Below are 72089 nucleotides of genomic sequence, written 5' to 3' on the forward strand. Positions count from 1 at the left end.
TTAATAGATACAGTGAACTTGATCTACCACTAAGTTTTATTTGAGTGTTTGGTAAGCACTGATTATGTTAGATGTGTTTTTGGACCACTGCTAACCCTTGCTTTTGTAATTAACCATCATATTTAGTCATTGTTCACTTGTATTAAAAAGGTTGTGATTATTAATAACAGAATAAATAAGAGATTGGTTTAACAGGGAGTTTTTCACATGGCGTATATACTTTATTTATTTATTTACGGACAACCCATTTTGACAAAATATAGTAAAAAGTTACAAAGGCTAATATAGATAAGCTGCAACACAATACAGTAATATTAACAGAGTAGTATGATAATAGATACAAAACAACCTGACTAAGATAAATTAATACATGTACTTGTAAGAGATCGCCGATATTAAATATAAATAAATATACTAATGGTTCAATAAGTATATCAACAAGCATATCTAACTGAACAGTAAACTGTGATCGATCATAACCAGCCAGCATAACAGATATGAAAAACATGGCGAGAAAATATTTAAATGAAATCAAGTTGCGTAGAAAATACATGGTTACAACACAGTAAAGCTTTAATTCTGTCACAAGTTGCAAAGAAGTTTCAATACAAATTCAGCAAATATTCAATCGGATAATATTCATTTGTGCCAACCTGCTTAACTGAAACCTTATTTTAAGGGTTGTTTGGATTAGAATGTCATCAACTATCGGTATCGGTGCAAATATCCCCTGGTTTATGAAGGGTTATACTTTGCCTCTAAATAGGAGGTCATCTGGAACCATAATATAAACAGTCATATGTTTCATAGCAATATTGGACGATATGTGACGAACATTAAAAGAAACCATGAGCCGTATGAATAAAAACTGAACTGCTTTTGCTCTCTTGTTTTTGATTAAATGCTAAATTTATGATGAATATGAAAAGAGAAAACGCTTACACTCGAGTTCACTTTCATATGGTTATCTAGTAGTACTTGGAGTACGTACTCATAAAAGTGCATTCTGCTAAATAGTAGAGCAACTTTTACACTACTACTTTTTTTTATTTTTTTTTTGTGTTTTGTTTTTATGACATGGCACGAAAACGAACAGTATTACAGATCAGGAATTTGCACAAGCTAGATTAACCGCACATGCAAAGGACTGCAAATCTCCTTATTGTTCGCATATATAAAAAAAAGATCGTTCATAAAAGAACACTTAAAATTTGAAATAGATCTATAAATATTTTGTTTACTTTTCCCCTCCTAACTGTAAAAATAAACCTTAAATACAAATTTACTTACAACTCACAACATAAGTTATTGGCCTTGTGTACACAATAACTACATACCGTAACCTTAAAACCACTAATATTCTAAAATCAGCTGATGTCAATAAATTGAGAGACATGCTCGCCTTAATTAAGTAAAAGGTTGAGGTATGAGACAATCATGGTTATTCATATTGAAGAGTATTTTGTCATGCCACAACCTGTTCTGGTTAATGTGCTGTTACTGTATGCTCGTTCTTATGAGCGTGTGCTCACTTTTTTTTATCCATACGGCTACATATCTGCATTTTATCCTAACTCACTGTTTTAGGATACAATATACTTGGCCCCCATTAGAAAATAATATAATTACTAATTATAATTGGCTGAGCGTTAGCGAAACCTATCACTCGTGGGGCTAGAAAAATTTAATTTATGTCTGCCTGTCTGTCAGTACGATATTTAAAAAACGAATTGATCTATAAACTTACAATTTTACATGAAACTTCATTTATATATTACCAACACTGAGTTCGATGATGGTTTATTTCATACCATGGGATTTGGCTGAACGTAGCTACTATTTGTATACTGCTCTTACGGGTAGTCATGATGACAATGAGACAACACAGAATAGACAAATTTATAAACAAGCTGAGTACAATAATATGTGATTTTAACTTGTGAAATACTATTATATATAGATTATTCATACAGTATGAAAAACTAATAACGTGAAGGATTTGAGTGTAGATCTACATGGACAGTTGAAGATAAAAGTCAATGTGAAAAGATAATGACAATATGTGATAATAGTGCTCTCTTGTGACTTAGTACTCTTTAAAGTAAATTTCATGATTTAAACACTGATATTAAATTTAAATCAATTAACAAACATGTGAATGTAGCCTACGGGCATGTGACAAGATATATGGATAAAAATCATAGAGTATAAATGTGATAAGGATTATCTGCTATCTGTATTTCTACACTGACAAGAATAGGTTTATTATAGTATATTCTAACAATAGAACGTGGCTGAGCCAAATTCCATGTCAATCGCAGAAGTAGGTTGAGACAATATTTTTGTCTGGTAGAAAGTGACAACATTCTTTTCTATATGATGTCTGTCTATCTGATTGCAGGACGTCTAGACAATGAAATGAGTTGTAAGCTTGAAATGTTACGCGATACGGTTCGACATTGTATAAATTAAGGATATACTGTAATATATGTTGTGACATGCAGAAAACCATTACTTTGGTGTCAATATCTAACCACAAATAGAAATATTTTGTTTTTACGAGGCACTAATATGTACGGTATCAATTCAAATGCTGCAAGCTGGAGTGGTCTTGCTAGTGGCTGAACCTGAAGCTTGATTAAATTCAATCAAGTTATTTATATTTTGATTTGAACTGAAAGAGAACACACAATAAAATACACGTACGGTTGTAGTACTCAAATCATAGTCGCTATAATTTTTACGATATGGTAATTCAACTACAAAATTGGTATTTGTGAAAGAATAGTTTTGCATGTTTCTAATAATGGTGTTTACGATATGGTTGCTATATTTAAGTATAAAATAATTAAAATTAACTTAAATTTGCCACTCAAATTACTGTTTCAGCCATAAACAGAAAAATCAAAAGTGATATTTTTGCTTTGGCATTGGACATTGGAGCGTACTCTTTGTGGTTCTGAAATCGATGACACGCCATTTTGACAGTCTGAAACCGGAGCGGCGCGGCGTCTGGTTCCATTTTGAAAAAAGATAGGTTAGGTTTGGAGTATTTTTGAAACAAGTTTTACTAACATAATATTTTCTATTTAACTTATAAACAATTTAAGTCAAATTAGAATAAGTCACCTGAATGACACAGTGAACTCTCCAAGACGCTTTACATTATGTATTACTTGTGTGGATCAAATATGTATTGAGTAAGTTTTTTATGTTACAACTGTAGACATATAACCAATATCGGCCATTTCCAAAATATTCATAACATTATTGTTATGAGATTAATTCAGTTTCCCGATGATACAATTTAATTACATTGTTTTACTAATACGGTATTACTAACTAAAAAACTCACAAAAGTTGCATTCTATCACCAGGTATTTGTGAGCTGTTGCACAACAACCATGATTTTATTTACATCTAAAGGGCAGTAGACAGTTTGGAAAATATTTATTTTACATATGTTCCCTTAAACCACTGTTATTTTACTATAGTAGTCTAGCCTAGTATATTTTAATTCCTAGAGCAATATTTTAATGCTTATATCTAGGCTATATCATTATATGGTTTATACACAAATAATAACCAACCTATTTTAAGTTTATGTTCTATCCCAAATAAGTACATTGAACTAAAGAACCCTCAAACATTCTACCACAAAACAGAAACGAAATCTAACATTTATACCTACTGTTAACCCATTAATATAAATAGGGTAATTCTGAGCAATTACTTGGTCAATCCCAAACTTTTTCATATTTTACTACGGTCATAAGGATGTTCTCAGAAAGCAAGAAACATACAATTCAAGGCCCGCAAGGCCGTCCTACAGGTTGCAGGGCGATAAGAAGGTTCAAAGTCCACGCGATAACAGTGGCTTGCGGGAGACGTGCGGAAGGCCAGTTGTGACAGTACCGTTATGGCTAGTGGTTCCTCCGATAATCTTTTTTATGTGACGGGCGTGAGACCACGTTTCTTAGTTTCACGGTTCAAGTGAAGATCAGGAAAAGTTAAAACGTTTTTTGTACGAACACAGTGTTTTGCAATGCACCAAAGTTTGCCCTCTAGAATTTGATATTTTACTGATAGGTACTATCTCGAGGGATGTTTTTCTTTTGTTGACATCAGCACAGGGGAGCACCGAACCCGAAGCCCGCGCTAATGGCTGGAGGCTCTCGTCTCAACTCGATAACAACTAATTAATTTGTAGCTCGAAATTTAAGAAAAACATTGTTCATTTGGATCAAAATTCTGCTCATTTCAGTATTATTTTTCATTTACGTTAACTTCCCGGGGCCTAAATGATGTTTTTTTAATTTCACATACATCTCTAGATTATCGTAGTAAAATATGAAAAAGTTTGGGGTTGACCAAGTAATTGCTCAGAATTACCATAAATAGGATAAAGTTAACACTTACTGTAACCAATGATAATTGTGAACTTATTCTGTTGCTATTGTCCTCATGAACAATACAATATAAGGTTTCAAGGGGTGCCAATCACAAATAACGAAGTTGTAGAACATCAATAGTTTAATTAAAAGGCGTCACGTGGTATTGTTATGATCGTACGTAAACTTCATATTGGTTGCTGCTGATGTTAACCATTATGCCATTTTTGGATACGTGAAATAACAATAATGCTGAAATCAGAGGAATTTGACCCCTGTATAAGCAATGAAGCGAGAGGGATATAGATCTTCTTTAACATTTAAAGTTAATCCTCTTCTCAAGTTGAATGTTAGACTTGGTTTTTCATCACAACTTACTCTCCTTGCTTCTATAATTCCAAAACAGTCAAGGGGTCTGTTGTTGTGAAAACTTGTAGTACCTGGAAGGGTATATAGATCTTTAAAGCGTTTTTCAAGCTTGCAACGAGTCTGATCTACTGATTCTTTTGAGATGAAGTGGAAATTGATTTTGGCAATGTTGGATTGACAAAATTGAAAAAAGGTATTTGCAGTCAGTATTTAATTGTCAAGAGCCCTTTGATGACTTGCTTTTCGCGCCAACCGCTTAACAGTTCCTCCAATACCGTTGCATTCTGTTTTGCCATGGCTTGTAGCGAAGTAAGACCATTGACCTTTAATTTTGAAGTCTTTTTCATGAAGTGTAAGGTTCATGAAGTTGTATTTGTTCTTGTACTGCCCTGCATAACCATCACTGTAAAAATGAACGTCTGTGATTTTAGGAAAATTGTCCTTGGCAAATTCTATTAGGGTTTCTTAAATTTTATAAATCATACAAACATCTTGATTCAAGTCATTGGAAATGGTATAATGGGATGAGACTTTTTCCTGGTCAGTACACAAATTGATGATTGCTGGATGAACAGTACACCAGTGGTAACCCTGGACCTCACACTCCAGGAAGGGTTATTGTTTGGTGTCATTCTTTTTTTGTTGGTTCAACTTACATACTACATTTAATAAAAACTTCTAGGTGAACATATTTACATTTATATTGCAAAATGTAGAATTGCTTCTTATTAAATATTATATATTGTGTTTTTCTGATTAAAATTTAAAAAAAATATGATCAATTATTACACAATTGTTTCTTATTAAAAAACCTATACTTCCGAAATAAATATTGAAATTTAGTAATAGCTAACCTTTCTTTTAAAAGCTATAGTTATTCATTGGAATTGAGAGAACCTCACATCACTTGTAACAAATATATTGAAACTTACAATGCACTTATTTCGGAACAAAATATACAGAATAAGTATTTTACTAAATTAAAGCCTATACCATGTAGATAATTTAGGAACTTTTTCAAGTTCCTTAGTACTCAAGGTACCGACCTTGAAAATTTCATAAAGATTGAGTGTCAAATGATGAAATGAGAAATTATTTTCTTTTTTAATTAATGTTTTGTTTGGAGCTATCCAGAGTGTGGGAATTAAAAACTTTAAAGTGCCATCACTGGGAAACTAAGTGAGATAAAAATTCCAAATTTGGTAGTTTTACTTATCTTTACATATGGTCTGGTTGAACTAACATGGAATGACCCTAAAAGTTCATATTTGCCCGATACAAATGCCTTCAACTGAAGGTGCTGTCTGCACTGAGGGCAACATATTTGAAAAACATCCCTCAAGTTGGTACTTATCACTAAAAATTCAAATTTTAAATGGTTTGATGCCTTTGGCCACTACTACTTTGTTACAACTTGAAAAAAGAAAAAAAAAAAAAAACAACAAGGGCCTATTGTAAGTTTGCCTAACTATAGTTTCCTACTATCTTCCAAGAAAAATAGTTTCACCTTTAATGTTTTAAAATTCGTTATTTGTCATTTTCATATCCTTAAACCTTATATTGTTTTGTTCAATAGGACAGTAGCAATAGGTTAATAAGGTGAATCTTATATCTGGTATGAATAGAAATAAATTTCAAATAAATACTTACAAATTGATTGAACCAAATTTTCAACAAACAAATAAATAGTGTAAAATACAAACATAAGTTTAATAAATAATCAACACTAACGTAACTATTGCTTAGTTTGTTTGTACTATCTACTAACATACTATATGGTAGCTTTCAAACTCATAAAAATAGCTTTTTCTCGATTTAAAAACAACACAATTACACAAAGAACTCGTATTCTTACTCTGAAAAAACACGATGACCAATTAAAAAGGGACAAATTAATTTCCTAATATTTTAACTGCTCACATAATTCATGTAAATTACTTTCAAAACAAATTTATGGTATTATCATGTTCACAACAACAGCTAATTTCCTGACTTTTTTATATTCCACCGAATATTTTCATAATAATAGCAAAAAACCATAATTTTTTTGTACGTTAAACTTTTAAGTATAAAACGAAATAAGTATGTAGCCTTCACAATTTTGCACAAAAACTGCTTACGTGGTGGTAGTTGTGAAAGATCGCGTCTACCCGATGGTGTACACATTGTTGTGCGTGAACGTGTTTAAGCCATGCGAATAATGGACGCCCTTGTAATCTAAGAGGCATTAAAGGCTACGACACGGTACGCTGTTCTAATCACTGAATACTCAGATAACACTGAAAATCATTGAAAACAAGAAGCACATTACACAGACATAATCTAACCACAAGTTGACATTTAGAGAGAGAGAGAATCTTTATTTACAAAATCCTTAAGATTTGAAATGGCGTCAATATAACAAAACTTACAAACATTTGAAGATTAATAGTCATTCAGATTAAAGCTTCTCCAATTCAGAAATTCAGCAACCGTATAGAATGGCCGCGCAGATAACCAAGTTTTCAGACAAGCCTTCAATTTGACCAGATCCAGCACCTTCTTGAGCTCCTCGGGCAGCGTATTAAAGAACTTTGCTCCAAGGTATGACGGCTTTCTCTCGAAGAGCTTTGTACGATGGTAAGGGAGATTGTAATCATGAGCAAATCTTGTGTTGCGGCCATGTATATTAGCATTTTTAGGCAGTCCCCCTTTCACTGACAGAAGAATAACTTCATATACAAATAAAGACACCGCGGTCAAAATGTTCTTCTCCAGAAAAACTCTCCTACAGCTTTCTCTCGCTTCCAGCCCTGCCATGAGTCTCAGAGCCCTTTTCTGGAGAATCATCACTCTTTCGAGATTGTTTATTGAAGAGCCACCCCACAACACAATTCCATATCTCATACTGCTCTCAAACAGCGCATGGTAAGCAACCATCACAGCCTCCGGTGTACCTATTGCAGTAGTCCTCCTGATTGCAAAAATGGCACTATTAAGCCGGTGACATAGAGAATCTACATGTTCTCGCCAGGTAAGACCATCATCAATTACTAAACCAAGATGTAAGGTTGAATTATGTGTTTGAAGATTAGGTAATCCACCTATATCATCCTTATGACATCCAAACATAAGCTGCTTAGTTTTTTCTTCGTTGAAGACAAGGTCATTATTGTGGCAATATTCGAGAGCACTATTCAGTGCTATAAAAGAATCAACTTCCAGTTTCTCCAGACATCTACAAGCAGAAACTACGACTGTGTCGTCAGCGTACATGAATGAGCTTCCGTAAGGACTGATGTAGGAAGAAAGATCATTTGTGAAAAGGATGAAAATAACAGGGCCAAGCACTGAGCCTTGGGGAACACCTCTTGATACAGAACGTTGGCTGGATCTTATGAAAGTCATTTCACTTTTGGCCACATGCTGTACTTCAACGACTTGATACCTGTCCTTCAGATAAATGGAGAACCACTGCAAAGCTGCTTCCTTTTTTCCCAATGTCGAGAGCTTCAATAGGATGAGATCGTGGTCCAAGCAATCAAATGCTTTACATAGATCCAGAAAGAAACCAGTTACGTTGCTTCCATTTTCGATCTTGTCCGTCAGATGTTCTACCAAGCTCACCAAAGCTGTAATAGTAAACTTCCCCCGAACGAATCTGTGCTGACTCTCATTGAGGAGTCTGTTTTCCTCAAGGTGGTGAAGTAACCGCACAAGGACTGCCTTCTCAAGCAACTTTGAAAAAGCAGGGAGCAAAGAGATTGGCCTATAGTTACGCATGTCATCTTTTTTTCCATGCTTGTGAAGCGGTATTACCTTTGAAACTTTCATTTTCTGAGGAAAAATCCCTTGTCGCAGTGAAAGGTTGAAGATGTGCAGTAGGGGTTTCCTGAGTTCCTCAGAACAGAATTTCACAATCTTTGTAGATATCTCGTCCAGACCCGATGAAGTCTTTATTTTCAGTGATCCAATGATATTCTTCAATTCATGGTCTGTCACTGACGATAATTCTTTGAGCTCAGGGAGATTCACTTGCTCGTTTATCTTTTTAGGTAGAGAAGACCTCGGTGGATTAAGCTTCAGGGTTTCATCAGCAATAGTTGTGAAGTACTCATTAAAATGATCAGCTACTTTCATTGGGTCTTCTACTTTTTCTCCGTCCACTGATAGGGTTAAGCACAACGCATTACTTCCCTTCTTCGTTTTACGTTCGCTGTTTATGACGTCCCAAACGGCTTTACTTTTATTATCTGAAGATAATATATGTTCGGAACTATGATCATGTCGAAGGTCTCTCAGTTTCAGATCATATAACTTCTTGAAGTTATTTGCCGACTGCTTGTCTCTCACATCATTCGTCAATAGGTAGAGATTGTTAGCCCGCAAGTATTCCTCCTTCAGCTTTCTGGCCTCTGAGTCATAGATGATCTTTTTTGATTTCATATGTCTTCTCGTCTTCTTCCTTGGACAGGTTCAATCAAGTACCAGACTGACAGAGTATGTAAATAGGTTGTAGGCCTCCCCAACATCGTCAATACTCAATACGTCATGCCAGGATAAATCAGACAACAGTTGTTTCAATTGGAGGAGATTATTGGCGTTTAAGTGTCGCCTGGTTGAACAAATCGAGTTAGTGCAGGACACTGGCAGTGTCAATCTGCAGAACTGTGCAGTGTGATCAGAGATCCCAGTGTTGATGATCTGGACGTCCGTTTCGTCAGAGCGGAGGTTTGTGCAGACTGCATCAATTGAAGTCGCAGTTATTCTTCTCGTTGGAGATGAAGAGCTGGTGGGCTGATTTCTTACGGTGACAGCTATTCTAGTCGCGGGTAGATGTACTCTCTTGATGTCAAATGAAGTAAGTAGCTCATCGAACATAATCTTGTTTGTTGATGGTTCTAAATCGTTGATGTTAATATCCCCCATTAAAACAACAGATGCACCACCTGCAGTAACTGAGCCAAGAGTCTTCTCAATTACAGAAAGTGCCTGCTTGGTAGCACCCACACAATTCGAAGGTGGACGGTAAACTCCAACTAAGTTCAAATTTCTTTTGTTACTTAAACTTATTCTGACTGCAGCTATCTCACAGATAAGGGGAATGCTGGTATTCTCTATTTCCAAGTTAACAGTTTCGTTTTGTAGACTGTCAGTTTTGTAGATTGTCAGTTTTGTAGATTGCTACTCCACCCTTGATGTTGCATTCTCTTCCATAAGCAGCCATTAGACTGTAATTAACGAGCCTTGTATTTTTTATTTCTTCTGGTGATTGTCCGTGCTCTGTTATTACAATAAAATCTGGATTGATGGATTGCAGAGTATGGTTGAATCTTTCAATCTTATTCTTGATTCGATCTATGTTTTGATGAAGCACTGTTATAATTCTCGTTTTCCCCGTGACCGGTTTACGAATATTCTTCGGTGTTGGGGTTTCCGTTTGTGCTTTTTCATTTGATTGAATCCTAAAAAATTATGAATTTTTGGAACATTCAGGATTTCTGGAGGTGAGGTGGATAAATGTTGTGATTCGAGGTCGAATTTAGCCAAGTTTTCATCACCAGAGCCGTTATTTAAGCTTGTAAGGGAGGCCCTCTCGAGTCCGTCATTCGCTCTATTAAAAGAAGTCTGTGGGTCTTCACGGTTGATATAGAACTCTAAGTGGTTGTTGAAGAATTCCTCAATAGTTTCTTCAGGTTTGCTTAGAAAGGCACCAAATGGAGACCCTCCATCTCGTCGACGAGCAGAAATGGAGGTAATATCAGCTGTCAAGGGATAAGATTCTGAGATTTCCGTCTGTGTGCAGGGATCCATAATCTGAGATGAAATGTTAGTGTCCGATAAATTGTCTGGCTTCATATTTTCTTGAGGTATACTAATTCTGGAATAAACCATATCTTCCAGGATTGTTAATCTATTTTTTAAAGAAGTAATTTCATCTGGGGTGGCCAAAATTGTATTTATTTGGGAGGTTTCTTCAGATGGTGAGTCTATATAACATGTATGGGTATCGTCCTCATATTATGCGTAATTTTGTTTGTTCTTGAATGAGGAGATTTCCTTTTTCAAAGCCTGAATTTTTTGCTCAGACACGTTTATCAAACTCATTTGTTCTTGATCATGGGCTTCAAAAGAATTCTGTAATTTCTGTCTTAATGACATTTCTCTCTCTATTTGTTTTCCAGATTCATTCAATTTGGAAAGAAGTTCTTCTTGTTTTTCTGTCAAACTATTTATTGTAATTAAAAGATTTTCTATTTCCGCTTCTTTACTGAGTATTTGAAAGCCGAAATTTGCTATTTCTCTTTTTAAGTCGTCATTCTGGCTCAGAAGCTTCGTCCCAATTTCTGCTGAAATTTGTAAAAGGTCATCCTCGGCCATACTGTTAGCGTCATTATGTGATAAAACTGACATTCCTAGTTCCTCAAGAGTCTTATTTAAGTCAATTTTGTTCAGAGACACTTCATTTTCATCACCAAGTATACAAATGTTCTCCTTTTTATTGAAAAATGTGTCATTTTGTGTCGATAAACCTTTCATTCTTGATCTTGATCTCGTTTCCATATTGTTGTGTTTGATATAGTACTACGTAATTCCCTGATACTACTGGCTGTGGATGCCGGGAATTTTGTGTAGAAAGGTTAGCTCTCTGCGTGCGTCGGCTGGTTAGTGTTGTTGTTAGTAGTTGTATTGAAATTTTAAATTAGTAAGATGACGTTTGGTAGAACAGAGTTTTGATTGGTAAGCATAAATTATGCTAATTAATCAGTCATTAAACATGAGGGCTAGGTTCTTTTGGTTTAAATTAATTTCACGAGTGCGTTTATGGAAAAACACTTGCTTATAGAATACTGTCGAACTTATAGTGTATACTGAGTCCAGTTTTAGACTAGGCCTAATGATGTAATGTCATGAAAACGCACTTTCACAAAGCAGGTTAGTCACGCATAACTGTTCATAACGCCATTTTCTAGAGTTCTGTTGTAAAATAAATATATAGACTTATCCTGAATAAAATTTTCATAAATAAATAATATAAAATTTTAACAATATAACAAATAGATAAAATATGAATAGTAAAACAATGGGGTTAAAATTTTATAAATTAAAATGAAGAAATCGAGCATTTCAATTTAAATTTACATTTTAATTATTACAAAACAAAGTTATTTGTGATTTGCATCCCCTAAACCATATATATTTTTGTTCAGGACAAAGAATATGTTAATTACGTTGACATTATTTTGATTGGCTACTTTGTCCGTTGAGCACACTTATACCTATCCAATTTTTATAGTAAAATACTTGTTATTTCCATAGCAATTGCACTCACTGCACAAAAGTTAATAACACATTTAAATTTGATAAATAGTTCAGTTGACATTTGGAAGCATTAACCCATTTCAAATCACCCAGTCAGTGTTGCTTAACATTTTTATTTTCCTGATTCTTTTATCATGAATTCTCTACGTGTAGACATACACAAAACTCAAATTGAAAAAATTACAAGCCATATTTTTAATTGGTAACCATATTTAAATGGTGATTTGACAAATTTAATAAAAAACCCCAGTTTGTGGAATATTTAATTGTGAAGTGATTTTTAAAGATATCTGAATAATTCTTTAGTGCTTTCACCATGAAATGATCTTCTAAAAGATATTATTTTAATTTTCCTAACATACAAGGAATTCAATTAAACTCTTTCCATAAAAACCTGGAAAATATTTATCAATCGTTATTTTTTAAGACCCCATTTTTATTAAGGCAGAGATTCAGTATTTTATTGCTGTGTTGAGTACTCATTATACTACCAGCAGCATAAGTTTTTGTTTGGAGAATGAACTTCTTTTTTTCTATGGCTTTACAAAAATGGTCATGAGCACATTAATGCTAATTTTCATATGTCAATATCTAAAAAGGGATTGGATGAAAACAAGTGAAAATTTTATAAAATGTTCTTTATGCTTATAAGAATATCCCCTGAAAAAATTATGACCAAGATTCTACTGTTTTAAATTATAGAGCTGTCTATTTCAATTAAAAAACTACATTTTAAATACATTTATGTAATGCTAAATTAGTAACTATAGGCTTAAAATGATCTTAAGGGGAGATAGGCAGTTTTTCGATCAAAAAATAGATTTAAAAAAAAAAATTTTATTCGATTGTCTATTTAATTCTGTTTAAGAAAATATATACTTTTATATGGTTTTCATTTGATATAGTTCAGGGAAAATAAAATACATAGGTGTGTCACCCTTTGGTGTAGCGTCTAGTGTCAAGTTCTGCGCGCTGGTTTCAACTACAGTACTTTATATAGTAATTTAAAGCCATATACTAATGTTGTCTTTTAGTTTTGTTTGTTGGTCACACTGTCTATTAGTTCAATTCTGTTTTCTGTAATATTTGTCAGTAACTTTTTTCGTGACAGCTGATGTTGACAAATGACAGTTTGTGATTGTTAGGCTACATATTGTTCAGTGGTGTGTTTACAAACAAGTGACAAACTAAGTTGTTTAGAACTAAGTTTTTACAGCATAATTCTATTATTATAAGTGATTTACCTTGATATACTATATATCATGCCTAGGATAAAAAAATTTAACTGTAAGAGGTACCAGGGTAATCAGTTTACAAAACCTAGCCTAGGCCAGACTCCAGAAACTCAGCCTAAGGTAACTTCCTCTAGTTCTAGAAAATTGTCTGGCTCAAAACTACCCAAGGATTATGAGTATGAAGATGATGACATAAATGTAATCATTAACCTTCAACTGTTATCTCAGGCTATACACAGTTTTACTAAGTGTATTAGTTGTAGTGCATCAAACTGTCTTAGCGTTCAGATTGATTCTGGTTACACTAATGGCATAGCAGCTAAATTAGTGTTGGACTGTAATATTTGTAAGTTTAGTAGTGCATTCATGAATACAAAGACAATCCACAATAAGCATGAACTAAATATTAGGTATGCTTATGCCCTAAGATCAATCGGCAAAGGGCTTGAGGCTGGTAAAATGTTTTCTGCGGTCATGAATCTAGCTCTGCCAAACTCCAGGATGCAGGCACTATAAAAGACCATATTGCCTAGGGTTACAGAAGTATGTGATACTTCTCTCAGAAATGCTGCTACAGAGGCTGTAGAAGAGAATAATGGAAGTTCTGACATAGCTGCGGCTTTTGATGGCACTTAGCAAAAGCGCGGCTACAAATCCTTGAATGGAATTATTACGGTTACGTCGTTTGATACCGGTAAGGTATTAGACTTTGAATGTATGTCTAAATTTTGTATAAACTGTGCCAGAGATTTATACAAAAATGATGAAGAAGAGCTGGAAGAGCACAAGAAAGTTAGCAAGGCAAATTACTCCGGGTCGAGTGGAGGCATGGAGGTGGTCGGGGCCAACATCGTTTGCAGTCGGTCAGAAGAGAAGCTTCGAGTGCGGTATACTAAATATTTAGGGGATGGAGACTCTAAAGGCTTTCAGTTTGTTTTAGAAGCTAAGCCTTATGGGGAAGATGTGGATATTGTCAAACTGGAGTGTGTAGGCCATATCCAAAAGCGCCTTGGCACAAGTCTTCGAAAGTTAAAGTCTACAATGAAAGGAAAACAACTCAGTGATGGCAAAGTTTTGGGCGGCAAGGGTAGGCTAATCGATTTTGAAATCGACAACTTGCAAACCTTCTATGGGCTGGCAATCCGAAGAAATACAACTGATGTTCAAAAAATGCAAGACGCAGTGTGGGCAACCTTCTACCATAGGCTATCTACTGACACGAACCCACAACATGACCGTTGTCCTTCCGATGAAGACACTTGGTGTAAGTTTCAAAAAGCCAAGTTCACTAACACCCCATTTACTCATAAACACTCCTTGCTTGAAGCTGTAATGTTTCTTATAAAACCAATTTATGAAGATCTGTCAAAACCTGAACTCCTCAAGTGCTGCCTACATGGAAAGACACAAAACCCCAACGAAAGTGTGAACAGCTGCATATGGAAAAGATTGCCAAAGACTGAATTTGTCAGCCTACCAACCCTCCAACTAGGTGCAACAGATGCAGTGCTGTGCTACAATGAAGGTTCAGTGGCAAAAGTGAATGTGCTTCAAAGACTAGGAATGAAACCGGGTCGTTAAACTGTCACAGGTCTTCAAACGATTGATCGGTGCAGAATTCTTAAAGCCGACATGGAGACAAGGGACCAGAATAAAAAGACAAGAATCAAAAGAAGGCTACGGAGGAAGGATAAGGAGGAGCAAGAAGATGGGGAAAAGGACTATTCTGCTGGTGCCTTTTAGAAATGTGAGCAATAAAACCATACTTTTATCTTTAAATGCGATTTTCCGAAACCTTGTTTTTTATACTTAGGTACACTTTTCTCAAGAACCATAGTAAATAGAAGCCTGAAATTGTTTATGCATATCAACTAATACATTATTTCTATGGTATACCTAATTGTTTGCTTGTATCTAAGCAAATTATTTACAAGAAAAATTTTAACTAAAAATTTATTATTTTTTTTAAGTTGAAAATATTAATTACTGGAAAAAAAAACATTTTTATGAGTAAAACCTATTATAAATAGGTATAAGATACTACATATACCTCACTTATACCAGTGCTAAAGTTTCAGGTTTGTAGGATTAGTGGTTAAGGAGATAAGTGTACCTAACTATGTGTATGTTTCCCCATTTAAATACCATGGGGGCGAGACTGCCTATCTCCCCAACTGACTCTTAAAGTTATATGAGCTTAAATCTTAAAATTAATAATACACTTTTAATTACTTCTTCCTTTTAATAAGAATGGACAGTAATAATAGTGGTGCAGGTAAAATTCTTGAAGTTAACTTACCCGTATGTTTCATTTACTAAACTGGCGTGTGTAGTATACTAATGTTTTTCTGTATATTTTTATGTTAAACTTTACTGTAAATAATTGGCAGCTGTAATTTTGATGAAGGAGTTGAACAAAAATGGCATTCCATTGAACAGTTTATCATTTATGTTGGGTGTTCTTCCAGACACTGTTGTGAGTTCCAATGGAATCAGTTTACATACTATTTTCTTTGAGGGTAGTGTATATATATATATATATATATATATATATATATATATATATTTATGTTTGATTTCAATGATGTTGTTCTGACAGAATTTAAATATGTTTTCTGAAGTTAGGATTTGATCTGCTTAAGGTCTTTGGAGGGATGCTCGTGTTACTTTTTGCTTTGTTGTTCTGCTAATCCCATCTCAAGAATTCTTCCCATGTGGTGTGGCAAAGAAATTCCACTAGGCTTGCACACCATAATTGTTTATGTGTTGTCAAACATAAGGAATTTTTTCTTATTTTTGCATTGCTGGCTTGCGCCATCATTGAAGTACACAACCATTTCAATATTTGGTATGATAATTTTTATAATTTCCCTTATGAGGTTCTGTTGAAATGGGTACACAATTGTTTTATTATGATCTAGGTGGTCACTAATAACACAAATAGATATGCAACACATTTTTCCTTTTCTTTGTAGTATATTAAAGATGGATGCAGAGTTGCTTGTGTATTAGTCCAATAGAAAATTTTTATATTATCATGCACTGTGAACGTGAAGTTTTCTACAAAATCACAGAAAGTTTTCTTTAGTTTCTTTGAAATGTTGAGCTTGAGCTTTTGATATAAAGTGATGGAATTTTAAAAGCATAAGCTTATCAATAAGAGAATGCAGAAACTCCTCACTGGGCATTACTCACAGTTGAAACATATTCCTTTTTACCAGGGCAAAAGTGACTATTTTCGTCATCTTGAAACAAATCTTTAGTTAATAATAATTAGCTTCACTTATTTTGTTACCCTCTCTTTTTGAAAGGTGTGGTAAGATACCTTGATACTTTACTAACTACTTAGTTAACTTTACCATGTATTCAGATGCACCAAAGTCCTCAACTACTTTTTCTTTGAACATAATCTTGGCAATAGACAAATTATCTTAACTTTATCATCTTTACTAGGCACTATGAATTTTTTTGTTAGTTTAGTAATGAGTATGTTGAACTAATTGAAGTATACGTAACATTTAAATTCTAAGTTACTAGGTTGTTGTATAAAAATTCTTCCAATTTCCCCTTGACTGCTCTCATAATTTTATCAGTTTTTCTTTCCTAAGCTGACAGTCACAGTCGTTCTATGTTAATTTACAGTGTTAATCTGTGTTAATAAACAGCAAGCTTTGTTATTTTACTTAAAAGGGACAATTCTAAAGTTTCTAATGGATTCTCTCTTCTACTAATTCAAAAGAGTCAAGAAGAAATGTCATTCTCAACATTATTTATCTCATCTTCAAGCAGTTTTTCTACAAATATTTTTGATGCACAAGTTGGACATAGAGCCTGTCTAGGAATTTGTTTTATGTCCACATTTCTACTCCTGAAGAGGTGTTCAATTAGTATTTTATGTAAACCATTTTTAATTGAGCTTTTATGGCGACCAAATAGGTCACCAAATTATTTCCAAAAATAAAGTTGTACTTGTCTAAAATGTATATCTGTGGTAATGGAAAATATTAATACTTGTATTTGTTAATTCTGAATTTTAGAAAAATTTTTCTTCAGTAGGCAAGTCACATACCCAAAATCTAATCTTCAGGCACTTATTTTTTCAGCCACAAAACAACTCATACTGAATACTTAAGCATTCAGTTATTCTTGACAACTAATGAAGGTAAATTTAATCAACTTAGCCTCATCCATACCAAAGCAATAATGATTGAAGGGAGGGTATTGTTCATGTCACCACTTGCAGAGCCATGTAGGTGCAGGAAAGAGTAAGCTGTACAAGCAGTTACAGATGGAAGAGTTCAATTTTTAACTTGTAGAACTCTTATTAATTTGTAACATGAAAACTGATGTGTATAAATTCTAATAGCGGATGCAGTAGATAGAGGTGACCTAGCTAAAAGATTTTTATGGACCTCAGCAAGACTTTTGATAGCGTAGCCTTATTAATTCATTAACAAAATTAGGTATAAAGTGAGTTTCTTTACAATGTTTTACTTCGTACTTGAATAGGAAACATTATATAAAATTGTCATATGTGAATAAAATGAATAAATTAACCAGTGCAAAATCTCAAATAGAAACCATTTTGAATGGAGTTCTCCAATAGTTTATTTTGGGACCAGTTTTGTTTTTGTGTTGTATTAAAGGATTGCCAACAATTATCATGGGTATAAAGTAAAATGTGTTTATAAGCAGATGATTCTAATCTTATTATATTAAGTAAATCACCTTATCAAACCTGAAATACTCTGTGAAAAAGCTATACAAACTGAACAGGCCCCCCCTACTACAGGTTACCCTAAACAGGACATTTTACCAATACCATCTCCTTATGTTACTATAGTTGGTGACAGCCATGGCAGGTATCTAGCCAGGAAAATTCATGATAAACTCGAGAAAACCTCCAAGGTAAATGAGTTGGTATCACCTGGAGCTAAATTCATGGATATTATTGACCAAACAAGAAATATAACTTTTGCACCAGAAGAATTTTTAGTTATCATGGGAGGTGCAAATGATGTTTACAATGGAAGCACTCGAACCATTTACACTAATTTAAAATCTGTCTTACTGTCTTATAGGAATTGTAGAGTTATATTGTGTGGCATACCCTTTAAACAAGATCTACCCCTATTCCATAGAATAAATGAGGAAATTATGAATTTAAATCTACATTACTATGAGCAAACCAGAATAATGAAGAATGTTTCTTTTGTGGACATGACAGCTTTATCTGAAAAATGTTTTAATCGAGATGGCATCCACTTAAACTTCTTAGGAAAGCAATTGATAGTTAACAGGATATGCAAGGAAATAAATGCCTATGACATTCCGAAACAAACTGGTTTCAAAAATAATTGTGACTATTCGTTACAGAATAAAGTGTGCACTGTGGAACCCACCAATGATTGTGAAATCTCAAAAGAGAAAAAACCTTTTCAAATAATTGTTGCAAATATGAAAGATATTATCGTCAAGCATCAAGAGAATGCATCTGTGGCTTTTGCTCATTCAATTTCAGCAGACTTCGATCACGATCGCCACATGACAGCAGGAGTTGCCGTGATATTTAAGCAGCAATGTGGAAAGCCTTCTGATTTAAACTGTGTCAGTTCACATCTTGCGTACCAGAATCACAGACATGGTGCAGGAATTTACAGCCTCATTACTAAACCCAAGTACTACAACAAGCCAAAGAAAACTGATTATGATTTGGCCTTTCATCAATTGGCTATGGATTTTGAGAGGAGGGGATTCAAGCACCTGATTTGTTCTCCAATAGGTGCTGTTCGATATGAGATCACTATTGAACACTTGATTTCCAATCTCTCAAAATTTCAATTGGCTACTGGAGCTACAGTAACCATAGTTTCTTATGATCAAAAATCTCAGAGAAAACTCAGGAGAGGACTGTCACATGATGAATTTCTCGAGCGGATTCAGGGTTCCATGGATTGTCTTCGTGGTACTCGATCACAGCCCTCAACCGAAACTGCGAGTAATGAACTGGAAATAAGCTCCCAAGTTCCACTTTCCCCAGTATGGAGAGGTTGGTCGACTCCGCAGCCGCAGGCCTACAAGAGCGAACTGGTTTTCTCCTCACATACTCCAACCCAAGAAATAACTTCACTTCCAGCAACAACTGAAGCAAGTGTCTGTTAGAGTAGTGAAAGTGAAATGGGCGATTTTGTGATAAGTGAAGGGAGTGTGAGGGAGAGTGGGAAGGTGTCTCCTGAATTTCAAAGTTCTTTTCCTAAGTCCATCTGTAACAACTGTTCATATGTCTCCACAAACAACACTAGCACAACCAACATACTCCACACCAACACTATATACGCCACACCAACAGCACAAAATGACTCCCTTTTTTTAGCAAGCCTAAATCAGTTTCCACCATTAAAGTAGATATTTCAAATAGATCAAAACATACTGTAAATAGTTCCTCCACAATATATAAAAAAAATTTGGATTCAAGAAATGTAAATCTTACAATAAAAATTCTACATCAAAATATCCAACACTTTTTATTGCGGAAATTATCTTTGGAAATAGTTCTTGAAGAGTTGAAACCAGACCTAATAGTGTTGAGTGAACATAAACTAAAAATTGATGAGATAAAATTTGCTAAAGTTAATAACTATTCTGTTATAACCAACTATTGTCGCCAAACATGTGGTGGTGGAGGAGTTATGATTTTGGGCAGCAACTCTTACCAAGTTAAGAGAGTTGTAATTCCTAGAATTAATAACTTATGTATAGATAAAGAGTTTGAATGCTGTATTGTTTCCTGCCGAGCTTTTGATTTTTCTTTTGTATTAGTGGGGTTTTATAGAACTCCAGGTTTAATTTATGATGGCCTCTTTGGATAAACTTAATATTGTTTTAACTATTTTAACTGAAACTTATGAGCATGTAATTTTAGCTGGGGATATAAACATAAATGTATTGCATTGTTCTAAAAGTCATGATAGATTAAGTAATATTTTAAGGCAACATAACATGCAGTACTTGGTGAATTTTCCGACTAGAGTTACCCTGGATTGTGAAAGTGCAATTGATAATATTATAACAAATTTACCGAAAAAGTCACTTATGGTTGAAGGTGTTATTACAGAGCTCTCTGATCATGATGCCCAACTTTTGAAAATTAATGTATGTAGTAATAAAAAGACATCTTTTAAGACCTTAACACAGTTTTGTAGAAAATATACAAGAGAAAACATGAGATCTTTAAAAATATGTTGAGCAATGAAACTTGGTTGGAAGTCTACAATGCAACAGTAGGAGACACTAAATACAATGTTTTTCATAAAATTTTGATGTACTATTTTGATGTTATTTTTCCTCTGGTCAAGTCTACAGTAAATTTTAATAAAGACAAATGGATCAATTATGATTTGGAAAAAGAAAAAGCGGAAATTATGTTTAAGTCAAACTACAAGATTAACCAAAGATAGAACACTAAATAAGCTATTAAAACAGTTGAAAAAAAATTACAGCAAAAAATTAAACTCTTCAAAAAAGGAATATATTGAAAATAAAATTAGAAATTCTGAAAACGTATGTAAATCTACTTGGAAAATAATTAATAATGAAACAACAAATTATCACAATGTTAATAAACATATTAAATTGATTTATGAAAACCATGAATATTCTGAACCAGAGGAAGTCTGTGAAATTTTTAACAATCATTTTATTGACATTGTAGATAATGAAATATTACCAAACTTGTCATCACACATCACTGTTAACACTGGTACCTTTAAAACTTCTAATGCTAAAAAGTTCCACACCCAACCAGTAAGTGAGGAAGAATTAAATCAGATTATAATGTCATTTCCTAACAAATATTCAGCAGGCCACGATGAAATTCCAATGCCAATTGTCAAGCAAGCTAAAATGTACCTGATCAAGCCCCTGACTCATGTTATAAATTCCTCTTTTGTGTCTGGAATCTTTCCTGAAAAACTGAAAATCTCTAAAATTATAACCGTTTTCAAAAAAGGAAGTGAAACTGACCCTAATAATTATCGACCTTTGTCCATTTTGTCTACTTTTTCAAAAATTTTTGAACGTGTAATGTATTTACGACTAGTTGATTTTCTTGAAACCAATAATATATTTGACAAAGAACAGCATGGCTTCAGAGCTGGTAAGTCTGTCATAACTGCTGGGACGGATTTTATTGAAACCATAGTGGACAATATTGATAAGGGGAATTATGTGGTTGGCATTTTTATGGATCTTACCAAGGCCTTTGATAGTGTATCACATGAAATATTAATAGAAATTTAAAAAATATTGGTATTAAAGATGTTACATTAAACTGGTTTGTTTCTTATATTTCAAATAGACCACAGTATGTTGACTTGCAGTTTGTAACCAAATTAAATCAAATCACTCATGCAAAATCTTCTTTAAAAATATCAAGGCATGGAGTGCCAGAGGGTTCCATTCTGGGGCCAATTCTTTTCTTACTTTATATGTTGGGTTTGCCAAATGTTCTGACAAAAGATCAGAGCAAGCTGTGTCTATATGCAGATGACTCTAATTTAATAGTTGCTGGTAAAAGTTTGAATGAAATAGAAATTGCAGGTAAAACGGAACTCATGTGTATTAATAATTATTTTTGCAGTAAAAATTTATTACTAAACTTTAATAAAACTAATATGATCTCTTTCTGCACAAAACAAAATAGAAAAAAAACTTATGCCAAACATAACAATAGACAATATACAAATTTCTCAATTAACTAACACTAAATTTTTAGGATTACTTCTAGACGAGAACTTAACTTGGAACGAACATATTTTGGCTTTGCAAAAAAAGATTTCTTCCGGATTGTTTGCTCTTAAAACCATGTCAAAATATTGCTCAACTGAAATTTTGAAAACCATTTATTATGCCCACATACATTCTCATATAAACTTTGGTGTTGTGTTGTACAGGGCCACTAGTAATTCAAATCTGTTAAGCATTCTTCAACTTTAAAAAAAAGCAATTAGGATAATCATGAACTTAAAGGATGGGGAATCTGTGAAAGAGTATTTTTCAAAATTAGGAATTTTAACTATTTACGGAATGTATATACTGGAAACTGTTATGATGGTTAGATCAAATTTTGACAAATTACCCTGATTGGGGTCAAATCACAACTACTTTACTAGAAATAGAAATTAATTGGCAGTACATAAACATGCATTGGAATTTCATTATAAAAAACCTAGCTCGGCAGGTATTAAATTTATAAACCAAGTCCCTAGGAATTTATTTAACATAGAAAATGATTTTTATTGTTTAAAAAACATTTTAAAAGATTTTTGACGGATAAGGCTTTGTATTCATTTGGAGAATATATGGACACATAGGATATAATAAAATAAAAAATGTAAGATGATTCCATTCCTTATTTGTATAAATTCAAATGTAATTGTACAAATAATATGAATAAAGTTAATTTGAATTTGAATTTGAATTTGAATCATTAAATTAAATAGAAAGAATTCCAAGCAAAAGTTACAATAGATTAAAAACTACTTCAGCAATAATAACCAATGAACAAACACTCCAATAATTGAGACTTTTTTTATTGTGAGGCCTTTTGTGTTCAATGAACACATCATCAGACCCACATAAAAGTAAAGTAATAATACAAACAATTTAGACTTCAATAAAACTCATTACTAAACTAAAAGAAAAATTCATATTGTCTAGTAAAGATGATAAAGTAAAGATAATTTGTCTATTGCCATTATTATTATTAAAAATACAAAAGATAAAATTTTAAAGGCCAGCAAGTATGTCTACTGTATATGTAAAGATTAATATTTAATTAGATTAAAGGCATTAATGGTGAATTTTGGATAGGTTCAGGCCCATTATTTACTAAATAATTTTGGTTCTTCTATATAAAAATAGTTTTGTAAGCATCGAGGAATTTTTTGTTTTTGATTTCTTTTAATAATTTTACTTTACAAAAGCAGTGTCCAGTATGAAGTGCATGTTTTGCCATGGCCGATTTTTCCCCTTATTGATACTTCAGACATGCTTTATGTTCCTTGACTCTCTTTTTTATCTTCCTTTTTGTTTGGCCAATGTATTTTAAATTACAGTTGTCACAATTAATTTGATACATTTCAGACTTTTTATCATCATCTATTTTATTCTTTGGATTTCCTAATATATATTTTAGTTTAATTTTGGAATTTGAGGATACATTAATACTGGCATATGTTTTAAAACTTTTAGTAATTTCTGTAGTTAAATTGTTGTAAGAAACAGATATCCATTTTTCAGGTTCTTTGTGTTTAGTCTGATAAAGAGTTGTTCTAGAATTTCTTTCAATAATTTTCTTGATCTTTTTTATCATGCTGTCAAAGATTTTAATTTATTCCATACTCAACAAAACAAATATAAACCAAAACCATCCATTGAAATTGAATGTAGGTTATATAAATACAAGTAGATCAGACAACATTTTTAGGTTTGATGTTAGATAAAAGTGTGACATGGGACACTCATATTCTGACTCTTAAAAATATGTCCTCTAGATTGTATGCACTATAATGTATCTCTAAATATTATACTATAGACACACTAAAAATGGTATACTTTTCTTATATTCACTCCCACATTTTATCTAATACCAGCAGAGGTGGAATGACTGTGTCAATAACATTAAAATTTCAAATTTAAAACTCACAAAACTATCAAATTATTAACAGAAATCGGAAAAAAAATACTCTCTTATTGCAGAAGAGAGCTATTTGAATTATTTCAGATGTAAAACCACAAGACAGTGTAAGAAATGTACTTTCTAGTTTAAGTATTTTGACAATTTATGGCATGTACATTATGGAAACTGTTTTAGTAATAAGGAAAGCTAATGATAGACTACCAAAACTTGGCTCCTATCATCAATACTTAACAAGAAATTGGAACAAAGTTGGCAGCTCTAAATATCAATTTACGATTTCTAAAAAAACACCTCTGGTTCCAGGTTTTATAACAAATTGCCAAAACTTATCTTAGGTATAAATAATGAGTTAATTTTTAAGAAAATTGAAACGATACCTTATTGAAAAGGTTTTGTCTCCTTTTGATGATCTTTTATAAAATTGTATAGGATAGTTAAGTCATTGTTAAAGTTTATTCTAAATAATTTAAACAAAAAATGTGATGATGCCATTAAATGTTTGTATGTTTATTTATGTGAAAATTGTGAATAAAGTATGGCTTGATTTGATTTGACATTTGAAAAAGGGTTTTAAGTTAGAAACATACTGGTATAATAAACATATTGTTTTAATAAATGGAAAATTTAACTCATGTATTGTATTTAAATATTTACTAAGCTAATCATTTTAAAACTTTAAATAATAATTGATAGATTTAAGCATCATTTAACTTTTTTAGTTAAGAAAATGTTAAGGCTATAGTTACTAATTCAGCATTTGCACGAGTGCATTAAAGAGGTAGCTTTTTTTTGAAATTCATAGCTCTATAACTAAAAACGTATTTGAGTCATGGGATATTCTTATTACAGTAGGGTTCTAGAAACTCGGCACTCGATAACCCAGCAGTCCGATAACTCGGCCACACTCTGGCAGGGGGAAAAAATCCCTAGCGCTGACTCGTGCAACTTCCTTTTTCTGGCTCTCCTACTCCACCACGTGTCTGGCACTGGTGGCTCAGTCATTTTTAGCCTGCAGCCAGCCAGTAGATTTGTTAGTCGTGTTGTGTAACTCAATGAGAGTGATTTCATGTATTGTTCAGAGCTGTTTCTAAGTTTTTGCGTTCTGGACAGTAGTCTGCGATGGCATCCTCCATTAAAAGAAAACAAATGAACTTGTCTATGGAGAAAAAGTAACAGGCATTAAAGAGACTGGATAACGGGGAAAGTGTCAGTGCAGTGGCTAAGGACTTTGGAGTCTACATGATTGGAGAACTGGAAGAAGAAGTGGATAAAGTCTAGCATCTTAGTATTTATGGAGAAAATCTATCTAAACTGAGACATACTTTCTTTCCATAAAAACTAAGCTGCCAGACTTTATAGTGTTTCTTCCAGCAATCAAGCCTGCCAGTGTTTGCTACAAATTTAGGATCGTTATCTTTTTTAAATTTTTCATTACAAGGCCTTTTATATTGCAAGATTAGCGCACTAATTGTCGTGCCCTTCTCTCTTGTTTGGAAAAACCAAACACATAAAGTGATTCATTTACCTCATTAAAGTCATTTTCCTTCATACTTTTCCCTTCTTTCAATGTTTCTGTACATGTTCTGATAACACTCCACGACTCGATTTCCGTCCACTTCTTCCAGTTTTCTTTAAACTGAGACATACTTTCTTTTTCTATAAAGAAAACTTTCAGCAATTAATCACAGTTGAAGGTTTGACTGGACAGCAATTGTAAAAATGTGATGAATCAGGGTTAAAGTATAAACTGTTACCAGCGGAAAGTTTTGCTTGCAAGGAAGAACAGTCACCCCCAGGTTTTAAAAGGAGCAAGGAGAGGGTAAAAATCTTTGTATGCAGTAATGCAACAGGTGATCACAAATTAAAACTTGGTCTCATAGGGAAATTGTAGAAACCACATGTGTTTAGGAACATTGAAATGGATAAACTTTCAGTTTGGTACCAAAACCAGTCAAATGCCTGATTGTGCTGTGCAATTAAAAAAAATGTTTGCATAAAGTATTTGTTCCATCGGTTGTGCAGTTTCTAAAAATCTGCCAAGGAAGGCTATTCTGATTTTGCACAATTCATCTCCAATAGTAATGTATCAAGCATATTTCATAGCAATCAAGCAATATATTTACCTCCAAATGTTACAGTGTTATGCCAGCCAATAGACCAAGGACCAAGGAGTTTTAGTTAATCTCGAGAAGATATAGGTGCAAGTTGTTATCCTCCCTTATTTCTGCAAACAATGATAGTCAAGGTGCTATCCAGATTTTAAGAAACTTTTTTTTACTCTCATTTAACCCTCAGCGTCAGCTATGCTGGCTTCGAAGTGCACTGGTTTTTATTATTATTACATTTTTGGACCTCCTGGGATTAGAACCCGTGATCTCTCGGTTAGAGAGCTGAGACTATAACCACTAGTCTACGGAGAACTTAAAGAAACAACCTGTTGGATGGGTGGTGGATACCTGGAATGAGTTTGAGTTATTAACACTATTTTGTTCTGGGTGAAAACTCATTGAGCACAAGGAAATGAGTTCATTGAAACATGATGATGGAGAAAATGTAAACTTAGTCAACATTCTGAATAGAGTTCCTGGATGTTCAGAAGATTATTTGAGAAAAAACCTACCTACGCTGGGAAGAAACTCTTTAATGCTCTGCCAGAAGAAATCAAGGATAATCAAGATAATCTCAAGAAAACGAAGACAGTAATGAAGAACTGGCTACTGCAGAGAACCATCTATACAATACAGGAATTCTACTCTTGGAGGCAACTCAATCAAGACCACTAATACTTTTTATGACTTAACTAATATTGACACTACTTGTAATATTAAAGATTATCAATAAAGAATCTCTGATTTCTGATGTATACACACATAATAAAAAAGCAGGGAATTCTAGTGGAAGAAGAAGTCTTAACACCTATGTTTAAGGGTAATTTAAAAAGTTTTTCATTACTTTGTCTTGTTTTTCATAATTTTATCCACAATGTTTTGTTGTTGGAGAAGTCAGTAATTCTGAGATATCACTGTATAAACTTTAATTTGATTTAAGCTTATCCTTTCAAATATTATATATGCCAAATCAATACAAGTGTTGTGCATCTAACTTTGTTATATTTCCTTACCTTTTTGTATTAAAGAATTATATATATATATATATTGACACTACCTTTTTGTATTAAAGAATTATATATATATATATATATATATATATATATATATATATATAATTTATGTGTTTATCTTGTTAACTAGTTTTCGAATGCTTTTCATTATTATACCCCTTTTATGTTATTGTTAATTCTTGATATTATTTTTATTTTACTTCATACTTACATTGACTTTGTTAATTGCATTATTGTAAATGCTTAACAACAATAACATTTCTTGAATCTTACATGTACCTCTGTGTAGTTGCACATTGGCACTGAAAGAGTCATTTAGTTTGAATTATCAGTTTGTCAAATCAATACAAGTTTTCTGCATCTAACTTTGTTATATTTCCTTACCTTTTTGTATTAAAGAATTATATATATAATTCTTTAATACAAAAAGGTAGTGTCAATATATATATATAATTCTTTAATACAAAAAGGTAAGGAAATATAACAAAGTTAGATGCAGATAACTTGTATTGATTTGACAAACTGATAATTCAAACTAAATGACTCTTTCAGTGCCAATGTGCAACTACACAGAGGTACATCTAAGATTCAAGAAATGTTATTGTTGTTAAGCATTTACAATAATGCAATTAACAAAGTCAATGTAAGTATGAAGTAAAAAAAAAAATAATATCAAGAATTAACAATAACATAAAAGGGGTATAATAATGAAAAGCATTCGAAAACTAGTTAAAAAGATAAACACATAAATTTACATATCATTAAAATTTGATTTAAGTTACAAGTTAAGATTACTCATATCACAGGCCATGAACTCTTCCACAGAATAAAACACATTTTCTTTTAACTATTTCCCCAAGACTACCTGAAAATTGTTTGTGGATACAAACCATGCTTTCTCTTGAAGTTGGTTTAAAAGTTTTATTTTCATATAAATATGGCTGCTCTTGGTTTTTTCAAGCCTACCTGGTATTAAATCAAAATGTTTGTTTTTTTCTAGTACAATATTTCAATATATAAGCTTGGCAAAGTCGATATTTGTAATTCCCTAAAGATAGATATACATGAATCTCTTTTTGGTATATCTTTTATGACTCGGTGCTTTCTTTTGCCAAACAAATACTCTCTTTGAACCTGTACTATTGCCCCATAGAGTAATCCCACACCTTAATGGTGAATGCGAAACATGCAAAGTAAGCTGTTATTAACATGTTGAAAGTCACATTGTCTGTCAATGTATGCAAGAGAAAAATTACTCAAGATAATTTTCTACATAATTGTTGAGTGTGTCAATGCTAATTTAATTTACTATCAAGATGTATACATAATAATTTTACTGTTTTATTGTCATTACAAATTTTGTTATTTAAAAAGCATATTATTTTTTATGTTTTATTGCTACTTATACCAAACTGTTAATTTCAAACCAATTAAGGGCAATATTCAGAGATTGATAATCTAGACTAACTAGATCATTCAGTTTACCACGGTAATTTACTATGGTAGTGCCATCCGCATATAAAACAAATTGACTAGAAATATTAGAAGAAAAGTCATTAATTGTTATCACAAACAAAAGAGGACCAAGTACAACCGTACTCTGACATTTACGTTTCTAAAACTAGATACATTTTTTCTCTGAACAACCATTTGCTTTTTATCACTAAGAAAGGAATTAATCAATGCAAGCTCATTGTTTTTAACTCTATAGTAAAACAGTTTACTCACTAATAATTCATGAGAAACACGGTTAAACGTTTTTGTAAGATCTATTAATGTTGCTGATATTACCAGTTTATTTTCCAGATTTATTAAAACTTTACTAACAACTTCTTATAGAAGGCCAACAACCATAGGGCTTGAATTGTATTTTAGCCAGAAATGGAACCTAACTGTTCACTACAAAAAGGATTATTTATAACAAAGAATAAATTTAACTGATGTTTTATACAACTTTCTAAAAGCAAGAAGTGTTTTCTGATAAGAAGTGATGATAAAAATATGTATGTTTAAAAAGAATTTGGAAGAAAATTAAACATAGTTAAGCCTAGTAAATACTGGTGAAGCAAACAGCTCGTTTTACTTCTGCCCACTCCAAATTTAGCAATATAAAGACGAGTTACCACAATATGTTAGGTGCCAATCGAATGAGGGGATTCTGCTGTATATTCAGGCAAGCTGAGGAATCAATATTTAGACGTCGTAACCCAGCGAGAGAAACTTAGGAAAATTATTAACACCTGCAGACCATTCAATAAACCACAAAGTCATGGTGTGTGTGAACTGGAAGTTGATGGGAGGATTACCAGTGATCCTAAAGAGATAGGCTCAATATTCAATTTCTCTTTTGTCAACATATCGGAGCATTTATACGAATCAGTTTCATCAAATCCTCCATCTGAGGCACAGTATTCCTAATCAATCATTGAATCACAGCAATTCAACTGATATCTTTGAATTTTCATCCCCTCTAATTAAAAAATTTGCAACAGAATTAGCTCCGATATTTACCTTTATTTTTAATTCCTCTATCTCAAAAGGTATTTTCCTCATAGACTTAAAAATAAACAAAACCACTCCCTTGCTTAGATTTATATAACTTCTGTTTAGTTTGTAATAAATTTCACTGCTATCATACAAATAAGGTAAGTCAAAATTTCAAATTCAATAATGTTTGGCCTATTTGTAAGGAAGCTAAATTGGAAAAATCGGAAATATAATTTGCTACTACATTTAAATATCCAAGGAGGAGTACTTGATACAAAAATTTATTTAAAAATAATTCTACAACATTAAAATATTCAAATTATTTGTTGAAATGAACATTGGTTAAGTAGGGATAGTGTTACCATTTTCTTTCTAATTATACTCTGGCAAATTTTTATTGTAGAGATAGAGGTGATCATGAAGGCTCATGTATTCTTTTGAAGAATAATTTTGAATTTAAAACCAGAGAAGATTTGTAGATTTATAATTTGGATTCAGTTTTTGAAATTTCATGCATAGAAATAATTCATTTAAAAAGGCCTATAATTGTCATTTCTATTTATAGAGTGCCAGAAGATTCAAATTTCAAATTATTTTAAAATAAGCTTGGGGCTTTTTTAAAATTTAGGTAAAGAAACCATGTAATCAATGTTTATATTGCATCAGACTTTCATGTAGATGTAATGGAAACAACAAATAAACCAAAACAGAAATTTGAATTCCTTTCTCTGACTGAATCATACAGTTTTAAAACACACTTTGCATCACCAACTAGAGTTACATTTAATACAAATTCATTCATTACAGAGAATACCAACATAAATACAATACAATTTTTACAAAACTTGTTATATTATTGAAATTAAAACTTTTAAATTTTTCATTTCTTAGCACAGACTTACCTGTAAAATTTGCTTCTATTTAATATAACATCTATTTGGGATTACATTGAATAACATTTGTTAGGTTTATATGTGAAGCAATATTTTTATATTTACATGTAAAAAACCAATGTCATTTTTTCAATTAGCTAATGTTTTGTATTTTTTAGTAAAAGAAATAAATGAACATTTGCATAATGCAGATATAGTTTACAGAAGTTTAAAAAACCTCTTGCACGTTGGCCAAAATGGCCAGTATAGAAATTACTATTTAGCCAATGGGGGGTTAAGACAGAATAGCTTCTGCCATCTAAAAATCAATAGACTTCTTTCACTGAATAACTCAGTTTATTTATTTATGCATAACTTTTCAGATTTAAGTGAAATCGGTTTGTGTTTACTTTGTACAAAAGATGTACTTACATACAAGAAAATATAACAATAATTGTATTGATAACTATAGGGTTGTATTTAAACGTATACAATTTTATAAAATTAGCCACTTTGAAGTAATTAAACTTGTTTGATTGTTAGCAAATTGTCACTCTTACCAGTCAATGACAAATGCAGATTTCTTCTTTGTGTCTGTTCGTCTGTACACAATAGCTCCTGAATGACTAAGTTAGAAAATTGAAATTACTGTGGAACTACAAATCTACTATTTATATATCAAGATTGAAAATGACAAAATTGATCCTTTGGGAGCCGCGTTTTCCATAGAGGATGTTGTCCATAGTTAGGCGAATGTGAACCTCCGAAGCTTAACGTGCGTTTTTTTTTTATTTATAAAGGACAAATCTGTAAAAGAAAATTTGGTCAAATGCATTTTTATAATACAAGTATTATAAATAAAACAATAATGGCCATAATGGCAATAAGTAATAAAGGCCATTATTGGTTGTGGCAACGGCGATAGGGCAATATTATTTTTTATATGAATTGCAAATTCTTCAAGCTTAACAATGCTTAATTTTTTCTCAACACACTTCAAGTTAAACTATGCAGTGAAATGTTTGTGGATTTTCTTCTCTATAAGCATACTGATTAGCATTTAATAGTAAGTTGCTTAAAAAAATATCATCCATCCCCTATTATTTTAGAACTTGTTTGCATGAAAGGAGTTAAGTCGTATTGGTCCACACGGTATGGACAGAGAGATTATGCTTGGAAATAGACACTTTTTTAATGTAATTAACTAAGGCTCTTTTCCGTGACTTTGGAATAGATCCTTAAATAGAAACTTGTTCCAAAAGTTATAATTGCTGATGAGTAACCTCTTTGTAGCGTTAGCAAAAGAAGAGGAGAAACCCTATTTTCATTGGCTTTTGATGGTTTATGATCCATATGGCTCCCATAATTTTTTAATGAAAATGCCTTTAACATTTTTGTACCCACTTGTCCAACAAAACCAATGTTTCAATGTTCATATTTATCGCTAAAATTATACATAACACCAATTTTTGTCAATTAAACTATTAGTAAACTAAACAATAAACAATTAAACTATTAGGAGAAAGATTGAAGGTAGTTTCACTGCAAGAGACAATGGAAGGAAGAAGAATACAGTGGATGGGGCATGTGAAGAGGATGGGAGATAATAGAATGCCTAGAATAGCAGTGGAGAAGGAGGAAGGAGGAAGAAGACCAAGAGGAAGACCGAGAGGAAGATGGGAGGACCAAGTGTGGAAAGACATAGAGAGAAGGGGACTACAGAAAATACAGGTGGATGAAGAGGAGACCTGGAAGGATAGACTAAAGTGGAGGAGGCTGTGTACGACGACGACCCGTGAGAACGGAAACGTCTGACGATGATGATGATGATGATGATGAAACTATTAGGAAATTAGTCTAGCCCTAGATATGTATACATGTATAATTACAGTCTTGGCCTCTTATTTACGAATTATTAAAATGTAATTTTTGTTTGCAGCACAAAATGGAAAGACAGATCAGTCTGGAGCTGTTGCCTCAGGAAGTGCTCACACATATTGCTAGTTATCTACGCGTGCAAGATATATTAGCCTGCAGCAGTACTAGCACTTTGATGAGATATGCTTTCAACGATAATTGTGTATGGAAGAAACTGTGCAATGTGGACTTAGTTGAATATTTAGTTAAATACAACAGTTTGGATGATTCATATATTCATGAATATGAAAATGATAAAAGTTCGCTGCCACCATTGTGCCATTGGAGAATGTGTTATATCAAGCAGGCTAAACTGTCTCAAAATTTTAGACGTGGTGAGTATAAGAAGAAAGAAATCACATTTGGGAAAGCAAGTTCAGTTTATCGAGGAACTAGAGTAGCACTCCTTGAAAGGAGTGAACATTTATTTATACACTCTTTTGATTTGGTTCAAGACGGGTTTCTCAGTGAGATCTGGAATATTAAAGATGTTCCATCCCGTCATTCAAGAGTGCATTTAAATTTTGAGGAGTTCATGTCTTTGGGAGACACATTTTATGGTTTCGAAGCATTCAAGCTAATAGATGAAAGGTTAGTTGTCTCTGTTAGTAATCTTGTAATAGTTTACAATGTATCTTCAATACCTTCATCAGATATTATGTTGGAAAGAGCGTTTGTATTTGATAAGTCTGAAGAAATTTCAAAATCCCTGGTATCCTGTATAAACAATAACGTTGTACGAAATACATACTTTGAAATGATTACAAAACTGGATAGTGCTATTTGTACTAATTTGTTTATTGGTATTGTTTTTGACTTATCTAACATTGTCCTTCATTTTTGGGATGTTCACAATGGGACAAAAGTGAAAGAGGATCTTTTACCTACTCAGAACATGAAAGTCGTAGAATTTTGTCTGCTAACTTCTCAAACTGGAAAAGATATAATTGTCAAACTTTGTGTTTATAATCACAGGCATATGTACCACTGCTATGGTTATGACATTGTTCTCATGAAGTTCAATAACTTTTCTGTAAAACTCAATTATTGTGATTTTTGTATCCTCGCTCATGATCGTGTGGTTGGTGTTGGTCCACGGACAATATACTTGTACGATTATAAAACATCTGACAGGGTAGCCTTAAGAAAAACTGACCATGAAGTCCTCAAAAAAACTTTAGTAGCTTTAGAAAATGATTTATTATATGGAACATTTGATAGTACCATCTTTGTGGTAAAGCTGAAAACGTTTGAAATTGTCAACTCAGTAAAATTAGGATTCATTCTGTACAGTTTGAACAGTTTGTGTCGTAAGTTTGTTGTGACTAATTCAACAAATAATGAAGTGTGGGAGATTGGAGAGACAGCTAAGAAACTTTTTAAGTTACCTACTGATTGTTCATTTGTTGGATCAAATAAGTATTGCACTAAGATTTTAGCCATCAAAAGTAATAAGCTGTACATCCTTGATTTTGTATGATTTCTCATTCTATTTACTCTGTTTACGAGGAGCCAGGCTTCCTTCGTCAGATCCTGCCACTTTTGGAAGCCAGTCTTAAAGACTTTTTTTAGACACATACATATATAACATATTGTATTATTATAATATACTTTTACATGTAAACTATTGCATTCTTCTATCAATGACTGTATAATTTAGATTGTTTTGATAATATTTATTTTATTTTAATGTTAGTATAAATATTCTGACTGATCTGTTGCATGTAATGTCTAATGATCAATAAAAATCTTATCTTATCTTATCTTATTTTATCAGAAAGAACTTCACTTGAACCATCACATTTTGCATTATGTTATTCCTGGTCTCAAATTGAGCCCCTAAGGTGCATCTTCAAGTGAGAGAACAACCTAAAATCACAAGGTAACATACCTGAGGAGAAGGGACTCTGATGTAATACAGGAATGTTGTGTTTTGCCTAGATGCTTTGAAAAATGAGAAAAAATACGATGGAGTATTGCCCTGATAAACTGCAAGAATTTTTGGTTGACTAATTTTGTGGCATTTATGCTGTCAAAAACGCATTCTATTCCAATTCCAATGCAGTAAAAAAAGCAGTAGATTTTTCTTCGAAACTTTACTTTATTTTTTGGACAAAGTGAGTTGCATGTTTTCTCTGGGCAGATTGCAATTTCCCAATCCCCCAATTTTTGTATGGATATGATCTAGAAATCATATCCACACACCGATAATTCATTTCGTGTTGTGACTGTTTTGATAAAATTAGAGTCATTTTGTGTACATTCAACATGTGCTAAACAATTTCAAGCTGCAATTGTTTTTCATCTACTGAAAATTCTTTAGGTTAAATTTTGTAACATCTCTGCATGGCAAAATCTTCTGTTAAAATCAAACTGAACTGAAATATACTGCTGATACTTAACACTGTCGCCAGTTCATGGACACAGTAATATATGGCTCATCCATCAATAAATTGGAATTTGATTAATAATATTGTCATTTGAACTTGATTTACTACTCTTTCAGAGCAAGGTTCACTTTCAACTGAAGCGTGGCATTGATTAAACCAGTTGTCTCACTCCTTTATCTGTGTCATACTCATAGTGCCTTTTCTGAAGGTGTGTTGAATTTTTGTGTGGTTTTCACATTAGAATCGCCAAGTTTTTGTTATAAAATATAGTACAAATATTGCTGTTTTACATATTCCATAAAACTACACGTAAAACAAAAAGACAATGATTACTCAGCTCAGGGTTTAATGTGTAATATTTAAATTAACCTTTTAACTGGGGAGTTTTTCATTTGTAGTATTCCAAAAATAAAATAAAAATATTTTTTGATCAATATATGTAATGAAACAAGTGTAAATAGGCTATTAAAAGCAAAACTTTTATTACTGGGCAAAGTTTTTTTATTACATAGCACTTTTTAAATTTTAACTGTTTAGATTTGTATAAAAAATAAATGTTTAGAAGTTATTTTACAGTTACAGAAAATTTAGGAATATACACAAAATTAAAATACAATTGAGCACTTTAACAAATTAATAGGACTGATCTATCAGCTGATCTACTTAACCATTATGGAAGAGATAAGATGCTACATTGAATCAGAAAGAAATTATAGCGTAACTCAAAACAAAAGAAACATGTACTCTTGTATAAACAAAAGAAACTATATAATGGTATTTATGTGTATTTCCGCTGAATTGAACATGAGTTCAAGTGATCAGTTATAAGTAACAGAAAATATTGTTTATTCATATTTGTACTGATCAATCAGTAAAAAAACTTTTTCAGTCTCAAATCCAAAAGTATACACTTTATAAAAAAAAAATTCAAAGCAATTGGATATGTAATTATTATCATATTTTATAAACAGCCTAAAACTGTAGTCCTAGAAATTTTATCCAGTTTTGAAATTTACAATCTTTGTTTTTTCAGAATTAGTTAAGTAATGGTAAAAAATTATTCAATACCAGATAATTTAATTAACGCTAATATTTCTACTTCTGCTTCTATCCTCTCTGAAACTTTCAAATTAGTCATCAGCATAAAGGTATAACCCCTAATAAGGTTAAAAAATTAGACATTTTCTTATGTTGCTCAAATGACAAAGAAAAAGGATGGTTCAAAAATAGAGCCTTATGGTACACCCAAATTAATATTTTTAGTATTAGATTGAAATTTAACTGTACAGTTGTTCTCAGTAATGTGGTTTATTTACACAAATTAGCGTCAGTTTGAATGGTACAATTCAAACCAACTTAATGTCTTAATTATGACCCCTAATTCATTTAACTTAAACAATACCTCCAAATGTTTAACACAGTCAAATGCATTAGTTTAGACAGATTCATAAATATTCCTAAGGCTTTTTCTACTTTATTTATAGATCCAATTAAAGAAAAAACAATGTAAATTAAATTAAAAGCAATTAAATGTAGTGTTCAGTAAAGCTTACAGCTTCAATGATTGATGATTTTTGTCTTCCAAAGCCATGCTGAATATCCTCTAAAATACTGTTACTTTCTAAAAATAGAATGAGTCTATTATATACAACATTTTAAAAATGTTTTGATAATGAAATTATTCAGTAATTTTTAATATCAATATGGTTATTTTTCTTGTGAATTGGGATTATTGTGGCCAATAACGTGGCCAGGAAATAATTTTGGGTGGGGTCAGACAACTAATATTTTCCCAAAGTGGACAGAAGTAAGGCCTCATTTTGTTCCTTAAAAAGTTCTTGACCCGTATCTGTGAGAACGATCTTTCAGCAGTACATGTCAGTAATACTGCATTATTTCAATAATAATAATTGTTTACCAAATAGTAATTTAAACAATTAAAAATTTTGGATGGTCCTGACCTCTGATTTTCAATTGATTAGGAAATGGTCCACAAATAAATGATGAATTTATTAAATGAACTAAAACTTTTTCAGTTTATATCTAACCAATTTGACAATTGTCATAGGTATATCATCGTAACCATATCTATTATATTATATCTATAATATTTATGTTACCTGCTAAAGTAATATTTGGATTGATAATGGATAATAATGTATCTTATGTTGTACGAGTATAATATGAAATCATTTCTTTTGGTGTGCAAACTATTATTGTAGACTCATTTTAGTATATTAAGGGCTCAAAAACAAATTTAAAACATACAGATTTGTATTTAGATTAATTTTGTAATGTAGGTTTGTAATATATAATAGTATAATATGTATACATTTTCATGGAACTACGAATAAGTAAACTTTGATTAAGTATTTAAAACAATTCCATAGCAAACAAGCTTACTGTAATGAAACAAAAATAAATTAGGTGGCTACTTATCCCTGTTTTGTTTAAGAGGATAGTACAACTCTTGTATAATAGTTTGATATGTTTTATTGTAAAAATTGTGTTAAAATATTTGTAATAAACTTTTCTGTACTGAAATAAAATGTTATGTTTATACCTCTCCTCCTTAAGAGCTGGTTCTAGTGAAACCTTAAACATTATTTTTAAAGATGATTAGTTTTAAAAGTACAAAAAAGTTACATTTTTCTTTATAACCAATGTACAGGGTGATTCACAAAGATAGGTAGAAACTGTGGGAGTTCATTGTACATGTAAAAATAATGAAAAAGGTTTACATAAACATGGCTCCGGAAATGCTTTGTTGGTGAATTACTGCTAGCAAAAGATTTCGCCTGGATTTCAGCTCACCATGTAAAACGAGGTCTTCCTGAAATTCAGGTAAGATAGATTAAGAAGCGAATTCAATTGTTTCTTCAGGTTTTTAACGCATTAAATTGATTAAAATAGGCCCCAGAACTGTAAGATAATTAGTTTTTGAGAAAACCAATGTCAACTACTAAAAATGTAGTGACAAAATACATGTTTTCATCATTGAGCAACAATAACTTTGTTACTTCACCAAAAAACATATATTAAAATTTTAAATTTAACTTGTAGAAAATGTTACTCTTTACAAAATGGTGCAAATACAGTGAAAATTGAAAATATTTTTGATTAAGTGAATTTTTATTCATAACAGTACAAAGTAAAATTAACCAGAAAGCATTAATCTAAACCTAATTAACCAAATTACAATTAATTTTCAAAAGTGTCTCCGCCTACTTCAATGTATTTTTCTGCTTGTTTAAGGATTTGTTGTTTTGTTGATTTCCATATAGGACTTTACTTTAACTGCGTAAAAGGTTCAATAATACATCTAAGTAGTGCCTCACGGGAATGAACTTTGACCCCGTAAATTTTATCCTTCATCCATCCTCATATGCATAAATCAATGGCATATGATCTGGTCACCTGAGTGTTCAGTGTATAGGACCTCCACGACAGATCCATTTATTTTGATACTTGATTTCAGTAGGTTGAAACAATATTTGAACAATGTGGCGATGCGCCATCATGTTGGAAGTACAGCTGGCGTCGCGTTGCAAGAGGAACATTTTCAAGCAATTTCGGTAATTCTTCTTGAAGAAACTGTAAGTACGTCTGATCTGTTAAGCATTCTTGATAAAAAAACGGACCAATCAGCTTATGAATAATAATCATACCATATATTAATGCTAAAACGCTGTTAAAATTTACGTTCAGTTGCATGAGAGTTCACTTTTGCCCATGAATGTTGGTTTCGTAAATTGTTGATACCATCACGAGCTAACTGACTTATTGGTAAATAAAATATACTTAAAGAGTCGACGATGAGTGTTAAACCAAATGCAGTACTCCAAGGGATGGGCATTGTCTTCTGGATGTAAAAGCTGTATTTTTTGTTTATGGTGGGGGTAGTGCTTGTTTTTATTTAGTGTTCTCCATTCTTTACTTTGTGTAACCTTGAACTGTTTAGAAATACACCTTGCACTAATTCCTGGACTATGTTCAACAGCAGCAACAATGTTTTCTGCAACAAAAACATCATGTCGGCAAGAGCGGTCGTACTGAAACTTTGGTTAGGAAGTGATCCTGTTTCCTGTAACCTAAGAAATGTAGTACTATTTATTCTAGTATTTGGAAATCTGTGGTAAAGGTAACGTCTGTATTCTTTAACAGCAGCCGTAGCACTGCCTTCACACACACCATAAATAAACAAATAAACACCATATCGACGTATTCTTCACTTGTAAATAAGTGTGGCATTATTACTTCAATAATTTATTAATTATTACGGACAAAACTATGCTTGCACGGGCTGAAACTCAATTACTACGAACAGAACAATACGCACATGGACTGAAACTCAGTTGTTAAGTATCAAAATTATTTGAATTCTATAATTCAAATCGTATCATTGTTGAACAGGTACTTATTTGTATTGCCAATTTATGAAATAAAAAAAAATTCTTGCTTACCATCATTCTGTGTTTATAAATCAAATTAAATCAATTAATTGTACAATGAACTTACAATTTCCTACGAGAAATTAAACTTGTTTAATTGGTAATTAATAAAGTTATTGTCTCCAAATGTAAAAGGAATGCTGCACTGTTATGAATAAAATTAATTTAATGTATTATCTGTTCACTTTCTGTGTACTTTATTTAAACCGTTTTGTTCATAATAAAATTTTCTAAAAGTTCCATTAACATTTTTTTATCTCTTTCTTGGAACTTATAAAAAAATGGACTAATAGTTATAAATAACTATTATTTGTGAAATAACAAAGTTATTGTTTCCCAAAGATGAAAAAATGTGTCTCCTTATATTTTTTTTACTCTTTTGGAGACTGTCCGATAACAAAAGAATTTCAAGAAAATTATGGTGTATTAATTAGAATAACAAAGGCTCGGACAAATAGTATATCTTCAGAACTAAAAGACACATCCTCCTCCATTTACCTAGAATTTATACATTCTATATGGGCTTTCAAGATACATATCTTTTACATATTACACAGTATTACATGAACATATGGCCGTGTGTTGTATTACTTAAATATAATATGTATTTGACATTTAAATTTTCATACATTTCAAACAATAACTTTCCCTTATTTAAAAATCCTCATCTACAAAGACACAGCTATGAAACAGCATGTGCAACAAAATAAAACAAATTCAAAACAATCGGATCACTTGGCTTTAGACTACGACCCACACTAGAAACACACGTCACACTTGTAACGGTTTTGAACAGTGATTAGAGGGCATGCTACTTTGTTGCTGGCCACGCATCTGAAGTTCCTGTTTTAACATGGCTAAAAAGTATACTACTACGCTGTAACTAGGAATTTGTCTCAAATCCATAAATATTTTACCAAAAGAACTTAGATTTTAGTTATTCAATGATTTTCTGTATGTGCATTATTCAATTTTTTAAATGAATTCGGATTTATATGAAATTAAAATCCCACTCCTGATTTTTAAGATATAGATAGTCCCATACATGCAATACATGCACATAAAGGTGGCCTACAGTTAAACATTAAATATTTCATTATTAAAGATCTTTAGTGAAGCTGTAATAATAAAATTTAAGTTTGATTTAACAATGTAATACTGTAATACTTGTTTAGTTACTTCACAATTGTAATAATTGTAAATATAACATTAAAAATATATTTTATACCAAATGAGTGACCGAATTTTTAAAATTAAAGTATGATAAATGACAAAGATTAAAAATACTCGTATACACTGGTTGATCCTACTTAAATGTGGATTTGAAGGAAAAAGGGTGTTTCTGGCAACGCACAAGTTATTTTCAAGTCACAGTCTTCTAGTAGCAGTGTGGATTGTTACACCTCGTGCTAAGACACCATTGTATGGCGTTGTCCTGTTATGAGGGCCGATAGTATAAATACCGCCATTAATTATATTTAGTCTCTAAATCATCTTACGACGATTTATTTAAAGTTTCTAAGTCGCATGTTAATAGAAAATACTTTTTTGTATTGACATAGAGTAAAACATACAGACTTAAACATCCAAAGTGATTTCTTGAGTGCTCTATGAATTTGAATTGGGCGCTTCAGCGATCAGTTGCCGAGAACACGATAGTTAACTGGATCAGCCAATTAGTCGTGACTCAACACTGGGAGTCTACTACCGGTAGGCATCCTTCTAATGATTTGCAAGCTGAAAGAGATGCTGTAGATGGAGCTTATATTGGTCACTGTTAAATTACATGAAAAACATAAAACCAATATTTAATACTTTTTATTGTTTTGTGAGGCCTTTCGATATCAAGGATATCTTCTTCAGACACATCACAAAAGTAAATACAAAAGTCTTTTGTACTTAAATACTTTTGTATTTACTTTTGTGATGTGTCTGAAGAAGATATCCTTGATATCGAAAGGCCTCACAAAACAATAAAAAGTATTAAATATTATTTTTATGTTTTTCATGTAGTTTAAGCTGAAAGAACACATGTTGAGCCAGAGAGTCGTTATGGAGCTATCGTGACGAGTAGGACGGGTAGCAGTGTGACTCGTCTATGCCCAAATTTGTATAGTTAGGGCACTTTTTTGAAATCATATATAAATTTTTAGTTTAAATTATATTCAACAAAGCTGGATATATGATAAATACTGGAAAAGGGTTAGAGGTAATCGCATTTCTTTCAAATTGATTGGCATTGAGACACTAAAAATATAGAAAAATCTATGGATTTGAGATTGAATTCCTATTTATAATGTAGTTTCGAGCTTTAGCCCCATGTTTAAAGCGATCCTCAGATGTGCGACCGGTTGCTTACTAGCGTTCTGTATTAACACATTGACTGCGACGGACGCACGTCACTACTGCTGTTCTAAAGTTGGTACATGACTCGTGTCGCAGAGAAGGTGTAACAGATGGTTGTCTGATACTCTTTATATCAGTTTGGAAATTGTATGCTAACTCAACTAAAGCACGGGCAATAGCAAAATGGCCAACGCGGACGCGTGTTTTTCACCACATTTGAAAAACCATAACATGGAAGCTAAGTGATTTCGACCACACTTGTAACAAGGTAATACTTAGGACAACGCCATTCTTAGTACATTTATCATCAAATTGTCGCTGACGAAAATCGATTACGTTTACCTCACGAAGGCGCTGAGCCAACATCTCATAGAGATCCTTGACGTAAACTGTGTTCTCATCTTGCGAATTCTTCACTTTTTTTGTTTTTACTTCTTGTGTCTCTTTTTGGTTAGTAGTATACTTCCTTTGGAAGATTTTGCAAGAGCCAATATAAAATAAGATATTATTAACGCTATTTATTATTATTTTACGCTTAAAGGACTATAAATACACTAATGTCCTATTTACATCCAACATAGTCTAATTAATTTAAAAAGAGTTTAGGTCTACAATAAATCATTTCATTACAGTAAGAATAGGAAGATAAGTTATATTAAATGAAAATATGTTTTATTCAAGACAATAGTCTTTACAGTACTTAAGTTTTTTATTACGAGTCAACAATTGTTCCAGTGAAATTTCTGTGTTTTAATTGGCACAGTCAGAAGAAATGAGAATTCTTGGTGCGGTTGTTATCCTAAAATAACATACTGCTAATAAATCCGTAGCTAATATTTAAGCCAATTAAAAGTTGCTGCTAAAAGTCATAAATATAATATCCGCTGTTTACATTTTAGAGTCCAACCATTTAAAATGGTAGAACTTGTTTCAAACCCATCGGCGCGGTGTGGCGGTTTAAAATGTTCTTGTCTGTTTTCTTCTTAAAATAATATTGAGTAAGTGTAAACTCCATTTCGAAACCTAAAATTGAAGTGACGTGGCTTATTAAGTCAATAAAACGGTATAATAAAATAATAATAATGATAAAAAGTAATAAGTAATAACAACAATCGTTGCGCTATGGAGGGTACTACAACGCAACTAGAGTAACCTGAAATAAAAAATGTAACTAACTTTTAACATTGACTTTTCACTCTATTAATAAAAACTTGTCATGTTAAAATCTCATATGAGTTACTCGGTGTGTTAAAAAATTGTTTTATTCCGCTATTTTCTCGTTGATATTATTATTACCCATAGGAACAGTGTAAAAATATTCGCTAAGGCTCAGCCAAATCCCATGGAGTGATAAGCACAGTAATCAAACTAAGTATTGCCTATACAGATGAAGCTTCATACAAAATGTAATGTCTATAGGTCATTTAGTTTTTGAGATATCGCCCAAATAGGCAAACAGATAGACATCCAGAAATGGAATTTATCGAGTTTCTTGAGTGATACGTTTCGCTAACGCTCAGCCAATGAGTATCATTATATGTAGTTAAACAAAATATTGTTGCATAGATGCAACAATATGACGGTAAGTTTAGTATTCCTAATTCTTTTCGTTAGAGCACAAGTGAGTTATGCAACAAGGTGGGAGTATGCCAAACCACGTGTCGTGTAATAGGCTTCGCTGAGGTTGCATGAAAAATGTCAATATATAGGCACAGGTCATTTAATTTTAAGATTTCCTGCCGGAAGATATACAGACACGCACCAATTTTTTATTGTTTAAATGCGCTCATCAACAGCACTGTTTAGTTAAAAGGGTAACTAGAATACATGGGAACGGTACAATGTAACCGAGGACCTGTTTGACACCAGATTGCAGTGAATATTCTGTTTCAATCGTATTAAAACTGATATCTTTTAACTTGAAGGCATAATAATTACGATTATGATTAAATTTAAACTCACAAATATTTCAAAAGTCAATTTTGTATTTTGTATGATTACTGATTAACTGCAGTTTGATAAATAAGTAATGAATTACGGCGATAATAATCAGAAAATCAAGAAAAGCTTAATGTGCCACACGATTATGGGTTGCTATTCAACCGAGAGAAGCGAACGCCAGCAACTGTTAAGGAATTGCCTTCTATCGAAGTGAATTAACAAAGGCTTGGTATTAATTTCTTTGTCTAACAGCAGCCTGCAGGGCGCGTGCGCCCCTTCGTGTTTATGTGTCCTGAGATCAATACATAGTGGTCACTGTGCCCTCAGGCAGTGACTCAAATAGTTGATTGACCTATAAATCTCACGACCTATCCTATTTACTGCTAAGGCTAAATTGTAGGCATTTACTTAGAAGAAAATGTTTTGTATGTCTAACGGGTTCAGATTTTAAATTATTCATCTCAATAATGTGAAAAAGTTATACATGTTATATGGTTTGTTGGTTATCATCCTTTTACAAATTACTTGTAAACACTTTAGATTAAATACATTCACAAAGAAAAGGGGGAATATAAAGAGTTCATATCCTAGAGAAATATTTTTAGAAAAATAAAAGTTAGCAACTAAGTATTTTTGGATTGTAAAAACCCTACTTAATAACTTGTAGTAATAACTTAAACTGATTCTATTTTTTTGTTTAACAATGGTAGTGACACAGTTACTATGCAAGATACAACTCTATTAACATGCATGCAATATTCAAAGTACTCCATGTGAGATAAAAGAATCACATGTTGACACACAGTTTATACGGTAGATGACAAACACAAAGTACCGGAGTTACGCCGCTTGCGGCTGTGATATCCGGGAATAAAGCAAATGGGTGAGCCGTGTTAATGCACGGCTACCGTGGGACGCCCCAGATGCAAACCCTGAGCTGAGAGCTCAAATTGAAATTCCAATCGCCGTGAGAATTGGATATTCAGTAATTGATTCGTTGAGTTATTAATGCAGTTCCCATGCTGAAAACAATTATAACTTTTGGAATTCCAATTGGATTCTAGTAAAATGATGATTTAATGTTATTCAATTCGTGACATATACTTGACACATTTGACATTTTCAGGTAATTAGTTTTAAATACAAAACAGTATAAAAGTAATTCAGTACAACTTACACTGCTTGTCCTAAATATGATTTTTGATATTCAAAAGATTTAATTAAATTTTAGAATATAAAAAAGTGCTACTTCATTTGCATTTATTTGTCTCATAGCTGTTTTAATATTAAAAAAGGTCTTCTAAAACTATTACCATGATTGTAGACTGACTGCAGAAAAAAAAATTTAAATTATTTTGAAAATAAAAGTAGTTTGTTGCATAAAAGAAATATATTGCCACCAACCTGGTTTATAGAACAAGGCATATTTTGTAAGATATAAAACATTAGATTCTAAATCAGAAAACATATAATTAAGGAAAAAAAACTATGAATTTTGAGGATATAAAACATTAAATTAAATTAGGCTAAGTTTAAAGTGGCGTCATTCATGTTATGAAAAAGTTAAGCTTCGGATTAAGTATAATATTGTGTTTCCAGAAATTTAATTTATTCCTTTTAAAAATCTAGGCGAGCCTGTGTAGAAAAATTCAAATTAGTGAGCGCTTAAAACTGGTAAAAATGAAAGTTCCCCATGGAGGGACATTTACATTATCAAATTGTGTCTTTTCTTTATACTGATAAACCGATATAACGGATGATTATGACAGTAATGGAGAAGTAGCAATAATATAGAGAACCCGATGTATTAATTAATAATTCGACGAGCGTGGTTGGCGAAGCCTATCAATCGTAGGGCTGGAAACATTGCACTTGTACAGTCTGTTTGTGTACACGACATCTCAGAATGAATCGATCTACAGACTTGAAATATTGTATGAAACTTAAATTCTATATAGGTAGACCGTGTTTCATGGGTTCGATGATAGTGCATGTGTCTCTTTGGGAATGTTAGCGAATCCTAACTTTTTGCAGGATATTTCGAGATCAGACAACTTGCACCTATAGACGGAGTTTTGCATATTTTGCTGCAGCTCAGGATACTGGCAAAATGTTTCTTCTGCCCGTTTGTCGACAATCTGTCTGTTTGTATGTTTTCCGCCGAATATCTCGAAAACTAAGTGAACTAAGTGAAGTGATCTAAAACTATACATGTAACATTATTTGTACATAAAGAAGGCCAAGTTTGATCACGTTGCATGTGCTTCCATGTAACTTGGCTGAGGGTTAACAAACCATGTAACTCAAATGAATATCTCGAAAACTAAGTGAAACTATACATGTAACATTATTTGTACATAAAGAAGGCCAAGTTTGATCACGTTGCATGTGCTTCCATGTAACTTGGCTGAGGGTTAACAAACCATGTAACTCAAATGAATATCTCGAAAACTAAGTGAAACTATACATGTAACATTATTTGTACATAAAGAAGGCCAAGTTTGATCACGTTGCATGTGCTTCCATGTAACTTGGCTGAGGGTTAACAAACCATGTAACTCAAATGAATATCTCGAAAAACAAGAGTTATATATTTGAAGTTTTCCATGTATATATTGAGGACCCAATAGGGCCCGCCCTTATGACGTATTAATATATAGTTTTTTGAAACTTGAAACTAAGTACACAAGGACCGTTTGTCCAAATAAATTTATGAGTGTATTGATTTTGGCGTAAAAAAACTAACAGTAAGGTAATAATAAACAATTTTACCTTGGTCTTATTAGAAACCATGATCGATACGAGAAAATCGCAAAAAGAAAACAAATTTGTAAACATACTGAGTACAATCATGATATTTTTATCATGTGACAGTAACACATGTAATAACGTTACTTTGTTGCATTTGATTAATAAGATTTCGTAACATTTTGTACGGTCCTTTGATATTCTTTTGTATCGGTTTGTATCTATATAGACAAGAAAGAGTAGTTCAATGATGTGTTTGTCCCTTTATGAAGTTTTGCCGAGTGATATCGAAGCCTATAACTCTGGGTGATATCTCGAGAATAAATATTGAGCTTTAAAACTTTGTATATTTTGCAATCACTAAGTATTTTTGGCAAAATTATTCATCCGTCCGACCGCCTTATTTTTGCCCGTGTGTCCGTTTTCAGCGGGATGATTTTTCCAGAAAGAATTGAGCCTTGGAATTGAAATTTTGCATATAACTAAATTTCTAAAGAGAAAACAACGAGTTCCTTGATGTTGCATGTTCCTTCAAGGGATTTTTCTAAACTTCGTTGAAGGTTATCACTCAGGATGCTGGCAAAATTTCCAGCATTCATCTGTGTAACAGATGATTTCCAACTATGTGATGGATTATACATAATAATGGTGTAAATACTATTAAATGATGGGCTGTAACGCTATCGACTGCCAACATTAATTGATTAATGTTTAAAACTCAGATGGAACAATGTTTCTGCAAAAATGTCATTACTGTAATACTGTCGATTTATCTTAGTTTATTTTTTTATTTTACAGCTTCTTTCTATGTTTTTATTTCTTGACAAATACATTTTAAATTGTTTAACATTCTTTTCTAATTCTATGCATAAAAACCTATAACAACTGTTCTGCTATAAACAAGCTATGTGCGCTAGTTATTCCTTTGCGTTTAGGAGTATACGTGTATAAAATGGTGTTTACTTTTTCAATTAAAACGTAGCATATAAAAGCAAGAACCATTTTCCTTACGGAACTGAAAACTTGAGTTTTGTTTATCAAAAATTAGACGCTATAAGACCATGGTCCAAAGGGCATCCTTTTAAGAGAATAAAATATAATGAATACACTCATTTATCGTGCGGAATACGCATTAAATACTACCTTTTGGCACTCAACCGAGTAGAAAGAGATGCATGTAAATTCTATTACATACAGCATTATTGGGAGTCCTAAAACATAACAGAAAGATGAATATTTACAGGAGTAGGGACTAGGATTATTATTGTACGTATTTGTGAGGATAACTAACTTTCTAAAAAAAAATCTGCAAAGATCTGTGAAAATGTTACACCTATAAAATGTTTAGTAATAACCAGTTTAAAATAAAATGACTCTTTCATGCATTTTTGTATTAAAAGTATTTGAAATAGTGGAGCTGTAAATTGGTTACTTCAATTTAATTGTAAGATTGAAACGAAAAAACGAGTCGAATTATTGGCTGAGCGTTAGCGAAACCTATCACTAAAGGGGTTGGAAAACTTTATTTCAGTCTACCTGTCCACACGATATTCGAAAACGAACTTTGCATGAAGTTTCATTTTTATATAAGCAACATCGAGTTTAATTATCTTGTATGTCACACCATAGGATTTGGCCAAGCGTTAGTGAATATGTTTACATTCGTATGAGTACGAAATGACTAAACAGAAAATCGCTAAATAAATAAAGTTGTAAATAAAATGAACATCATATTACGTTTTAACATGTGACGTAGTAACGCATGTAGCCTAATGACATCATCTATATACTTGAATGTTGCATGCAGCTGAGCATGCACGTGATGTGGCGTATACCTACCTTTTAATACTTGGAGACAAAAGCATAGAGTAGTGATGTAGACTTGTTTAGGATTGGTTAGGACTTCTTATTTTATTTAATAAAAATGTTATTACATAATAGTATCTATAGTAAAGTAAAATGTACGCTAATATAAAATTCACTGTGTGCTATTTATTCTCTGTTCGATTAGTATATCTCGCATGAGTGTGTGCTTTAGGAACTTTTATTACAACTGAAACCTGAATCTGGAGTATTTCTGGAGAGGACTGTGACTCGTATTGTACTGGGGCAAGACAGAAAAATGTATCAGTTAGTTCATGTTATCCATCCCAACGTAGAATATAGAGAATAGAGGAACGGTATGCATTTATTAAACGGCGAGGAGGACATATAGAATTGCTTAGTCAGGTATATTTCCAATTTATCAAAACTGAACCTCTGCAGCTTTGATTGCTCACGCTCGTACCTGTTGTTGCTGTGTCTATCACTAATCCAGGTCATTGATTACTCATAGTATTTGTAACTCAACCTGCCAGCTTATACAAATACTCTAAATCGGTGTTCAGATAATACGTGATTTACCCAGGGCTGGTCTCGTGCGGGGACGGGTGCAAACCTGGACCCCTCAATTCGGCACCTATCTAATACCCCATTACCACCCACTATAATAATTATATATATATATATATATATATATATATATATATATATATATAACGTAATCGCATTATAACACGTAGAAGACAGGAAAAAATATTATTACTAATAATAATAACAATAATACCCAACTATTATATTAAAAAATAAGGTTATTAATAAATAAAACAAACAGTACTTGGAAACAAACAATATATTTGATATGACATGTCAAAATAAGTAAGACATATCATATAAAGTATAGTCCTATTTTGCTTAGTATACCATATGTCTGCCTGCCTGTGTTTTTTTAAGAAATAATGTTTTAAACTTAATAAAGGCATAAAATTCAAACTTTGCTATATGTGTAGTCTAATTAAAACCTGTTTAGAAAAAGTTACAAAATATCGTATTAAAAATGGCGGCCATACACAATTTTCAATCTGTCATAACTCAAAAACGGCAGACTTCACTGAAAAGCTTATTATAATATTACAATATGGGTTACTTCTGTATGCACATTTTGATACAAAATTTATTTCGGTACACTAAATAGTAATCGAATATTAAAGGTTTAACCTCAATGAAGCCATCCACGCCGGTACATACACTAAGTTATTAATGGTTTTTAACTGCTGATTAAGTTGCATGTAACAGATACGATTACTAGTCGTCATTTTGTGTGCTCGTTTAGATTCATATTTTTTTGGATTTAGAAAAAGTACCAGTTTTTGGAACTGTCGAAGTTGATCCAACGTTGGCAATTCAAAATTTGGAAACTAGTTTTAATACCAAATGTTTGCACAGTTGAAAATTTCTGAGTATACAATTGTATAATGGTAAAATTTGAACATTGAATGAAAAAAGTTGTTACGATTACAACTCGTATTACATTATTATCATATTGTTTATTCTTGACCAAGTAGTCAGACATTGGTCACGTTATGGAGTTTTAATTTCACTTTATTTTAGTACGAATAGAACTTTTAATTTCATTTCTAAACCGTTAATAATATGAATAAAATATCCCTTGGAAATCCGAATACAATAAACACCACTCACCAAAAATGATTAGTTTTACGATAATGCTTCTACTTTTAATAAATCTTCTCACTCTGGTTCACAGCACAAGACGTTGTGGATACACGTTGAGTTGCATTCTCCCGTGTGAAATTGCGTTGTAACGCGGAGTCAGGATCTACACGTAAAGCAGCGCCTCACGACCCACGGCCTCAAATCAAGTAATATATGAGCTCACGTGCCGTCTCGAATACATTTTCCTTACTTTACCTTCTCAACAGAGCTCGTGCGCATGATTTACAATCGTTATTTTCCTTTAAATCTGATTTAAATCGTAGGATCTTGTAACTTTTAGCAGTCAACATGTAAATTTGAACATACAACAATATAAAACACCTCAACAAGTTTGTGGAAATATTACTTTAAATTAAACTGTTCAATATACATATTTATATATTTAGGTATATAAGTAATAACACCAAAATAATTTAGGTTTATAAGTATATGGGAGTACACTGTGATATTACTTACGCCTTACGATGCAACTCAAAGTTCCTGGCTAAAGTTGTATTCAAAATTTAAAGTCTACAATAAATCCCATATCAAGATATCCTGTGGAAAGTTGCGCTTCGATAACGCTCAGCCAAGTAACATAGACGAACATGTACCACCACTAAGTGGTTTCCATATAGAAATATTAAGCTCTCTGCAAAATTTAAGTCTATATCTCATTTCTTGCCTAAGTTATCCAGACAGAAGTGAAATTTTGGCCAACCCATTGAGTGCTAGCCTTCAACAAAGCTTAACCGATAAGTAATGAAATTCAAAATAATCTTTTAAGACATGTTACATAACAATTTAAAAACAACTCTGACTTAATGTTTTGTTTAAAGTTTGTTATTGGCAATGGAAGATTTGAAAGGATAATTTGAAAGATATCGGACATTTATCGTTGTCTAAAAAGTTTAATGCTACGTTTCGAGGATTGAAACTTATCCTCTTCTTCAGGTGAGAAAACCCCTAAGGCATCAAAAAATAAATCATGTGGCGGACTTCCACTTAAAGATAATGTAATTAAATACTTTAGGGACTGTAGAGGACTAGAAAATTAACACAAACGATGTCACCGCACAGGAGCCAAAAGCACACACACGTCATACCCGAACTAACAAAAGTGAATTAATGGCAAGGAACTCAATGTCGGTATTTTCTGTGATATCATGGCGCTTCATCTAAAACAAAGAGAACAGGAAGGCGATGGTCGGGACGGGAAGGGGTAAAGGGTAACCGTCTCATGTCTTATGTTTTTGTCCTTGCCCTCAATGTGTGTTCCCTTAATTCTTTAAATTCGTGCACTTGGGATGGATGGACCTAATCCTTCCGATAATTTCTGCTGCTCTGTTGGTTATCATGATCAATAAACTTAAATTAAAATGAATAGGAAACGCTTAGCCGTGATTCTACTACAGTTTAATCAGCATAACAACAATTCTGGACTATACGAACGGTTAGCAGTAACTGATGGTACACGTGTAGGCATATGAAAGCCCTCTCATCCGCTGCAGTTAATCGGATGAAAGCTCAGCTGGAGGATGTCGGATGGCCATCTACCAGTCGAAAGTAAGCAGCCAGGGTAGTAGCGCGTTGTGTTGGTACTTCTTTCTCTACGTTTCCCGTTCCCCTTACAATCATTCCTCCTACCTTACTTTGCGAAGCGATTTTTCACACTCTTATATTGAACCAATATACGCAGTTGAGTTTCCTAAATGCTAAGCGTACGTCTGTATCTCATCTATACATTCTCACATACCTGTATTATCGAAAACTCTTTCATTCTGATTAACAAAATTCTATTAAAATTCATACTTCCTTCGTAATCCTTCATCTTTATTTAAAACAATCAGCTACCATGTGTAGCTGTCATCATGTATCATACTCTCCCACCTCCAGTATCTCCTTCCGTATCATAATCTTATAGATAAAAATTTAAAATAACTATCTTTATTTGCAAACTCGATTTGTATACTTGGTTCTTGCTTTTACACAATCATCTCTAATTACCTTCTATTTATAACCAACTGTAAAGTCTATGCCTCATCTGTATAACACTCTGTCATTTTTCAGTAGTTTTAGGAATTGTACTTTTTGTTTCCGTATTTCAATGTACTTAAATACTATACCGTATTTCAATACTGACAAGGGACGCCGAAAGCTCAAATATAGTCTGTCAAAGAGCCGATGACTTGCATGTCAAGGTGGAATGCCTGTATTGGGTGGTTGGAATAGCGTGACGTTGTCCAAGTATTGGATTGACCTGCCTCTAGTAAATCTATACTGACTGCTGTTAAAACACATGATGACATTTTAGAAAGATGCGATCTAAATTTCATTGTTTTTATTTTAGACGTTGCGTTTAGTACACCTAAGTTTCAGAGTTAGTTTTGTTGACTTACAGTAGGAAATACAAGAATATTCTTGGTAGTGTACATTCTTGTGGCGTTTAAGGAATCGAATGGTTCAGGGACGGAAGTACAAGTATCAAAGTTTGTCTTATGAACTTTAAAAGAAATGAACCCCAATCTTGTGGCTTGCGAGCCAAAAAGGGTTTTCTGATTAATTATTGCATTCTGTGTTAACCTCTTTTCCCCACTATTTTCTGTGCTCGATCTATTATAAAAATAATTATAACATTGTATTCAAATATTGGTAATTTTATTCTTTGAAAATGTGAAAAATTAATTATACTTATTTAAGGCTTTAGGCAAAATGAGCCAAGCGATTGAGTTAATACAATTATGTTACTAATTACGTTTATATGTTGGCAAAGAACGTTTTGTCAAAACTTACATTAATTAGAATTTTAATCAGTGTGTAATCATGTAATAAAGGTCAAAATGGCGAGTAATGTATAATTGTGAGAATTGGCATTCCTTTGCTGTCAGAGTCGTACGAGTTTCGTGATCTATTCACAGTTATTAGGAAACGATGAATGAGGATGTAAGTGCAAATAAATGGAATTAAACATTACCAACATACTTTATTGTTCCAGTATATGCCCTTTAACTTTCTTCCTTTTTCTGCAATTTCCTTCCATAGTTTACACAGATCGCCTGCACAGGGACACTCATGAAAATTACGTATCATATGTGAGAAATGATTTTGATAAAAATTGGGATTTTCTAATATGTACAATAATTTTTGTACAATAGGAAAGTCTATTTTTATGTATTTTAATGTATGTAAAATACAAAAATCTTTTTATTTTATTAATAACTGTCTGGTCTTATATCGTGAAAAAGTTTTTTTAATCAGTGATTAAATTAACATGAAGCTTTTAGTGAGACGAAGAATAAGTTAATATTAATGCTCCTAGCTTAAGTGGCAACCATTGAAAACTGTCAAATGCTGAAATTCATAAACCACTGCTTTTGACATTACAAACCGGATTATAGATTGAAACTAGACGATTCTTCTATTTCTTTTTATTACTGTAATACTTTCTTTAAACCCCTTCAAACTAAAAATGTAGAAAGCCTAACTTGTTTCCTGTAGGGTTTTAATTCAATCTACATAATTCTGTACTAACTTCTTCAATCTACATTTAAATAAGTTGAAGTATCGTAGTGTATGTATTTAGTATCTTTCACCCGACAACATGTAAAAGATTGGCATTGTAACTGTGAAATTAAAATGCTTACTACTTCTTTTCTCTCGTCAAGCACTTTAAATATTTTCGAGTAATATATTAAATATATTAACATTTTCTTGGGCTGTTCTGTTAACGAGAGGTCATTTGTCGTTTTACATATAACCTGCATCGGAGTTTAAGTGGGTATTTTAAAGTTAGTAATAAATATAAATCATAAAATACCTAAACATTTTAAAACCTTTGTTATTATAAAATGTTAACATGACAATTAATTAATGATGAGAATACAAACTTTAGGATAAAGTAAAAATATCGGTTATAAAATATATTATTTACGATATGAGAGTGGTTTCTTCTGTTGCATCGTTAAATAAAGTAAAGGAAGTATTGAAACGTCCATGATTTATTTTCTTCACGGTTTTAAAATATATGATAACTATGCATTTATCGATTTTGGGGATTTACCTGAAGGTTAAGATACTAGTTCATCACATGTACTTTGGGAAAATTTGTAGCAAAAATTTAAAGAGCATTAAATTTACGCATATGAATCCAAATTCTGTCCTGAGCTACCTGTACTATATGAACTCAAATTAAAACACCTATCAAAAAGGAATTATAAGCGGTAAACAGTTCGATTTGTATTTAAGAAGCCTACTTAGGGACCGATTACATAATTTATTTTTGAAATTTTATAATCTTTTCACTTTTTCATTTTTTTTAATAAAATTATCTTTTCCTCTGTGTAGGTAACACGTATTTAGTATTTTTGTTTTCAACAAACAATTGCCAGACATATATGTTGTGTCTTTATAATATAATAAGTTCAACCAGCTATAAGCTTACGTCTATTTGATGCAACAACATGTATAGGTGGAAATTGAAAAAAATGGACATTTCCCCATAGACAACAAGTTAATTAATATGGTCAGTTATGGAAACCATATTATTTCATAAATCCACACCATATCGAATAATAAGGCTTAGACGTGCATGGACTCCAACAGGAATACCATGGGTCTCCTCTTCACCTGGACAGCGAGATGCTCCTTGACACTACTGGAAACAGTAACTTGTATTTGAAAAAATGTACATGTTTGTAATCCAAACTACCTCGCTTTAGTAATACCAGAAGCTAGGGAACACCAAATGTTCACTAACACTTATACTCCAGTTTGGTTGTGAGTACTCTTGAGGAATACATGTCCTATATTCCATATTGTGTTTCACAGAGTAACATTACGATTATGTGAGCACTCCATTGAGTAGAGCGGGCCTTAAAGTTATATGAAACTCCCTAGATTTGATTATTTAAAGCCAAATACTAGAAAAAGCCTAGCAGTAGAAGGACGCAACGATATGTTTATTTTCATGAGATTTTAATCCTAGGATTCGAAGAGAGAAAAGAAGGATAAAGAGTGGGATGAGTTGTGGGAGTCAGCATGCCATGTCACGTCAGCCAAGTGTCGAGTGTTTGTTGTGTTAATCGACGGCTTTTAGTGGAACACTAGGCATTATCCCATCGACTTGTTTCACTTAGCTCTAAACCTATCATCTTTTACCGACAATATAACGACAACAGAGGGCTCTATGTGACACGTGCCTTTTGTTATTTCACATTCACATTGTAATATGAAAAGTTATCTAGAATTATCGCTTATTGCTTAGGATTAATCGGCTTGTTTGTCCCTAAGTCCATACGATATCAGCCGGACATTTATATATTAAACATTGCTACCAACATAAAACAGTAAATAAAGGACAAATGGAATAAGTGAAAATATGAATGATGTGAACAACTCACAATATCAAAATCTTGTTAATTTAATCCACCTTGTACAGCCCCTAAACCTTTTTGTGTTTTTTGTGATTATTTTATCGTATCCGATCAAATTAGTACGCCAGCCTAGCAGAGGCCCTAATGGTGATTCTTTAAGAGCCGGTATGTTAGGATCACGAAAAAGAAAATTACGCTTGAGATTACCAGATCATCGCAAATGATCGTCCACGACTATAAGATGGTATTAATGTCTCACTTGTAGTACATCTGAGACCGATAACACCTTGCCAGCCTGGTTATTACAATATCTAGCCACTTTCATGGCAGACTATTCGACATACCAACCGGGAGTCAATCACCTCCTGATTACATATTCCTTGATCAGTGCCGTAAAAATAAACAATAATAAGACTTCTCAAGTAACTAATGTAAATCGTTATTAAGTTTGCACAGATTTCTACGCTATGAATATAGCGATCTGCTACCGATAATTTCCAAGAACAAAGCTGCGACAAGATTTGGAAGAACAAATAAGCACACATTTAAGCGCTGCTTGACTATCCGATCAAAATAAAAGTGAAGGTCTTCTCCACCATTCGGTCGACCTTGAAGATCGGCATATCTGTAATTCATACCATATTATGAAGTTAATGTAATGCAAACCCTGACGATGTAAACCTGGTCTGGAAGTACATTTATTGAAGCATCACAAAGGCCTATGCTGTAATGTTTAATAACTTATATTATAGATCATTATAGTTCACGAGCTGCCCGTGTATAATAGTTATCATTATGGTTATGAAACATAGACAATGGTGATGTAGTTTTACTTTGTTAGTATACTACAGTTACTGAACTATAATGCAGTAAAGAATAACATTGTTTTAAAATTACATATTGTTGTTTTTAATTAAGCAGTAATGTTGCTGGAACTTTTAATGTTCACGTATGATTTAAATACACGTAATGTATTTATGTGTTGACGTAGATAAAACCAGTGAGAAATTTGAACAAAGAAGTTGCATGAAAATAAATGTTTTATAATGTTTAATGTTGTCGAATTTGAAATAACTTACGAAATTGAATACAATTTTAGTTTTTGTTACTTTAAATGTGTAATAATACAGAATAGGTCCGAATAACTATCATACATACATACAATACATATTGATTTAGTTTTTATTTTTTAAGGATTTACATTCTGAGACATGGCGATGGTTAATATTTTCTTCGTTTTTGTAAAAATATGGTGAATTCTTCCAAAGTAAACGGACTTTTGCTAACAATTAGCCATTTTGATATCCATAATTTTTAAGTTTTATGATTCTATATTTATTTTTAAGTTGTTAAAAAAACAACTACGGTTTTTTAGTAAAAGTCTCAGGTTGTGAAGTTTTCCCTCAAGCGAATCAATCAATCTACGATACAGAACAACGATTATATACTTTCATGGAAAACGTACTTATCGGTTGAACAAATCCTATAAATAATGTTTCACAGAAATATCGCAGTTTACGTTTTATATTAAAACAATTGTTAACTAATGCTTATCTTTATTAGTTAGCGATAATGATATAGCTGATATCGGAGTTTACTTGTAAGGCATTGTTCTAAGGAAAGGTCAAAGGGTCAGACAGTCCCAAATGTCACCATGGTATTAATCTTGTTGTCTTGCGTGTTGACGCCACCCCCGCCCCGACCTTCATAATGCCTACCCCTTGTACCAATTGAGTGAAAATGGACAATATCTATTTATTATTCATAAGGAAACCTTTATTCAACAATTCTGTTAAAATATACAATACCACCTTAAAACAGTTTATCCTATCTAAAAAGGAATATTTACTTAGATAAAAGTTTGAATGAAACATTTCCAAAATATAGGCTAACATTTTTAGCCTGTTTTTGGCTGAGCATTAGCAAAGCATTACTTGAGTGGCTTGAAATTTTTTCTTTGTCTCTGTCAGTCTGTCTATCTTATGTCTGTCCACACGATATCTCTGGCTCAATCTATTTTTTATATTATCAATCAAACGTTTGTCAAAGAAGGAGTGGCCTACTCTTTGTATGACAGAGTTAAGAGTTTATAGACCGATAAAGATGGATTAAAAGAGGAAGTTGAATCGGAACTTAGACGTAATATATACCCGTGTAAGTATAAAATTTAAATTCAAATGAAACCGAAGAACCATTCCTGAGTCAGTAAATTAAATTAGAACTAAATTTGAGTTTATGTCAATCCCTTACATGCCGTGATTATCGGAGAAGATTAGAAGAGGAAGTGGTTCTCTGTGGTTAGTAGTTCATTGCGGAACTATTACGATTATATTCTTCCTTTCGGTTTTAATACGTTCTTGCGCTTTTATTAAGTGTATGTTTAAAAGATAGCGTGCATGGAGTTGACACGTAACATGGTGGAGATGTGTTTCCTGACTTATGCGTGTTACAACAATCTATTTTGAATTATTTAATTTAACCTAGACTTGGAGTTAGGTTAGTTAGCCACCAGAGGGAGAGATCAGATTAAATATCTCGAAGCGTATCCGATCGCGTATGCATCGCGATATATACAGTACCGATTGATTTTTGTATCACTGAACAAGGTCAAATGTCCGGAAAAAATTTTGTTCTCATCACAAGTTCCTCTTGGTCCAAGAACGTTTGACTGGTTACTCTCTCTCCGACTCCATGAATAACTGATGAGTGGAAATGAGAATAACTAAACACCTTCCTACTTCCTTCAACGTTCATCTTATTAGGACTCAAAACTTCTTAAAATTGTGTCGGCGTCTGTCTGTGGGGATGTCTTGATTGAAAGGCCCTAATGGTATCGGTTTATTATAAAAATGCATACACTTGGACTGAACGCTTAATTTTAAAAATCGATAAAACAATTGTGAAGAACAAAATTAGGATTATGTGTATTAAACTGATTGCCATTAAATTTCAAACGGTGAACAATTAAAAAAATCATATAATATGGGTTATGTCAAAAATATGTAGTTTAAAGAAGTATTTAGCTGAGTGAATAAGAAAAGGTTTTGATGAGTTAAATTTATATTTGAAAAATGTTCATTTTAAAGTTTATAGTTCTAAAAAGTAAGAACTTACATTTCTGACATTACACCTCATGTCAGAATTATAAATTACATACACCTTTAAGTATTTAAGGAAATAGTTTTAACATTGAGTCTATATAACCTAGTTTACTGATGAATATCCAGGTCCTTTTTGTGTAGGTGATAACATTTAAAATTTATAACCGGCGTTTTTAACATACCACGTATTATAGACATTTTGATTTCCAGAGTAACGTTATGGCCAATCATACAAGGTATGAAAATCAGCCACCATTCTTATGAAAGGAATTAAAGTAACAACTTTGAACAAAACATTGTACATTATAACCGATATTATACATTACAAAATAATATATGGGTTTTGATAAGTTTTTAACGTAAATGTTAGGGTAATTAAACTAATTATTTAAACTTACCAAACATTCCCATTATTTTTAAAAGGGATTACTTTCCCAATTGTGATGCTGAATTTATTGGATGGTGAACACTAAAACCCGTACTGTAAACTCGTGGTTCAACCTCATTTGTAGTACAAATCAGATGAAAAATGAATACAAATTAAGAACGGACCAGCTTAAAGCATCCTCAGACTAATTAACTTTAATTAAATACATTTTTATATAAAACAAAATTTGCTTCGCCAGAAGAGTTCAACTTGTGTGGGTAGGTAAATAAAAGTAAAATCAAAGTTTGTTGATTCAACGGTTTGTTGAATACCATGTTTAATTTAGTACTTATTTTTAGTAATTATTGTTAGAATATCTTAGCTCCATAATACGTATCATATTAGCCATAATCAATACTTTTGGAACAGCTCGTTGTAATTTGCTTGGCCGAGATGACAGTTCATTACAGTCTACCGGATTAACCGCACTTGGCAGAAGTGGAAGTGATTTTGCTGAGGCACTTGAATGGGTGGCTACACGGTAACCTGTCGTCACTTCTAAATTCTGATGGGATGTACGTATGCAATACTCGGAAACTTCACGTCACATCACGTCAGGGGCAGAATTGAGAATATACTCTCGAGCACACTTAAAAATTTAAAAATTTCATTGTTCATGAATAAAATTTGAATTAGGACACTGTGGAAATGCCTTATACTGGTATACCAAGCTCATTTTTTATCATCTGGAATCATACCATATTATTTCCAAAGCTCTATCGTAGTATGGACTAATTTAAAGTTTTGAGTGAGCGACAGTTTTAATTAATAAATAATTAAATACATTTAAGATAAAAGAACATTCCGCAGAACTATGTATTTAACGTTTTATTGTTACTTGACAGCCTTGTTAGCGATGTTACTGGACTGCTTTGTTGGTTGCGATATTAATGATCTTGGAAAGCTGCACAAGGAATGTTGTGTAACTGCGGTAAATGTTCAGTAAACGCAGAATAACGGTTGCCAATGGCAGACAACTAACGGAGGCTGGGGCTGACAACCCTCGTACAATAATGCAGGTAATAACAACTTGCTGACAATCAGAACTCCATTTCCATGGCTTAGCGGTATTGAACCAACACATCACTATCACCCGTCCGTCCGGTTATGCATTTGATCAAATTTAGAATTAATGTTATTGTGCGAATTTCATTATGACAAGTAACCAGATATATAAGTTTCTTTATTTACGTGTTAGTACTTGTTTGAGCTAATCTTGATAACGCATACGGAAAATGTGAATAAAAAATAATATTATTGTGGTTAAAAAAAGTAACGTAAATGACAAGATGATCCTGTTCTAACGTGTTTGGTACAATTTCCAAAATTTGTACGCCCCTGAGACAAATAACCTAACCTATAACTCACATGACAGTTACAGTATTGGTCTTACGGGAGTAAGGCGGGTTCAATATGGCGGCAGACTGACGAATGTAAAAGATCAGAATGAAAATTATTATTTCACCGCAAAAAGCATATTTAATATAATAAACGATACAATATTTAGTTTCCAACCACAATTCTTAGGCGAAATAAAAAAAAGAATTGCTGCTGGTTTAGTTAATGCGAGTTTTTATGTCAAAAACCAAGTACTAAATTTACATATTATGTAACCAATACATAATGGCGATAACAGATTACAATTTGTTTCATATTTAATTGATTTCTGAATTGATTTAAAGGCATACACGGTTAGAAGTGCAGATGGTTTTTTTTTATTTCAATGATTTTAAATATCGTGCTGTTATCTATTAATGATACTGATTTGGTTAATCAGTGGTTGAGTTATACGATAATTTATGATACTTATTATTCTTTTGCCCTCAAAAAAGAGGGTATTCAAATATTTTGGCATCCAAATCATAAAGAAATTATCCGGCATCATGTATCCGTTAAAGAAATTAAAATTTCATTTTTATAAAACCTTTAAGAAATATTATTGTTCGGGAATTTTTCATGAAAAAAATTGAAAAACGAAACAATTCTAAAAATTAATAATTTTTTCTAGACTCTATCTAAGGTATTTTGGTAAACCGTAAATGAACCACAGAGACTTCTTAATTAATTAAATTAATTGATAATAATTAATTAACTCAATTGATTAAATATAATTAATTGATTAACTGCTTAATTATTTCCAGTCCAATATCCATGAACTCAGAATTAACACATAACGAATGGGTTCAAAATTTTGAATGCTTTTTAACGTAATACTACTTTGAGCAAATAAGAAACAGGCTTTTTGTGTCAAATATTAGGTATTATTACTCAATAATATGGTAATACTCGTGAATTAATATTTAAGGTATTTTTACTTCAGCAAATACTTACTAGTTTATACAAAAAGGAAGCAGATGGGGAATTTAACATGATTAAATATACCAATAAGGATAATCAGACAAATAAAATTGTAAGAAATATTTAGCTATGAGCTGCGGTGAACTGTAAGGCACAATAAACAGAGCACAACTAACAGGCGACTGATCTCTGGCACGGGCTCTCCGATGTTTTATTCCGTGTTTACTGTAACCAGCTGAGACACGGATTTATTGTCCAGTATTGCCAACCTAAGCAATAAATAAACCTTTGCATAGTAAACAAGGCCAGGCTTTGATATCCGATATTGAGATACAATACCGGGAATAGCTTGCTATTTAGCTGTGAAATCGTACGTATACACGAGCATACAAATAACGATTTATGGGTCTGGTACGATTAAAAACCGCATTGAAATAAATGCGCTAAATCATTGTTGATGTATTGCGTTCTCGGTATAAGTGTTCAAAAAACTTTAAAGTACATTTAATAATAATATGACGAAACCAAAACTTTCTAGTTTTTGTGACACGTCAGGGATTTCCTTCTACTTCATAGCGCACTCATATAATAAACGTTATTGGAAAACTGATATTGTGAAATGAATAACTTGATTCGGTTCTTTCTATACTACTACGAGACGGTTATTTCACAACAAATTTGGTTTTAATACAATATATAACACTTAGAGACTTACAAAAAATATTAGGACTATACTGAAAAATGTGCGGCCTTTAAGTACACCTTTATGATAAAAATCTGGAACTGCTAATCAATTCCTGCCTGGAACAGCGGAGATAAATAGTTATCCGTAAAAAAAAAGAAAAAAAAAACGTTCGAGAGCAAGTACGGCTAGCTAACTAGACAAAATTAATATTCTTCTTACAACGGAAAACATTTATAGATGAAGATATGTACAAAATTTAACACATATAATGTTGGCTGACCGTCAGCAAAGCGTATAACTCCTGGGGATGGAAATCTTTAACTTTTGTTTGTCGGTCTATCACACGGCATCTCTAGAACGAACTGATCTATAGACTTGAAGATTCATTTCTGTATAGGCAACATCGCTTTCAATGCTGGTCACTTCATGAAATGTGCCTGAGCGTAAGTGAAAATATTATATTGGTTTTATAGGTAACCCGGTGAAAATCACAGAATAGATGTGTAAAGAAACTGCGTACGATCATGTGCCATTTTGTAACAACTTGTGACACTGTAACACGTGTAGCTTTAATATCTGCAAGATATCTGGAGAAAATACCATCTATAGACTTTAAATATTGTATGAAACTTTATTTGTATATATTATTAAGTGTAAGTTACATGATGGTGCACGCCCATCCATGGGATTTGGCCTAGCGTCGTTAAACCCATCCCTCATTAGCCTGGCACAATTTATTTTTTTCTGCTAGGGGGAAATAAAAATTTCTTTTATGAATGGTATATTACTTGAAATTTTGCATGTAACTTGAACGAAGCCTGTTAAGCGACACGGAGTGTTAAAATATACTTATGTCAAACTTAGTCATTTAAAAATTGCATATAAATGTTTGAATTCACTTAAAATGTGGCCTTTGGTAGTCTCCACTCTGTAAAACGCAAAAATAAAGTTTTATTACTCAGAATGTTTTTATAAGCACAAAAATATTCTACTTAGGCATTTTATTTTACAGTAGATCCTAAAATAGGCAGTAGGCAGTATTTAAAAGTTTTATCTTTTAGAGATGTTTATTTTTAATTAACGTGGTAATTTCAAAACGTTCAAATTTTGACTAGGCTCTGCGAACAATCGTAAGAATATTTTTACAACGGCAGGATTATAAGGGTCGAGCGGCGGGTCAGGTCATTAGACCCACGGCTATCTCAACTTAACTTGACGACCGGTATAATTCTAAATACAGGCAAATGTACCTACGGGCATATGCGTGTTTCACGTTTTCAAGTGAATACATAAATTTGGTTATTAAAATTAGTACAGTATAATGTTAGTCTGATGCAATGCTATTGCATGTAAAAGTGAACGTTCATATTAACTTGTGTTTGCAATAGACTTTAATATTATTTAAAACAGTAAAAGTAATATTTTCATCCTTACTTTTCATAATTGATTTGTAAAACAATTTATTTGCATCTTATTTCTATTCAGAATTTTACAATATTGTGTGCATACTATTCCCAAGCTCGACTTCTTTATAATACTCTAAACATATTTGAATTAAAATTTTGCCATTGAATACTACTACTCCACATGTCTCGTTTGATTAATATGGCGAGAGATACAGTTATTACTCAGGTAATGCCGTAAAGAGGGTTTATTTTTGTTAAATTTAATTATTTATGGTAAAATATGTTTGCCGCCTTAATAAATGCAAAATTTATTCAAATAGTCCTTCCGGCTCAAACTAAAGAAATAGAAAGTTTTATTATAATAGAAACACAGGAAATTAATTGATTTTTAATTAATTAAGAAATTAACAATTTATTTCTAAAGATATTTACATGTAATCAATATCTCGAAACCGTTAAAGATACAACAGGCAACTGAGGCTACTACAGTTATTTGTGTAACAATTCACAACGCGTTGAATATTATGTCCGCTGTCGTTAAATGCCACCAAATTAAATGTCTCATAATTTTAATGCCAGTAAATACACTTTTAATTACAGTTATTATAATTATATGCAAGTAAGTTTCTTATCGTCTAATAAGGTATAACATCAAGTATCTGAATCCTGTTGCCAGTTAGCCAAAATGGTCTTGTTCTAATTTTTCGGCATTTAAAGAATATTGATATTAATTCTCAGAGCACGCCTCAGAAAACCAATCGGAACTATATTAAATCATTCTCTCAACACATTATTATAAATTTGTGATGTTCTAAGGATATTAATTTTAATTTTCATGGCACTTACTTCTACTGATTAAATATAAAATGTGTTGTTCTAAACGTATTAAGATACAATTCCACACGACTGTCAATCGGAGCTATAGCAGCATATCAATACATTTTATAATTTGATTTTTGTTCTAAGGACAATGACGTAAATTACCATAGCGCAGTTCAGAATTTAATCTGAACGACAATAATACATATTAGTACAGTTATTGATACAGCATTACATAAACATATTGGTACAAATATTTTGATGTTGTTCAGTAACTGATACAACGTCATGATGCTGGAAATAATTACTAACATTACTTAACCCTACTTATCAATACATTATCTAATTTTTAGTTGCTTAGTTTAGTTTAATTATCATAGCATTTTTCAGAGTTAAATCGATTTTTATATAAGAGTGGTTAGTAAAATTTGCATTAATCAGAAAGACTTAATCTTTATTACTGGCCTAAAATGGGCGAGAAGAATTTGAAAGGGTCACAAGTAAAAACAAATACCTTAACCCTTTATGTATCTAGTAAAGCTAGGCGCAATATGGATTTAAACTGTTATGTAGGAGTCCATAAATGTAAACTATGAAATAAATGTCTCTTTTTGGAACACCTAATTTTAGTAAAAACTAATAAAATGGACCATTTATTAGCTATTAAGTTTTATGAATTATGTACTATTTGCACGTACGGTCTTTGGAATCAAGCATACTATACTAGTTGCCTCTCTTTTTGTGTAAGTAAAAAACTCCTCAGAACAATACACATGCGCAATATTAGCATATTACAGAGACACAGTATAATATTCAATCCAAAATACGACATAAAAGTAGAAAACAATTCAATGCACAGTCGTTTGGTAACTTTTAATTTGTTTGAATTATGTATGCATTATAATACTTATACCATTAAAAAATATTCTGAATCAATATGAGAAATATTATATGAAGTACGTCAGAATGTCGTGGGTGGTAGAGCCAGAATATTGAAAATATTCTCTCACTGAGAGTATTAATAATCTAATCGTATGTCGGAATTATGGGAATTGAATCAATTTCACGTTCTTTCCAATGAAAAATGTCGGAGCAACAGTATAATTCAATGCCGAGAGGGATATTAGCCTTCGCGGATTGATATATTTTGCTGTCTTCAATTTCATATTTTACATATGGAATATTGTGAGCGCTACCGGATGAAACCTAGTCAAGTAAACACATATATTTGTTTATGCATTAGTGTATATTGTATATGCTCGCCCAGCAAGTGAGAGATCCGGGTTTGAGTCTCGGCTGAACAAGAACTTTTTGTGATTCAATCTTTAATAAAAATTAAATCAGGCTATTGCCGCTTATCCAAATTATATATATATATATATATATTATATATATATATATATATATATATATATATATAAAATGAAAACATTGAAACTGATACGACTCGGTTTGTGTTCCAAAGAAAGTATTAGTAATTTTCTGATCGTTAGAGATTCGTAAGGCTGGAAAAATTGTTTATCTGTTCACACAATATCTCGAAAACGAACTGACATGTAGGCTTGAACTTTGCTTGAAGCTTCATTTCTATTCCTTTAGGTGTGAGTTTGATGATGGTACACGTCCAACTATGAAATTTGGCTGAGCTTAATTGAAGCATATTACTCAGTAGATTGGCAAAATTTCTCTTTGACCTCGCGGGGGGATGTACAAATCTCTTACCATGTTCGTCTATACCAATGCTCATGATATTGCGTACACATACATTGTCATAAATTGAAATGGAAAATGAATTAATTTATAAATTAATAACTTTATCGTTAGCTTTTGAGAATTCAAGCGATGTTACAAAGCCTTAAATTACTTCTTTGCTTTGCCAAAATAAATGCATCAACTTGGTCTTAATTGTGGTTTCTCTCCTTTACGTTGAAAGCACAATGAAATCCATTCCAGGCTCAACAACAAATTACAGACTATCTTGAAGTAGGGTATTTTATTCTGTCATTAAGGATTTGTATGCTTTAACGATATCTTTGACAATGCCGCAATGAGTGGTCTAAATGAGTAAATATTTTAAAGTGAGTATGTGGTAAATGAGGACGGTAAGTTAAAAGTTATTTATTAGATTTGGATAAACAAATTTTAAAGTTTTAAAGTTAAAGCTTACATGGAATCACATCATGTAAAGTATTTTTGTTACAGTTGTCAATATTACTGCATTATCAAACTCAATCCTGATAAAAACGCTCTGAACGTTTCATAGAACCATATCGTGTCAAGTATTTTTGTTACTGCATTATCAAAGGTAATTCTGATAACTGCCCTAAAAACGGCCTGAGCGTGAAAGCAGATTCACTAAATCCTTCAACACAACATTGAAACTTATTGCCAAGCGCACTGAGCATGCAACTTAGTTTTGTATGATACAATATAAAATAAACTAAATCTCTTACCACTAGTTTTGTTCTGCTTTGTTCACTTAAGGCTCTGGTCATGTGAGTTGTATGTAATTACTAATACTTCAACCTCATCATGGTAACCAGTATGCATCATGCTTAATATACCAAATACCCTCATATCGATTGTGTCCAGTTACACATACCCGTCATAACGTTGGAGATAATTAGTTATGAGTGAGGGAGATATACAGCGTGCCTCATACCGATTGCGTCTAGTAGAACTGTAATGTGCAATATTGCTCTCATCTAACCCTGTTGTGTATGAAAGCTGAATACAATTTGAGGAAGATATGTGTGGTATGAGGAGCGCACAAACGTAAAAAAACTCCCATAGAATATGATTTTAATTTCATGTGTTATAATACTGTGTCTTCAAGTCGTCCTTTATTCTTAATTTTATTTCTCAATGATACTGGATTATTTGTGCATCGGTTTGTATTTTTTACATATTTAAGTAACTAATCGTTTTTTTTCTTCTCCCAAGATGTAAATTTATAAGTGACACAGCGCCTTTTTAGCAACTAGCAGTTACTCGCGGCTTTACATGCGGTTTTCTTCTGAATAACAGGCACGTCATAGGCATTTCCTTTTTAAATGGCTTAATAAAGACTTCTGAAAATAAGTAATGGTCACTGGAAGATAGTCCAGCTTCCTGATCCACTTTACCATGATTGGACCTTGTGTAAAGGGCTACGTTTTGGGGTCCTGAATTCGGAGGATGATACCGTTTTAAATATTTGAATGAATATAGCTCTGACAGTTTCAGTAATAGTTGACATATTTTAGGTCAGAGTAGAGGAACACAAAGACCTTAAAAATCATAGAAAGCACTTGTAACATGTAATATGATGTGCTATATAATAACTTTTAGTCGAAATCAGACATGTTTAATATATCGGTATTATTTCAATGCACATTGTTAGGATTCTAAATCGCGTTTACTCTCGGCCATTGTATGTTACTATATTCAGTGCCATAGTAGCTTTTAAATTGTATCCCGATTTAGAAAATATTCAATAAGAATGGTCTGAAAGGTAGTAGTGCTATAGTAGCGTTTGCACTGTTCCCTTGATCAAGAAAATATATACTCATATAGTATACTATATATAGGTCTATAGAGTTCTTTGGTAGAAAAGCGAGTGCTTCTGGTAATTGCCATCTACTTCCGGTCTAACGTATTTCTGGTGCCTGTAGTCTTTCGAAGGAATCATAAAAATGTGTGTAAAATTTCATCATAGTAGTACATCGTGAAGGTGTAAAAACTTTTAGAACATCTGGAAGTTGGAAAAACGAAATAGAGTTTTTTAGGGATTGTTAATTTTTTTGTTTTTCTATGTTCCTGATGAGGAACGTGAAATTTTATCTTTCTACGATTGCAGGAAGCTGAGAAAAATATAGTTATTTAAAGGGTTGCAATAATATTTTAGCATATCTCGTGGGTCGTTGATATTCTGCAGAGTTGTCACTGTACTTTACGTAATATTATAATTGTGGTTTCTTTTAATTCAATCAATCATGGATATATGATTCAGCTTAATGATATTGGATAGGTATATCGGGAAATGGGAACATATATACACAAATCTTATATCGTCATTTTGGTAGTCAATCTTATACCATCACTGAATTTTATGTTCCTGTGTGGTCCTGGATTACTAGTACAGTAGCATAATACAGGAGAAAAATATCTGGAGATTTAGGAGCCAGCATAAAGACTTTTCCATCGATTATATTCCTTAAAGCCGTAATTGTTAAGTTATTCTGCTCTGATACTATATTTACGGTCAATGCTATAACTTAAAAGTAAGTCGTACGAAGAATGAGCAACGGAATGTACAAATATCCTCATATCGATATTGTCCAGTTACAGACACCATGTTGTACTGTTTGGAGATAATTATTTGAAAAGTGAGGGGGATATGCAAAGCGCCTCATATCGATTATGTCCATTGCAGTTGTCACTGTCATCCACTCAGCGTCACCGTTGTATTCTGCGTTGTTCAATTATGTCTAACTAATTGAAGACTCTTGGAGCAATTATATAAATGTTAAATTACTAGTAAATGTTATTAAAACAACAATTTTCCGATATAAATAAATTATATGGGAAAAGTGTTGTTTTAATAACATTTACTACTAATTACTAACAATGTAACTCATCATGATATACAATATCATCATTACTCATACTCAATATCCTCATATCGATTGTGTCTAGATGTAGATCGATTGTCTCCGGATGCAGATAAAACGTCATAGCGCTGGAGATAATTATCCGAGAAGTGAGGGTATATAACAAAGCGCCTCATATCGATTATGTCCAGATGCAGCTATAACGTCATAGCGCTGGAGATAATCATCCGAGAAGTGAGGGTATATTATACAAAGCGCCTCATATCGATTATGTCCAGAGCAGTTGTCACTGTCATCCACTCAGCGTCACCGTTGTATTCTGCTTTGTACAATTCTGTCCCTAGTCCTATGATAGTGGCAGCATGCCATAATTTTCACTAATTAAATGTGATATAAAATATGCATCATTGTTATAAGGGGACTTAAAATTTGACATTAGAACCAAACACAATTAATCAGTACTTATTGTGTATTTGTAGATCTATTTTATGTTGCATAGTTTTCATTTAGTAGTATACTACCAGTGTTTTACGCCCATCTTTCTAATACGTAGGGTTTATTCGATTTAAACGGAACATAGGACATGTCTTAATTCCTGTAATTAATTGATAGTATTTAGTTTTGCTTAGACTGAGGGTACGACTGAAAACTTTGAGTAATTATATGGTAGCATTCTGTTTTCTATTTGGATAATGACTTTTATAAATTGTAATATTAGAAGCTACAGTACATAGCTTTATTCATAACAAAATTTTATATAACTAATCACCAGTACTTGATGATATTTCTGTTTTCTGCAAATTTACACTGGCGTAAATCTTAACAAATCAATTACAGCTGGGTAGCCAGGATAGTCCGATTCTTTGTTCAAATAATTAAAATTTTCTAAGCAGAAAATCTGATTAAAAGAAAGTGTACGTATTTTGTTATTAGTTAAAGATATACTAAAATTGATCAACCAATTTAGTTGTTGGTCTGGTTTACATTAATATTCATGAATAGATTATAGCTGTTCAAGTGATTGTGTATTTTAGGAAATAAAAAAATCACCACAAACCTAGAAAAACGCTTTGTATAAACTTAATGATCATTCAATATTCACTGAGGTTATGGCAGAAATATTGGTTAAGGAGACAATATGGTGAAGTCTTACTAAGTTTAAAATTGGAAAAATCTCACAAAGAACATGGATAAGTAAAAAAAATCTAAAATTTCGTGATGTGTAAGCAGAACATCTCATATATATTATGTTACTGATAGAGATTTACTTTCTAAAAAGCCCTCATACTTCCTCTCGAAAGTATCACTGTGTGAAACTTAAAAAATGATGTCTTTTACTGTGGCTTTAATATCCTCGTATATAATGAAGACTAATGATAGATTAAATCCAAATCATAGTCGTGGACCTCGATATCGCCAGAGAAAAAAATATACTATGAGTAAGTCTGAACAACCACGTCATATCAAGCCGGATATGAGGGATTGTGGGATTCAGACTTAGATGGATTTCAGCTTCACCAACGAACCTTCCAATCAAGTCAAAGTACTTTCCAATACAGTTTCAGCCAAAGTGTAACCGTAGCAGATTTAGTGATGGAAATCGTCACTGGTTTGCTACGGCGAGAATAAATAATAATGGTAGGAACTGTTTAGTCTGATCCCGAATCAACAATGGTTACCGCTAGCTGGACGATTGCCGCTAACGAGATTTCAGCAATTATCAATAGATTGTATTGTGATAGCAGCCAGCCCTCACGCTGGTGTGTGTTTGAGTGTCAAGCGTCGTATGACATCTGTGCTGATATTTGGAAGGGAGATCTTGTCCATTACACCGTTAGCAACATACGGCTACATAGTCTAATAGCTTAGGAGTCACACATATGTGCATTGCATAAGCACCCAAATAAGTCTTTTTGGACTGTGAATGGATTTTTCTTTGAGAAACATATATTGTCAGCCGGTGTGAGTTACAGTGGTTGGGAAGGGAAGGTTTGATAGGTTTACAAATATCAAACGGTTTTTGTTTCAAGTTATATACGTTTTAGCTTTACAGATTTACAGAGTTAACAAGATAATGATTCTGAAAGTTTGTTATTTCCAGCTAAATATTTGTTTCCTATGTGGTTGGTTGACGCTGATTTTACGTAGCTGACCTTTAGCTAAAATATAAGATCTGAAAAAAAATATAATTTGATATTTTAAGGCAGAAAAACCCTCCCATTTCGACCCTTCCTAACAATAGCACGGCCGATGATCAATTTCTTGCCTAGGAAAAAATCCTCTGGTGATTTCACGAAAGGTAAATTTGTGTGATTATACAATATAAATTGCTTCTCGGAATATAAGAGACTATTGTAGGCTCGTTAATTTGTCAGTAATAATTGTGTTTTGACAAATACGTTTGACCAATGCGTTTACATAGAATGCGAGGTAGGAGCACGTCACACAACGTGGCTTCGATGAGGTTGTTTCAAAGTTTCAGATTTACATTCGATTTTACATTTAGATAGCTGATTTAATTCTAGAAATACCCTGCTGACAGACAGACAGTCATACAGAAAATAAATTTTATATACCCGGCAGACAAACGGAAAATTGTGTCAGCCTACTGTGATAGGCTTCGATGATGTTCAACCAAATTCCAAAGTTGGCCATACACCATCATGGAACTCATAATTGTCTATATATAAAAGTTTCATGCAAAATTTAAAATATGTAGATTAAATATTTCTAGATTATCTTGCCACATGATACATTAACAGTTTTATTTCATTAACTCTTAGGTTTCATAGCAATTTTTAAATAATAAAAGTTCCAATGATATAAGAAGGGTACTACCACGCAAGAGTAAGCTGAAATTAAATCTTGTAACTGATTTTTAACGTTAACAATCCACTATCTTATTTTTCTTTTTTCAACATTAATAAAAATGTAACATGTTGAAACCATAATATGATTGCACTTAGTTTGTTACAAATGTATTTCTTCTGCTATTTTCTCGTCGCTATGATGGTTACCCATAAGGTGAATATAAAAATATTCGCTAACGCTCAGCAAAACCCTATGGAGTGACATGCCCAACCATCATACTCAGAGTTACTTATATAAAAATTCTAGAAATCGTGCGGACAGACGGAATTGATACTTTTCCAGCCCGCCGAGTGATAGGTTTCGCTAATGCCCATACAATTAAAATATTTCAAGTTTAAAAATATCAATAATTAATAACTGTTATGTAAGCACGGGTAAATAAAATATACGATAGACACACATTTTATGAAGTAATTATCAAACTTCTCATGCATTCTTTCCCATTATTTAAATGTAATTAAAATAAATGAAGTGGCTTAAGTGGTATCAATAAAAAATCTTAAGCTAAAAAAACTAAAGTGGCTTAAGCTAAAAATACTCAATAGGACTAAAATTTATAACCTCGTTAATTACACTTTGAAAGTTATTTGATTCAATTTTCCGGAACCTATTTTACGTATTTCTGCAGCTTTTAAATAGTTATTTATTAAAACTTATTTGACCAATTAATCAATTTAACTTATGAAAACTGCAAATTCTAATTAAACTTTCGTACAAT

At 32.4% G+C, this 72089-nt stretch overlaps 1 protein-coding gene across 1 annotated transcript; it reads left to right on the top strand.

Moving 5' to 3' along the window:
• The first annotated feature begins 2880 nt into the window (after positions 1–2880).
• LOC124362553 lies at positions 2881–33999 on the top strand. The gene is made up of 2 exons (XM_046817168.1): positions 2881–3200; positions 32416–33999. Exon 2 carries the CDS (start codon positions 32422–32424, stop codon positions 33871–33873), a length of 1452 nt encoding a protein of 483 aa, XP_046673124.1. The 5' UTR covers positions 2881–3200; positions 32416–32421; the 3' UTR covers positions 33874–33999.
• Positions 34000–72089: the final 38090 nt, after the last annotated feature.

This window comes from Homalodisca vitripennis, chromosome 5 (assembly GCF_021130785.1).
Source record: "Homalodisca vitripennis isolate AUS2020 chromosome 5, UT_GWSS_2.1, whole genome shotgun sequence".
Lineage (NCBI taxonomy): Eukaryota > Metazoa > Arthropoda > Insecta > Hemiptera > Cicadellidae > Homalodisca > Homalodisca vitripennis.

Excerpts from the sequence above, each read along its gene's own strand:
- LOC124362553 (XM_046817168.1), top strand. The coding sequence starts at position 32,422 with ATGGAAAGACAGATCAGTCTGGAGCTGTTGCCTCAGGAAGTGCTCACA.